Source organism: Chanodichthys erythropterus, chromosome 17 (assembly GCF_024489055.1).
Source record: "Chanodichthys erythropterus isolate Z2021 chromosome 17, ASM2448905v1, whole genome shotgun sequence".
NCBI classification, from domain to species: domain Eukaryota; kingdom Metazoa; phylum Chordata; class Actinopteri; order Cypriniformes; family Xenocyprididae; genus Chanodichthys; species Chanodichthys erythropterus.
Genome location: NC_090237.1, coordinates 32,611,012 through 32,671,527, shown reverse-complemented (window position 1 = coordinate 32,671,527; position 60,516 = coordinate 32,611,012). Strand labels below are relative to the sequence as shown.

The following is a 60,516-nucleotide window of genomic DNA, read 5'->3' as shown; positions in this document are numbered from 1 at the left end:
GTAAATCAACATACTCCAGTAGACTGGAGAGAGTGTGCATTTGTAAAGAGCATTTTCTGCATCATCCAAGCTGGGTTTCCACAGTTGTACCTTGACAAGTTGTAGAGATCTCTGATGGAATCATGTCCTCATGTTCTGATATCAAAGACACACATCAACTTGTATGAAGTTCAATTCCATTTGCACTAAACATAACCTGCCCCGGAGCAGGTTAGCCGTGGAGTGCAAGTTACTATGGCGATGAACACTGCTAAAAGCCAAGTTACTTTCATGGTACCTAAAACCCAGGATTGGCGCAAACTAATCCGAAACTTACCTGGCAGCTAATCCAGCTTCATGGAACAGGCCCCTGGGGCCTGTTTCATAAAACAAGTTTGCCAAAAAAGTTAGGCTTATTTCAGTTCAGTCTTATTATCTTGAACCAAATCAACTGACAATAAATCAGACCTACTAAAACAAACCTAGATTATTTGGTAAACTTGTTTTATGAAACAGGCTCCAGGTGGAACTCGCTCTATCTAATGATAGATAGGTTCATGGAGCAGTATCCAGTGATCCAAGCAGCAGCCTGGGACCCTAGACTGCGAAAAGCATTGACTAAGGACAACCTGGACCATCTGAGGGGACTTCCATAAGGTGAAGAGTTTTTCCAGCTCATGAGAATCTTCTATACATCCACACTGTGTGTGTCATGTGAAAAGAATGCCACCTGTGGACAGAGCTTACCCATCCATCAAATACTTGAGGACCATTTTACTGTGAAGGATGAGGACACAATGTTTGTAGCATCTATCAAAGGGAAGGTATGGAGAACCTCTCCCAGCGATAACATTCAAGCCTTCCTGCATGAGGCCACGACAATGGACCGCAGATTTAAAGGGAGGTCAGTGATGCAACTTGGGACAGACTGAGGAAGAAACCTGTTAAAAAATGTGACAGGACCATCAACAGTCAGACACAGAGCACCAGTAAAAGGAGGAGTCTGAAGGAGAAGGTGAAGAAGTTCTTTCATTCAAAAGCCATGTTTCAAGCATCTAAATTACGACATATGCTCTCAATGACAAATGTGGAACAGTTAGTTCATACGTTCATGACTTGGCTAGATTATTGTAATGCTCTACCTGCTGGTTGCCCTGCATGCCAATAAATAAACTCCAGCTGGTCCAAAACGCAGCAGCTAGAGTTCTTACTAGAACCAGGAAATATGACCATATTAGCCTGGTTCTGTCAACACTGCATTGGCTCCCTATTAAACATATAGATTTTAAAATCTTGCTTATTACTTACAAAGCACTAAATGGTTTAGCGCCCCAGTACTTGAGCGAGCTCTTAACACATTATAGTCCTTCACGTCTATTGCAATCAAAAAATTCTGGCCAATTAATAATACCTAGAATATCAAAATCAACTACAGGTGGTAGATCATTTTCCTTTTTAGCGCCTAAACTTTGGAACAGTCTTCCTAGCATTCTTAGACACACTCTGTCAGTTTAATTCTAGACTAAAATCGCTACATCATAAGAAGAATGTTGTCTACGCTAATATTAGCCTCTCTGTTTATTCTGGTTTACCTTAGTCTGCCAGGCCGTATCCAGATGAAGGACCTGCACCTAGACACGAAGACAACGCAGCCCTGAAGTGTCAGCTAAACTTTCACCTGCGAAGGCCTCCTTCCCTTTCCTTTCCCTATGTATAGGTAAAATGTTATCAATATGATTCCAGTTCAGATGGATCCACGGAAACGACTAATAATTCTGTATTATGTCACTGTAAAAAAGACTAAGCGTCTGCGCACATACACATTCAAATGTGCATACCTGTTGTAAATTGACCCAACTACACTACCATATATGGTGCACTACATTACCCATAACCCCTGGTTAAGGTCTATAAATAGATCTCATTTCCTTTCTTTGTTCTTTTTGCATTGGTGAGGTGTGGGTGTTTGAATGGACACCCAACCATGTCCTTTGAGTCCTTTCCGTAGGATGCGTTAATGACCTATCCATCCTGTTCATCCTATCCAACCCATCCTGTTAATCCTGTCCCTCTATTAACATCTGTCATGTGAATTTGCACCCTGTATCTCCATGTGCTTTGGGTCGTTCAAAGAATTCAAGACTTAAGCATCCTGAACTCAATAAATTAAAGACTGTAAAGGTCTGGTACTTTTTCCAGTGTTTTAATCAGACACACCTCCAAGTTTCTACAACTCTGACGAACTTTGGATATTTAACATCTGATATCCAACAATACCTATAGACTAAACACATAAATGAACGGCAAGAACACATTACTTTTACTTTTAACTTTCTTCTGTTTTCAGTTAAAAAGGTGTAATTTAAGTGGCCCCTAAGTTAATAAATAATGTTTACAACAGAAGTGATTTAATCAAAACTTACTTTCGCTCGATAACTTTTTCCTAGAGCTACTGTAAAGCCAAAACAATCTGTCAATTAATTTCCTATTATCACTGTGAAGCTGCTTTGAAACAAACTATTGTAAAACTGTATTGTAAAAAAGCGCTATACAAATGAAGATGTCTTGACTTGACCTGAAATGGAGGGGACAATTACTCCATTGTACAAAACAAGGAGTGCCTTAGAAGAGCTTTTCTAGTAGGACACAGTTGGTGGGAGAAGAGCTCTGCCACCTCTGTAAGTCCTTTTGCAGCCTAACTGCATGCCGTACCAGTGTTGCTCTATACCACTGTATGTTCTTTTACAGGAAAATTTTGTTTATTTTAGGTGTTTTACATTCATTTGTTTTGTTGGTATAATTATTTGTTCAAACATATCTGTTTCTTTCATTATTGATAATGATTTTATTTTTTAAAGCAATGTTAAAGGATTAGTTCACTTTCAAATTAAAATTTCCTTATAATTTACTCACCCCATGTCATCCAAGATGTTCATGTCCTTCTTTCTTCAGTCAAAAAGAAATTAAGGTTTTTGATGAAAACATTTCCAGGATTATTCTCTTATAGTGGACTTCAATGGCCTCCAAACGGTTGAAGGTCAAAATTAGATTCAGTGCAGCTTCAAAGGGCTTTAAAAGATACCAGACGAGGAATAAGGGTCTTATCTAGAGAAACCATCATATATATATATTTACTTACAAGGCAGATTGTGTCAAAGCAGCTTTACAGTGATAACTGCACTCTAAAAAATGCTGGGTTAAAAACAACCCAAGTTGGGTTAAATATGGACAAACCCAGCAGGTTGGGTTAAAGGGCATCTATTATGCCCTCTTTCACAAGATGTAATACAAGTCTCTGGTCTGGTCACGTTTCAGCTTAATACCCCACAAATTTGCCCCTATTTGGGGGTGAAGAAAAACATGCCTTTTACTATATTACTATATTTCTGGCTAATAAAATAAATCCAAAATTGGTTGGAAATAAATGGCTGGGTGAAAACAACCCAATCCCTGAGATTGTCCATATTTAACTGAGCATTTTTTAGAGTGTGGTATATCATTTTGGCTGCACAGTATCTCTTAAAGAAAATAGTGTCACTGTCCAGCTTAAGTAAATTCAGTATTGATTCATTGCTTTGTAAGAATCAATAGTTTTTAAATTTAGTTAATTTATCTATGCATCAGCTCTGGAGAAAACAGTGATGTCATCATCCAGCTCAGTTCATTTCACATACAATGGTGTCAATTAGGGCTGGGGGATATATATTGCATGCGATTGTCACGCGCATTTCGCCAGTAAAGCCGGTTCCCCGATTACCGCTAAATCGGCATCACCTGCTTTAAAATGTAGCGGCATTTAATAGACAGAGCCGTAGTTCACTGACAAGCCACGCAATATCGCGTTCATATCACAGATGAATCGTGTTTTGTGTTTTGTGTATGTATATATATGTTTCAAGTGGCTTTATTGTTGTGTATAAATATATAAATTTGTACAGATACATTTAATAGCGCATATATATTTAAGTAGAGTCTGATCATGTTTAAAGTGTCTTTCTCTGTCTAGATGCTGTTTTCTTCAGTCATTCTGTAACAGCCGTGGACGAACCCTGAAGACCAGCAGCATATACATATAAATAATGTAGACAGACTAAAATTGTTCCATTAAAGCACCTCATAACAGGTTTTTATTAAAAAAATACATAAAAAATTCTAATACACGTACAAAGAATTGTTCCCCAGTAAATGTCCATGTTAGGATAATCTTTTGAGACTTAAAACTGTGACATAAGTGTAAAACCCCATACTCTTAAACAGTAGGCTACATCCATCTATTGTAAAATACAATAATAATAAAGCAAAAAAAAACCTACTGTTTTACTCTTTTAAATTTTTTTGATTAAACGTTCTGAAATGTTAAAAATCTAAAAAAGTTATTTTCATATATAGTGTGTACAATACATAAACAGTAATTATTAAATGTCAACTACTGATGTATAATTATTATTAACAGATTAAAAGAGTACAAAAGATAATTGAATGAAATAATGTGATGTGTGGAATGTTTTTTTTTTTGTTTTTGTTTTTTTGAGGAGGGTACCAGTGGTTCGACTTCAGACATTTCTTCAGGGGGAAAAAAAATCTTGTAGTTCAAGTTCTGCTTATCTAGCCAACTGAAAAACAAAAGCAAACAAAAAACAAACAAAACAAAAAAAAAAAACAAGAAAATCGTAGTTAAGTCTACTAATAAAGCAAAAAGTATTCATTTTATATTTTGTATAGTAGCTAACCGCATGCTTATAACGAGTATATTTTGTCACTATATAATTTCCATACTTCCGTTTCTATTAATTGTGTTGTTGACTTATTATTTATTCATTTACTCACGTTCCATGCTGAGTGATGTTGGTATGATATAGAGGGGGTCTCCAGTGTCCTGATCATACAAGTGTTGGACAAGCACATTTTTAACAATCTTTAGACTCAGAGTGTAGCGTACCAACTCCTCGTGTTCTGAAGGCATCATGAACTTTATCTTAAATTGGGCTGTAGTGTCCCTGTAATGAAACAGAGGGTTAAACGCTCATTTCTGACAACTTTAACTTGATATGAAAGAGAAATGTTTGTTTGGGCCACACCAAAAACCGTGGTATGCAAAACTGATGTGTGGACAATGTTTAAAAGGCACACTACAGTGTGAACAAGCAAGTAAACAGAAAAGGCAGTGTAAAATGTGAAATCGGAGTGTGAAATTGACTCACTGGAGATGGTTTATGGTGGCAATAGAGAAGTACCGTTCCAACGCAGGAGAAGAACTGTAGACTCCTGTTAGCTGAGGGGAGATGAGATACAGACAGAAAGATTGTGTAATCAAATCAAAGAGTCGACTTAAAGGGATAGTTCACCCAAACATGAAAATTCGGTCATCATTTACTCACCAACACGCCCAATTTAGTCAGTCTACTACTGAGCTCTGTTAAATCAGACGTGTTAGATAAATGAGACATGATCCCAAATATGCAATGCTGTGGCTCATACACCCTCCTGCTCAGGCCAAGTAAGTTTCAGTTTCTATTAAAGAGTACTTATGCCCTTTTACAAAGTCTTGTTTTTGTTTTTTTTTCTCAAACTGCAACATTACACAAAGTTAAATGTAAAAAAAAGCATAATAGGCACTCTTTAAAAGGTTAGTTCACACAAAAATTAACACTTTTTTTTACTTACCCTCAAGTTGTTCCAGACCTCTCCAACACAGTTTTTTTATATTTATATAATATTTAAATTATTTAATATTTTTTATTTTGTGAAAGCAATGTTCTCGAGTCAAAGAGTAAAGTCATAGGTTTGGAGAGACATTATGTTGAGTAAATGAATTTGTGGATGACTATCTTTATTTTTTGTGTGAACTATCCCTTAACACACAATCACAATGACTTAAGGTGTTTCTGGGGGTTTTGAAATAGATTAGTGTACTTAGAGTCAGTCACATGACTTTCTGCATGTCTGTTGTGCAATAAGAAAAATTTGTGTTTCAAAAAATCTGAAACTGCTGCTTTTCAAAGAAGCTGGTGGTTTTTTTAAATAGGGACATCATTCATTAAATCAACAGAAACCAGACTGTAAATGAGCCAGTGTTAGCCATATAGGATAATTGTCATCTGTAACCATTCTTAAAAAAGGCAACCTAAAATTAAAAAACAAATTATCACAAGCATCATATGAAAAAAATGCATTCAGACCAATAGCCATAACATACAATCCACCAAACAAATACAAAACACCACACAGACAATACAAAAGTTAGCACGCAGCTCATATTCTAGCATTCACATCAACAAGCCAACCAAAAAGCTTCAACTGAACAGTGTAAAGACTAAGTATTAATAATTATGCGAAAAAGACTTCCATCTACAGGTTCAACCACCTAAAAAAGCAGTCCCTCCTCTAAAAGACAATTTAGCCAACTTTACAGCTCAAAGAACAAACTTTTTTTTTTTTTTCCTGAAGTTGCAAGAATGTCTTGCCACAAATTTTCCTTGTAAGTGCATTGCTGTCAGATGCAGTTTTTTCCCCCCACACAAACCGAGGTCATGAGTCAAAATCATTTTCTGTGGTAATCGATAACATGTTAGATGGTTTCAATAGAGTCTAGCTTGGAACATTTGAAACACATTTGACAAAAGATTTTGGTTTACCTATCTTTCAATCCATGAATTGATTTCAATAATCATACATGTCTCTTAGATCTTCCATCTGGTGGAGTTTGATAAGTTTAACATCATGTAAAGTGTATGAATGGGTTTCTCAAACATACTTCAGAGGCATTATGTCAAGTAATGGTCATATCATTATTACCTTCTGTTCCAGCTGCTCTAACAGTGTCTCTTGGTCCAGAGAGTAAGAAGTGCTGCTGTTGTCCAGAGTAAATTTCCCTCTGAAGAAGCGTTCCACCACGAATGATGATTTGTCATAATTTTCATCCCCATCATCATCAATAACTTTAAAGCACAGAGGGTTACAAAACAACAATAAAAGACACTCAGAACCAGATTGTTATATATGAATTCTGACACAAATCATATGGTTGCGATTCAATTTATAACACATAAATACATGGTCATGAAGTGTATGGTGGTAAAATATTATAAAATTAGTAAAATATGAACAAATATGATTATTTATGTCATGGTCCCATCATCTCAAACAGTTAACATTCAGGGAATTTACAGAGGAAGGCTTCTCTAGACTCATATCTTCAAAAAATCATAAATGCAGATGCTCTATAATGTACTTAATGTAGGAGAAGAAGTGTAAAAAATCTATTGCTTGGTGTAAAATGCTGTAAGTGTCAATGACAACAATATTTTCTGGTCCATATCTATGATCTGGTGAACCATGTGGTCATGTGGAGTGAATAACATGCAGAAAAAAGTAAAACGGGAAGAGAGAACATAAAGAGGACCCTTGCAGTCTGTGGTTGCATCCGAAAGATTGTTGCCTTGCTGCCCTATCAGGCAATGAAATTCGTAGGCAGCGTTTGTACATGAAGGTACCTCACAAAACCGATTTCAGATAGCATAATGGTTTAATTATAGAGCTTACTTAGACTTAATTACTACAATAATGTCTCACTAGAAATTACAACAAAAGTGGAAAATGTTGGTCAAAAACGTGTATTTATACATAAACTGACCACCAATTGCTACTTTCAGATGCCATCTTTATTTTTCAGTTTTCGGATGCAGCCTGTATGTAAAGGTCAATACGTCTTGTAAAGTATCATAATTGGTCTTTTTTTATGACAAGGCGAACTTTGTTATGTTTGTACAATGTCACGTGATATAACAATCTAAAAAGATCTAATAATATTTTTGAAATAATTCAGATTATTAAAAAAAAACCCTGCATGAGCAGGTGCGAAGGCGTGCAAATATACATATGTTGATTGGGAGTTGGGACATCGTGTCATTGCATTTGGAATGAATGCAATGATTGGACAAACATTTTTTGGTCCCGAGACATTTTTTGGTCCATGACTTCACTTTTTACGCGTATTCAAGATTTGTACAACTCTAGCATGAAGAATACAAAGATATTTACTTGGGTTGTAACCTGTGGCAACTGCACATGCGTCAAACGCCTTTGTGAGCATACGAGTCAAATAAAGTACACTTTTCAAGGTTGTGCATCCAACTGTGTGCAAGTATACTTTGGGCTTTCCACAGACAATATATGTACGTTTTGATATTTAGACCACTTCTATTATTGATTGCCATCAGGATGTGAGGAGACATTTTTGATGAAATCCCACAGTTATCTGAACCACACATGGGCAGCAACATCATTTCACATTTCAAGGCCCAGAAAGGTAGCAAAAACATTGTTAAAATAGTCCATGCAACTACAGTGGTATAACCTTTATGTTATGAAACAACAAGAATACTTTTTGTGCACAAAAACAAAACAAAAAATAATGACTTTATTCAAAAAATTCTTCTCTTCCCTGTCATTCCCCTTCGCTGTTAACATTGCCGATGCAGTTCAGCGCTTCCAGGTTCTATGTCAAAACGGCGACTCAGTATTGCACGGCGCGGTTCACGTGAGCAGCACAGTGCATGCCTGTGATGCTGACGCAGGAGCAGGCCAATAATGAGTCGGCATGCTGACGTAGAACCAGGAAGCGCTGCACTGTCTGTACAACGTAAAACTGCATTTAGGCCTTAAAAGGTGCAATGACGTTGCTGCCTATGTGTGGTTCAGATTCCAATAGGATTTCATCAGAAATATATCTTAATTTGGGTTACGAAGATGAATGAAGGTCTTACGGGTTTGGGACGACATGAAGGGGAGTACTTAATGACAGAAATTAAATTTTGGGGTGAAAAAACCCTTTAAAGAATTTTTTTTTTCTTAATTATTTTATCTTAATTTATTATTTTTAGAGTTATTAAATGTAAACTTTCATTTTCCATGTTTTTACTAGGTGGCAAAAATCTGCTCGTTGCCAAAGGATAATGCATCACGCAAAAATTGAGATCTTTACCCTTTATTCAAATATTAAAGTAAAAATTTTGTTAAAAATGTTGTAAGCATATTATGCTGTTGTGTTTGGAGTCAATTGATTTATTTGTGTTAACGCAGTGAAACATGCCATATTATGCGGACACAATTTTTGGCCAGGTTTTAATACAAAAAAAATTGTGAATGCATCCAAAAAACAAGAGAGAACAAACAAAATATTAATAACTGATTATGTAGTGTATGCTTTTCCTGAAAGCTTTTTGATTTTTGCATTGCAAAATAAAACCTGTAGCTTGCCTCTTTTGCCAAATGATTTTGTCAAATAAATATCATAAAAGAATAGTTCACCCAAAAATGTAGTCATCATTTACTCACCCTCAAGTTGTTCCAAACCTGTATGAGTTTCTTTCTTCTGTTGAACCCAAAGAAGATATTTTGAAGAATGCTGCTAACCAGGCAGTAGATGGTAGTTCAACTGTCTGGTTACCAACATTCCTCAAAATACCTTCTTTTGTGTTCAACAGAAGAAAAAAACTCATACAGGTTTGGAACAACTTGAGGGTGAGTAGATGACAAAATTTTCATTTTTGGGTGAACTATCCCTTTAACCACGTTTAGTATTGTAGTGTGAACTTATGTATATATAAGTTTACATACATGGCATGCATGAAATTGGAGTATTTACATTACCGGCACATAATTCAAAACTGTTTTGTGTAAGTGTGAGACTATGCATTTGTGTACATAATTTGTATTTATCAGTGTTGAAATTGATTCAAGTAAAAACGGTGAAGAAGCATAGCGTGTGTAAGTTTATTCATTTAATATAATCATTTACAGTAGTATTACAATGTTGAGCTCCATCATATCGCCAGTATGATAATCCTCCGGTCTATAATGAACGCGTTTTTCGACGCAGATGCAGAAGTGAAGTCCCGTCTCTTCACCTGCACAAAACAAACCCCGGCACAGAAGATAGCAGCGTAGTTTTTCTTGTTAGTGAACCTCTGTACTCGATGTCCTGACAGGCTGAAGTTTGTGCAATCTCCACAAACACAATAATTTACCATAACGAATAGAATACAAAAACTACAGAAAACACACTGATTCACGGCCGCTGTTGCTAAATACCAATATATTCTGCACTGAATCAACACAGAGCTCTGCGAACATCTCCCTGTAGTGACTTAAAATGACGCGACGCTGAGAAAAAAAAGCGTTTACAGAGACCGTCACTTTATCTACTAAATTAATGTCCTTATGTCTCGCAAAACATTTTTAAACCCTGCAGTACCTTTTTATATGGTATTTTTGTACAAGGTTATATATTCATCTCGAAAAAATGTTTAAACCTGCAATATGCACTTTAATCAAACTTGTATGGTCTTAAAACAAATATACTCTAAACATCACTTTTGGCCACTACTGTATAACTAACTCTTGTGACATTATCATTAACATCTATAGTAGACAATGAAACTGAATGGAGAATCAGTACCTGCACACACAATGACTGAGATCCCAATAACCATAGTGATGCCTAAGAAGATAAGAAGTATCACCACCCATAGTCTGAGTTTCCACACCACCACCTCATTCAGTTCTGTCTTCAGGCTCCGCAGCTCCCTTCGCCACTGCAATCACAGAGCGGAATGGCCATAAGATTTTCTTACTGTATCTCAAGAGTTGTACATATTTGCTTATTTAAAAACTGATTTAAGGTCCAGTGATCTTGACAACACGTCCTCTTAAAAACCTAATAGTAACTGGACTAATATACCACCACAATACATTTCACTTGCACATTATTTCCCCATGTAGACATATCAAAGTAATGGATTCTAGCTTTTCAGATTTACCTTTGAGGTTTCAGTTGAAGAACCATTTGAGACATCATCTACATCCACAATGTGCTGTTCTCCATTGTTCTCACTGACCTGAAAACACACAAATTCAGACAGACAGGTAAAAGTAAACTAAAGGAGCAGTTTGCTGCTTCATTTCTGCATGAGGTAAAAGGTGTCATGAAAGAGATATTATTACTTAAGTAACATGTGAAAATACTGCATACTGTATCTAGATGAGTGGCACACTGTTTTTGCATTTGTCAGCCAGGCATGCATATTTATTATTTGAGTCATTGCATATCAAGTTTCAGCATGAGACAAAGTGGAAGGACCAGCTTATGTAGTTGAATGAATTAAACTATGATGGTTTTGTGCCAAGGCCACCATAGTTTAATTCATTTTAAAGCCTTTCCTATAGCTTCAACAGGAGAGAATAGCACTAGCAACAGCAAGGTCATGGATTCAACTCTGAATTTATACCCTAAATGCAATCTAAGTCACTTTGGATAGAAGCGTTTGGCAAATGTAAATCATTCATTTCTTCAGCCAGTCAAAAGTTATGAGTAAGAGGAATTTACCTGTGGTGTTGACAGAAGATGAGAAACTTCATCTGTCCCCGACCCGACGTGGTATGTGCAAGCTCCATTTCCTGGATTCAACTGAACATTTGCACAACGGTGCATCATAATTTACACAATATACACATATATAAAGAGAAAAATATTGCCCTATACAGTTGCAGTATATAAATAAAGTATATCTAGACAATGGCCACTAACAAAACAGTGCCAAACCAATAGTGGTAAACATGGCACTGGAACAATAACACAAAAAAAACATCCATGATGAAAAAAAAAACAAACAAAAAAAACTTAGTTTACAAAAAAAATGTGCCAAGTTCTTAGAAATGTACCTCATGTAATCATGTTGGCTTCATATGGTTTTGAAATACATTTACACCCTTTTAAAGAAATGACTCATGTGACCATCATGTAAACAAAATGTATACACACACACACTCCTGGGCAAAAAAGAACAAGAAAAAAAGGGACAAGCCAAAAGTGGCAAAATATTTAGTGGTCTTTTAATGGTCTTAACCATTTTAATCACAAATCACTGGTCAGGAAATTAGCAAGAATTGCATAAATACTGTAGATAAAGTAACTTAGCACAGTATAGACTACCACTTTGTTTTCTTTAAATGTTTAACCCATGTGAGTGAACTTGCAGACAGCTTCTTACAGGAAGAAGAGTCAGTGTTGTTCTACTCCATATTAATGGCTTCAAACAGTTCATGAGTAGTTGAAATACATGTCTTCCAGTTTGTTTGAGGTTAATGTGAGACCAAATATTCACTATAGGGTTCAAATATGGACTCTGACCAGGCCAAAACATGAGCTTGATGGACTTGTTCTCAAGCCACTTCCATTGTTGCAATTTGGGCAGAAGCATTGTCTTGTTGAAAAATATCATCTGATCATTCCTCTTTAGATAAGTTTTCATTTGTGGAAAGCAAGCCATTTTGCAATATTCTGTACTTTTTTTTTTAATATCCTAAACACTAAAAGTGGTACTTGGGTACTTACACAATTCTCTACATTAAACACATCATTCAAAACTAACAGCTCTTGCGTTTCATTTGGAAAACACTGGCATTTAAATGCACACTAATTTACAGATTACCTACACCTAATGAGCATGTGTGAAAACACACAATTTGTTCTCTTAGAAATCAAAACTCATTGTTTTGAGAAAGAAATCATTTAATTTTACTCACTTGCATTTCTGTTTATAATGTAAATATACCTAATTCATTCACATAGAAATCAAATCAAAACAAATACATTTTTCACCCCTGCATTTCTGTTTATTTTGCAAACATATACAGAATATGCATTCAAGTGAAGTCACCTCTATTTCTACAGCGCTTTATACAATACATAGAGATGCACTGATATGCAACTCTGTTTTTGATGTATTTCTGAGACAACAATGCCTTTTTAAGTAGTGCATTTGCTTAAATTTTGCTTGTTTCCTGACTAATAATTTATGGTTAAGACAATTAAAAGACTAGTCTTTAACAATTTTGGGCTTGGCCCTCTTTTTTTCTTTTTGCCCTGGAGTGTGTGCGTGTGTGTGTGTGTGTGTACAGGTTTATATTACAGTGTGGGGGCCAAATGGTAGCCAAAAGGATAGTAAAACCTGAAATCACCTACATTTAGGGGACCAGGCAGCAAGTTCCATGGGGGAAACTGATTAATAAACATACTAAATTATGTTTTTTTTTCAAAATGCAAAAATGCAGAAAGTTTTCTGTGATGGGTAAGTTTAGGGGTAGGGTTAGTGTAGGGGATAGAATATACAGCTTGTACAGTATAAAAACAATTACGTCTATGGAAAGTCCCTACAAGGCTAGTGAACCATACATATAGGCTGTGTGTGTGTGTGTGTGTGTGTGTGTGTGTGTGTGTGTGTGTGTGTGTGTGTGTGTGTGTGTGTGTGTGTGTGTGTTTTCCTGTATTCAAGTCATTTCATGTTAAATGTTAATTTCTAATGCATTTTTATAAAATAATAATAAAATAACAGATGAGAAAAAGAAATGTTACGTCACTTATCCAAATAATATGGCAATTTATGGCCATGCACTGTACCATGGTAATCCTGAAAATCAGCCTAATGGTTTTCTGGTCTTAGCTGATCTTCAAGTTTTCAGTAGAATCATTAAACTAGCTGAAGACAAACTAGGCTGGGAGACCAGTTTAAACCAGCAACTATCTCAACGCTTACTCAACCAAGCAAACCAGCTTAGACTTTTCAGCTGTGGACATGGTATTCTATAAGTTTGGAATACAATGTACATAATAAGCATATGGTGATCATTCAGGTCGAAGCAGCCTATGTCTTTAAGTACTAAGGTACAACTACAGTTTTTTTTTTTTTTTTTTTGTACGGAACTAATAAGTTTTCCCATAGATCCTTCGATCAGACAACAATAAAATTCCCTGAACTGTAGTGTTCTGAGTACGACTGACCGTGTTCGAGCTTGCCCGCCGACACCACGAGAAACTAATCAATAAGAATAGATTAGAATGAGTAAAAGAATCATTTTTGCCAGTTTACCTGAATCGTTTGGTCATCCGAGACGTTATTGTTGTCACAGACAACTTCAGAAGTCTTCTCCAGGGCGTCGCTCATACTTCCATAGTCACTAACTTCAACTCCCAAGAGAGACAACCTGCGAATACACCCGGAACTGACTGATGCAATGTGTAAAGACGCTTCACCTGGTTTGTGTTGTGGTTAGAAATCAATGCCGTGTTTAGAACTGTTACATTTAGTTAATAAACAATAAATAAGCCGATTCCAGGTTTATGTGGTTGCGGCTAATAATGATATATAGGTAAACTCCAAGTAAAGTGTGTCTCGAATACCAGTTTCCATGAGTGTGTGTGTGCAATGAAGCGAAACTGAAGGGATGAAACAGCTGTTACATACAGGAACTGTGAGTGTAGAGCATGAATTTGTTGAGGTCGTCAGTAAATTGTCTTCCACTGACGACTGTGATTCTCATTTTCACCAATGACACCAAATGTGTTAGTATTAATGGCATTCAATTTTTTTTTATGTAAACAGGTGTCAATCCATCGCCCCTTGTGGCTAGAATTCAAACAGCAATGGAAATTCAGTCACTTTCTCACCCCCGTGTATTTCAGGAACCGCATTTCATTGTAGAACACAAAATAATTGGTTTTGAGGTTTTAAAGTGTGTTAACACTGCATTACAGAGAATGGAGACTGTGGCTGAATGTCGAGCTCCAAATGTTTACACAACCTTTGCGTTATAAAAAAGTATGTTTTCACATACATGTATCATGTGACAAATCCCAACTGACAGTTTTATATGCAATATTTTGTTTGGGATTTTTTTGGTTTGTTTGGAAGTTGTCAATTGGGTGAGTGAATAATGACAATTTTTTATTTATGGTGAACTATGGTGAACTTTTTATACTGATCAGAGAGAACTATAAGAAAATATAATTGTTTAAAATATTAACCATTACAAACACTTAACCCTAAATTACAGCTGTATGTAATAAAGGAAAGCATCTGGTAAGCGTAAATAAAGCTCTTTATTCAATCTTATACGGATAATAAAAGGTCATTGCAATACAGTAGCTTTGCAGTCACAGTGATACATCCCAGGCTTTTTCATTTAATGATAAAGTATCTTTGCATAGCAACAGAGACTGCTGGTATATTTTGTTTGTATTTTGCTTGTTTACCATGTTTGCAAGATTTAACAAAAAGAAAACATCAGAAAGTAAAAGTGCAGTTAGTGACTTCTGATTTTGCAACTTCAACTTCACACCCTCCAGCCAAACCAATGTCAGTAAACCCAAACACTCAAAATGACTGACAGGTACTGTAGCCTACAGATTGTTTCTGATTAACTAGTTTGTCCAAAAAAGTGCAGGCTAGCCCTGTTTTTTTTTTTTTTTTTTTTTTTTTTTGCCACAGAGGCATGTGCGATATTTAAACATTATAATATTTAAACACTTATTTCGGTGATATTTGTCTTGTTACAAGTCATAAACTGAATAACATGAATATCCATATAGGGAAAAGGCTCAAAAAGTGCTTTCAAAATGGAGAATGCTCTCCAAAGCTGAAAGTGTTCTCATTTTATGAACAGCAAATAAGAATGCAACATAAGTTTACTTGAAAGAATAAGAAAGCTTGAAAATCGAGGCATATGAATAACCCTAAAAAACTCAAATCTAATCCGACCACTTGAGAAAACATAACTATTTTACATTTTGGCAGAATTGGTGGCAAATTTGTATGAATAATACAATGTGATTTGTACGAAAACAAGTTTTAGAAAAAAAGTAAGCATGAAGGTCCATCACTAAACATAACCTACAGTGAGGCGTAAGCAGGTCATACGAAAACGTACAAATGAGTTTGTACAAATTCATATAAATTCACCACCAACTCGCCAAAACGTAAATTGCGTTGAAACATCTAAAACTTTGTGTGATATTTGCTATAGCAATATTAAGTCCCCAAATCCACAATCCTAAAAGAGAACAATTCAGTCTGGCATTCAGACACTGTTCGTCTTCATCCATCCTGGAGTCTGTTTCTTAGAAACTCCATTAATTCGGCTGTTGCCTGGAATAACTTTCTCACAATTCTAGTTTGCTAAAGCAATGCTTATCTTGCATCAGTCCATTTTGATGAGCTTTAGCCTATCACGTCTATTCTGAGTTGTTTTCTGCATCCAGCACTTCCTTGTCGTCTTTCACTTCTGCCCTGTCCTCTTCCTTCTCTTCTTCTTGGGCCTGTTTACAATCAGAAGGTTCAAATCCTCCCCTAGTTACTTCTTCCACTTTTTCTGTATGGGTTACTTCAGTCCTCTCATTTTCTTGGGGTACACCTCGTTTGTCGTTTGTCTGCTTTGGGTCATTGGTGGGTTGAGCAGAGTCTGTTTTATCTTCTGTGTCCACCTGCAAAGGCCCACCAATCAATTCCCCTTCATCCCCATTCTGCTGTTGAGTATCTGGTTGAAACGGACAGTCACACCCTTCATTCATTTTTGTCTCGTCACTTGCTGACTTCCTGTGTAGCCGTGTGGGCAGCCGTCGCTTGAAAGACAGCCTAGCTCGACTCTGTGGAGTGAATACACAAAATCAGACTAGTTGATTCCATACACAAGTTTAATAAACTACATACTGCACCTGACATATTTAGTTAGCTGCCATAGAACAGAACCTTATAAATAAATCACTCTACATCAGCTGCAACTTCAGAGCCAGCAGTTAATTCATTCCAGCAGTTTGGCATTAGCATTTTGCTAAGCTAACAACACAATATTCTGAAAGCATAAAAATACACAATAATTGGGTAAAATGTAGGCTGTAACCAAATATTTATTATTTACCAGGACTAAATGTATCATTGAATGATATCATTCTTCACGACTAGTCAGCTATCCTGGTTGTGCCAGCTACAGTGCATACGAGGATCGATTTCTGTGACAAATTTAGAAGGCATTATAATGTTGCGGCCTAGCTTTTGGTATAGCCTGTGTGTTTGGAGTGCATGATGATGCCATAAAATGCTGTCAAGGTGGACAGATTACGTTTTGCAGACAGAACTGTTGTGTTGCTCTTGACTGACAGCAGTCCATTATTGGATTATACAAGTTTTTGAGGATATACAACAAAAATAGGATTTAGTAGTTTTACATTAAACCTTTGTATAGAATGTAATCCTAGCGTACCGGATACAGCAGTACATCAGGGGCTTCTAACCATAAGCCCCCATCAAAAAAGTGTCAGAATATTTTGATATTGTTTTTTTTGTACGCTGTTATGGATTATTTATATAAATTTCCTACAGTAGGTTCTTCCTACAGTGGATTGTAGGTAAATATCAGCTTGTTTTCTGTCTTATAAAATATCCTATTACTATGATGTGAGAAATCGCCGAAAACTCTTCGGTGTGTGAGTGAACTGCCAGAAATGAATCATACTAAATCACAAACAAATTCAGAACTTTTTGCAAACCTGTTCGTCAGATGAGATCAAAAGAGAGATTTTAAATCTGGCATCATTAGTTCTGATTCTGATAGAAAACAAACACAACATGATGGTGAAATATTATAAGGATATAATATACAGGATAACCTCCATTGTCAGGTAAGTATTTATCTGTAATATTTTACTGGGGCACAGCGGTGTTTCACAGGGTCTTTTGCCAAGTAAGACATGTTCCTGGATCAACATTTTTGTTGATCCTGGAACAACATTTCTGTCCAAAAATGTAGCCGTAACCCTATCCCTATCCCCAGGGCTTGACATGAACTTTTTTGCACACCAGCCACAGTGGCTAATGGTTACTAGCAACTCAGAATTTTCACTGGCTACAGTTTTGACATGGATACCATTGGGAAAATTGCCATATAGCTATTTTAATATTATCTCATAATTTGGCAGCTAGTATAGACTGCTGTCACTTAAAGACCTGATACACGAATCCATTTAAACTGTTACATGTGAGTTTTCTTTCTCAACTATTTACATTCATTCAAACATAACTGACTGTGTTTACGTGAACACTCGACAAGACCAGCATTTTGACATTATTTTGTGTGTATTTCACTGTTTAAGTGCAATAAGCAGTGAAAAAGAACTCAATTTAGTGCTGAGAGGTGGCAAAGTTCAGCAGCTAAATACTCCTTTAACAGAGTACAAAAGTATGGAGTTCATATTGTGCCATAATTAAACAAACAAATCCAGCATTTTGCAAAAAAACACGATCTGCTTTGCAAATACAAAGGTCAGTTTGAGCGAAAACGCAGAGGAGTAACAGATAATATGTGTTGTGTTTTACAAATATAAATAAATGAGCCTACATCATATTTCACAAATAAATACAAACCAATGGCATGTAATCTTTGAACAAATAACAAACCAAATGCATACAAACACACACCTGTTTGTTATGATTGTAAGACACTTGCCTTTTTATGAGATCTCTTGGCTTGATTTTCTCACAAATATGTGCAAGCAGATTTTCTCACAAATGCAGTTGTGCAACTTCCTCTTCCAAAACAGCAGATGGTGCTTTGCTATGGGTCAATTTATGCTAGTTTCCCGAAAGAAGCCCCGAAACATGCATTTAAAATAATTTGTGAGTGAGTGGGTCATTTCTCAATACCAAGTACGCAGAGTTTGGTAATTCTACATTATCTGCAAAATTGAAAGTAGTCTCTTTGAAGATCTCACCAAAGCTGTATTTATTAGATTAAAAAAAAAGTAAAAAAAAAAAAAAGTAATACTGTGAAATATTATTGCAATTTAAAGTAACTGGATTCTGTTGTATATTTCAAAATGTAATTTATTCCTGTGATCACAGCTAAATTTTCAGCATCATTACTCCAGGCTTCAGTGTCACATGCACTTATATATAGCGCTTTCACAATACATACAGTATTTTTTCAAAGCAGCTTTACAGTGACAATAGGAAAATTCTTATCGAGCTAAGGTTGGTTTCTGATTGAATAACTTCCGTTGTAAAAATTGTTAATTATTACTTTAGGGGCCGCTTAAATGACACCTTTCCTACTAAAAACCGAATCCCTTTAATGCATTCTTCCAGTTCATTTACGTGTTTAGTCTATAGGTTTGCGTGTTTGAGTGTGTATGTGTGCAATTAAATTACTTGTCTGCATAATACAGAAAAATTTGTTGTGTCCGCGGATCTATGCAAACTGGAATAATTTTGATAACGTTTTGTGAATGCACCCAGGAGAGATACAGAGGGAGAGATGCAGAAGTGGCCTGATTGGATTACAGTTTGTTGTTATGTCCTTAGGCAGTGCAGTCTCTATAGGCTTACTCAGAGCTTAAGCCCACAATACTGGCTGCACGCAAAGGGACGTGCACCTTCATGCTGATCTCATCACATCTCGTTCTGCACACATCAGAGATTCTCTGAGAAACAGCAAGCCTGTAAAAGGTTACTGCCGAACTTTTAAGAGATCAGGTTTTGCCATTCACATTAGTCCGCAACAAAATTTCAATGACCAGTTAAACTTAATTTATCACCCACAGTCGTATACCGTATATGTGATTACAGCCTTGAAAAGTACCAGTAATTATTTACTGATGCAATCCTAATCCTGTCACAGTATGATTTAAATTCATATACTTATCATTTAAATAGTGATGGAAAACAAAAATTGAGATGGGAGGAAAAATTTTAATGTTCCGCTCTCTTGCAAAAGTATTGCATCCCCATGGCGCTTTGTGTTTTCCCACAAAAGTACTACGTTCCCCCATGAAACTTTGCGTTCACAGTATGATTGTAATTCATATACTTCTAATTCAAATAGTGATGGAAAAAATGAGACTGGAGGAAAACTTTGCGTGCGTTTTCTCGCCAAATTATTGTGTTCCCCTAGAGAAAATGTGCGTTTGCTCGCACAACATTTGCATCCTCTCACAAAAGCATTGCTTTTAACATGAAACTTTTGAGTTTTCTCGCAAAAATATTGCATTCCTTGAGAAAATGTGCATTTTCTCATACAACATTTGTATTCTTTCACAAAAGTATAGCATCTCCCATAACACTTTGTGTTCTCTCACAAAAGTATTACGTTCCCCATGAAGCTTAGCGTTTCTTCGCAAAAGTATTGTGTTCCCTTGAGAAAATGTGCTTTTTCTCGCGCAACATTTGCGTTCTCTTGCAAAATAATTGTATTACCCCATGCAACTTTGCGTTTTCTTGCAAAAGTATTACGTTCCCTTGAGAAAATGTGCATTTTCTCGCAAAACATTTGAGTTCTCTTGCAAAAGTAATGTGTTCCCATGCAACTTTGCATTCTCTCGCAAAAGTATTGCGTTCCCTTGAGAAAATGTTTTTTCTCGCATATTTTTTGCGTTCTCTTGCAAAATGATTGTGTTCCCCATGAAACTTTGTGTTTTCTCACAAAACTATTGTTTCCCCATGCCACTTTGCGTTCTCTCGCAAAAGTATTGCGTTCCCTTGAGAAAATGTGCTTTTTCCTCACACAACTCTTCACTGCGTTCCTTTAGGGGCACCATACTTTTTCTACTGTTCTGAAGTAAGGAATTTTTGTCAGCCATGGTTTACTTAGTGTAAATATTTTGTACTGAATGTATCTGAACCAGATTTTCATTCTGAAGGACAGGTTTGTGTCACATAAGTTCCCAAACAAGAGTGAAGAAAACCATTTAAAGTGTATTTTGTTGCACTTGAAAGAGAGATACGCTAACATTAAGCTAGTTGACCTTGTTGATGTTGGGCAGTGGCGTGCCCTCGACCGGCTGCTCGAAGCTAACCGGTGCCTCATCTTCACAGGACAGCTGAGTGGGCTGCAGGGTGGAGCTCACGGAGCTGCAGGGACTGATGGGACAGGAGGTAGTCGGTGGCTGTTTAGACTCTGGACTTTTGGGTGGGGAGAGCAGGACAGTTGGAGAGAGAGCAAGATTGGCCTGCAAGAGAGAAGAAAAGAATGTTTTAAAGATCCTGCAAAATATTCTTTAATATAGACAAAACTAGTGGTCAACTGATATGGGTTTTTAAAGGTTAATATCTAGAGAGAAGAGGATGATATAATGCAGATCTAAACATAATGCAACTTGATGAAACGTACATAAAATTGTGGGAATTATATGAACAATTCCCTTGCTTATTAATTATGTTTGGCAGTGTTTTGTTAAAGACATACTGTACAAGTAACTGATGTAAAAAAAAAAAAAAAAAAAAAAATTTATTTCAGGTAGTAAGGCAACAATTCTCTTTTTTTGTTCAGTTTAACCTGAAGTACTAAAATAACTAAAACTAAATAAACTAAACTGATAAATACAAATTAATAATAATAAAAAAAACTATATAGACATGTTAAAAAAAAACAATATATATATAATAGTGGTATCTTCCTTCCTTTAAGTTCCTTCAGTCATCTTCATCTTGACTAGACAGATACTGTGTCTTACCCATGTTTGACCTCTTAGGCTATCGGATACAGATTAGGACTAGTTTATATTCCACTGGTGCTCCCTAAAATAAATCAGCATAATCTCAACAAACTAACAAACAAATGATCAAAATCTTAATGATCCGGTGATTTATCAGGTTATTATCCATATGACTGAAGTGAAATGGATATATATACACCTCAATAAACAGCAACTTAAAACACCACAAAAAAAATAAAAAAAATAAAGGCTCAAGTTCCTCTTGCATTGTAAAATAAAAAAGCCCCATCCAAAATTAATATCTCCTACCTGTACAGGAGAGAACAGGAAGAGAGAGAAACGGCAACCTTTTTGTCCCATGACTGCCTGATGGCTGCAAGTGCAGTCTAGTACAGCTCAGCACTCAGCTGCAGTGGCTAAGCCATTATCTCATTAGATTCCTTGTCTGAGCCAATAGGAGGAGACCGTGTGGACCCGTCCCTTTCATGAGCAGATGTATTCCACGACCAATGACAGGTCAAACTAATTGGATACCTCTCAAGAGAGATGCTGTGTGGGGTTTAGTTACATGTATTGGCCTTGCAGTAGTACATTTTAAACTCTAGGAGGCAGAAGAGTTGCATAAAAACCTTGGCTTTGTTTGCAATGGAATATCGTTTACTGCAAACTGCACGGTATACACTGTATACCACCTAGTAGTTTTGAGTAAATGTGTGCAAGAAACTATATATTTCAGCAAATAGCTTTTTGATGGCACAGATTTCCTATATGAAAACCGACTTCGGAAATGATACGTGAAATTGATAAGCAACCTTACAATGCTGCTAGGATGGCATTTTCAAATGCTAATCATAAACTTGTGCAAACAGCTGGCTGAAACTAAGACCTTGTATGAAATGGATAATCAAGCAGACAGGTCTCACCTGAAGTTTTTCTATGAAGGCTGAACTCTTTATCTTGATCTTAGGAGGATGAGGACAGTTGGACGACTTCTGAACCAGAAAATTCAGTTATTTAAAAATCATTGGATGAGACCATTTTACATTCACTACTATAAATCTGGCATACAGGTATAACAAGGTATATTAACATTAATCAATAACTAAGAAGGCATTTACACGACACCAACTAAAAACATAAAACTTTTTATGCATTTTGGAAAAACTTGTTTTTCACTACTCCAATAGTGTATGATTGCTTTTTATTCTATGTTTTTATTGAACAATGGAGCAACAGATTTTGTTTGAAAATAAATCATAAAAGTGTTTTGTTTGTTTAAAAATCTTATAAATATATGAGGTGGCATTGTGGCAAGGTGGGCCTGTTACCCCACACACAAGGTAAAATGCTCATAAACATGGGGGGAAAGGCACAAAGTATTGATACAAATACTTTAGCTAAAGTAATATGTTTTTAATAATGTCTAAGGTAATACATGTTCAAAACAATCACTTTAACAAAGTTTGTACTATTTTCAGTTTATTTTGATAAATAAAATAATAATTTTTTTGTTCAATAAATACTGTCATTAAAATATGTTAATTTTAAAAAAATACAAAAATAATATTATTTTAAAAAGTAAAGATTCTGAAAGCATTTAATGAGATCCCATAATTTAATATAACTTCACAGTAGAAACAAATAAATGCTTTATTATATGATATGATTAATAATATCACATTTTAAAATATGATAGTTTCATTATGATTATCTCTAAGGTGGACACACAACTTATTGAAAAACTGTTGCTTTAATTAACTTGAACAAAACTGAAAAACCTTAAGAAAAACCTCAAAATATAGACAATAATTTTATCAATTCTCATTTCCTATAAATCTACAACATTTTAAAAAACATTAAATATTACATTAAATTAGCACAGAATAAACTTGACGATCATGTCAAGAATCAGCCAAATTTCCACATGCATCATCAAAAGCGGTTGTTATGAAAAGTGTTCAGCTGAATTTTTGTGCCATCTAGTGGTTTAAAAGGGAATAAAGTCAAATGCGGCTTTTACCCTGGTGCGCCTTTAGCCCCATTGTACACGACTAAAAACTGAAAAGCTTTTACTTTGCATTTTTGAAAGGTTTTGCGTACAAATGACAATACTGTCAAAACGAACCGTGTTCACATGGATCAGCTAAATGACTAAAAACGCTGTATTATTAATGCCAGGCCAGTAGTTGGCGATGTCAATTTGTAAAGAAATAATATGCACCAGTAGACTGAACACGTAATACGTAATACGTGACGGCATGGCGTTTTTGTAGTTTAACACAGAGGCAATAATGGTACTTTGAAAAGAGTTTTCAAAAATGTGCATTTTCAGGCTCCCAAAACGCCACTGTCGTGTAAATGAACGGCCAAAATGCATAAAAGTTTTCCATTGTTAGTTGAAAACAATGTCATGTAACGGCCCCTTAAAACAAAAAAGAAAGTTCTGTTCTGTATTAATAATTAAAATTTGTCCTGATAAAAATCTACTATATTTATCTTTAATTCCTATTGTTATATTACTGTACTTGACAGTCTGGCATGAAGAAAATTCTAAATTTCACCCCTGTAAAATACAGTAACATATATACAAAAAACAGAAGTGTCAATTTGTCAGTAAAGTTACATGCGCACCTGTTCTTGTTCATGTTCATCTTTTTGGTTGTTTATCACCAGAGAACATGGAGGTCTTCTCATAGATTTCACCTGCAATTCAGTAACATAAGCTATAATACATGCCGTCTCAATTATGAAATTTCATTGGCAAACATTGTTGTTTCTGAACCTTTTGCCAAACCTTAATATTTGTATTCAACATATGAATAAAAACAAATATAATTTTGATTAGGAACAACCAATAAGAGACAAACAGAAAGACGTCAGATGTTCCACTACCTCCATGTTTCCTGGCATTGGCAGTGCATGGCCTTTGAGTCTTCCAGCCAGCTGAGCCACTGACGGCTTGACTGGAGCTTCCTCCTGCAAACAGAGAAGCAGAGCCTCAGACCATTTGTTTTATTTAAAGGTGTTGCTGTTGGATGTTCTTTTCTGATGTACAGTATAGTCTCACTTTATTGACACAGGATCCCTGTAGTGAAGCTCAGACCACCAAACACGAGCGAGGAAGCTTACGGGGGAAGCACACACCCTACTGCTCATTTTTCACATGGCCATCTTTTTCAGCTCCATTACATAAGACAAGCATGATGCAATAATGGGCTCCAAATTCAGCATGTGCTTGTTTTTACTAGACATGTTTTCTTACTTAAAAGCAAGTGGAAAATGAAAGGCCTTTCAAAACTAGGTGGTGGAGAGGCTGGCAATGTTTGGCAGAAAACACATTACTGCTCAGTTTCTGTGGTTTGCATTCCATGTGTAGTTTCCGTGTGTAGTTTCTGAAAGTACAATTAGCTGTGATTTCTATTATTTAACTAGATTATTCTCAATATATAATCAGACTCATTATTTAATCAGAGTTATACGAATCCAAATGTGAGAAGTAAAGTGGAAATGATGAGAAATAAAGTATCAATTGAGATATAAAGTTGTAATTGTAAGACATACAGTAGACACAATTATGAGGAAAGTTGCTATTGTGAGATATAAAGTCACAATTGTGAGAAATTGCCACATGTGGTTGCAGAGAACGCAAATACACAGGAGATTCATGGAAAAGGTATAATATAAAATACCTTTTCCATGAATGATATAAAAAATAAAAAAAATTGTCAAGACAAACTTTGAAGTTGGCTTGAGAAAGAGTTTTAAAAGCTTGAAGTTTGAAGGTTTTCAGTTTGCTTGAAGTTTAAAGTAGTTTAAAGTTTGAATGTTTTGAAGGTCTATGAAAGATAGATAGATCGTGACATATAAAGTCATAATTAGGAGATATAAAGTCGCAAGTATTACAAAAAAAGTTGCAACTGTGAAAGAGAGATAAATTCTTAATTGAGAGGTATAAAGTCACAATTATGAGAAAAAAGTTGCAATTGTGAGATATAAATGTCAGAAAATGCGATATAGTCAAGTCACCTTTATTTATATAGCGCTTTTTACAATGTAGATTGTGTCAAAGCAGCTTTACATTGATAACTGGTACATTATTTTGGCTGCACAGCAGCTCTTAAAGAATAGTGTCAATGCAGACAGATCAAAGCACTGTTTAATATCAAATGTCAAGTCAAATGTCAAGTGTCCCCAACTAAGCAAGCCAAAGGCGACAGCGGCAAGGAACCCAAACTCCAACAGGTGACATCAGGTTGCAAACAAGTGGCAAATAGGTGTTAAAATGGAGAAAAAAACCTTGGGAGAAACCAGGCTTAGTCGGGGGGCCAGTTCTCCTCTGGCGAACAGTGCTTTGTTATGATTCAGTATATATTTATAGATATATTTCAGTTCCACCATTTGAGGATCGTATTCATCACGCTGGTATGGACGGTTGTTGAGGAGCTGCTATAATATGTTTAATACACGGCTCTGTTGAATAATTTATTCTGATTGGTCAATCGCACCATCCAGCGTATGTTATTCTAAAAACAGATAACACAGGCTCATCTTGGTAATTGAAGTCTGCAGCGCTATGCTTGCTAGGAAGATTTTTTCCACGTGGAAGTTTTACATGTGGTGAGCACATAAAGTGTGTGCAAAATGCATTGAATAAAATATTAAAACACGGTCAAATCAATATTTTGTGTACAGTTATTTAAACTCGCTCTCTCATTTCATACAAACGCATCTGCTGCCATTTTGCGACTATTGTTTTGTTCACTGCAATGGATTATAAGATAACACACAGGTACAATTTTAAATCAATTTCATCTCAGATCAATATTTCTTATTCCCATAATTATCTATGTGGCAAAATGCCATGTAATAGGGTACGACGGGGCTAAAGGCACACCTTAAGAAAAAATGTGCTTTTGACTACTCTCAAAGTGTATGATTACAGGAAAAAAATATATGTTTGTATTGAACATTGATGGAGCAGCAGATTTTGTGTGAAAATAAATCATAAAAGTGGTTAATTTTGTTTAAAAATCTTATAAATGTATGAGGGTACACATGAGGTAAAAGGCACACAGTGTTGATACAAATACTTGAGCTAAAATAATGTTTTTAATAATGTTAATACTTGTTGAAAAGAATCACTTAAGCAAAGTTTGTACTATTTGCTGTTTATTTTAATAAATAAAATAATTCATTTTTGTTCAATAAATATACTGTCATTAAAATAGGCCTATTTTAATATAAAAATATATTTTAAAAAATACAGAAACAAAATTAATTTAAAAAGTAAAGATTCTGAAAGCATTGAAGGAAATCCCATAATATTTATTATATTTATAGTAGTAACAATAAATTATATTTTATTATATGATTAATATAATATTTTTTAAATATTATTGTTTCATTATAAATATGGATATTGTATCTAAGATGGATACCTAATTTGATATATGATATTTGCCATCTGAATCTAACCATGTCATATCAACAAATGGAAAAGTCAGCAAACTGTGTATTATCATGTTAAATATGATGCCTTTTGCCCCACCACCAGGTGCGCTTTTTACCCCAAATACCATACTTTTACATATTCTTCCGTTATTGAAAAACTGTTGCTTGAATTACCTCGAACAAAACTGAAAATCATGAAGACCTTTGTCTGAAAATATAAACATTAATTTAATAGATTCTCATTTGTGAATTAAATAAACAACTTTTTTAAAAAACATAAAATATTAGATCAAACTACCTTAGAAACAAATTTGCATTGCTGCCACATCAAGGATCAGATAAATTTGCATGTGCATCTTAAAAAGCGGATATTTAGGAAAGTGCTGCGGCATGTTTTTATGCCATCTAGTGGTTTAGAGAAAAATAATACCGAAGGCGCCTTTTGCCCCGTTCTGAATGTACCGTATCTCTTAAATGTCCATCTAGTTTGAACTTGCGGCGGTAGCAACTGCTCTCTCCGTGGAAGCTTTGCGTTTAAGAGTTAATCAAATATTTCAACTAAGATCAATATTTCATGTCTAATTATTTACTTTAGTAAGCAGCCGTGTAATAAGTCGGATAATAAGTGGGACAAGAGGCTCCTTAAACCAAAACTGTAAAATCCCACAGTACAGAACATCTTTTGGGCAATCAGCATTTTCTTACAGGGCTTGTAAACTGTGGAACTCACATTTCTGAGTTTAAAATGTTCACCTCTAGGCTCAAGGCATGGCTGAAAACAAACCAAAACTGTACCCATTTGTAAATGTCTGAGCGTGAATGAGTGAGTTCTGAATAGGTAAAATTGCACTGTGTACTTTTTAGAATTGAATATCGTTTTATTATGTGTTATTGTAGAAAGGCCCATCCAGGATTGGGAGTTGAAAATTAGCACTGGCTATAAACTCTATGTGCATCACATCGGCTGCAAACTTTGCTTTGTAGCTATGTCTGACTGCATTGTCCCTGTCAAATAAACTAATAAATAAATAATGGAAATGGTGGAAATGGGCATCAATACATAATACATAATTTTTAGTATTATATTTAGTATTACATTCTGGACACAGTTGTTGTTTGCATCAAAGAACAAAGATGGGTTACTCTGAGTTTATCAGAAATACAGCTGACCAGCATCACACTTACTGCCTGGGGGAGTCTATATCTTTCTCATCACAAGGAATATATCAGTGTTTCATTGAAAAGTGAAGAACATTTTTATAAACGCATTAGTCATGGCTGCAGAGTATGCTTCAAAGCATCAAACACAAGAGTAAGCACTTGTTCTTGGCAAGAACTAGTCGCACACTTGCCCTTTTCTCTCAATGTGCCTTTGCCAGGCTTTGCAAACAGAAACGCGTCTCTCCCACAACATTCTTTCCAAATCTCCCAAATATACACACTTTCCACATTTTAATAACACTCTTTATTTAACTAGCACATGGTGACCCCACTCACTTTGCTTCCTTCAGCCACAAAAACACACACTCTCACTTAATATCACACACTTTCTGAATACTTAGGCAAACATTTGTGCTTACACGCACAGAAAGAAGACGTGTTTCCCCCCCAATCGACTTCCCTCCATTTCCTGCAGTTCCTTTTCTTCACCCATGATAAGCAGAATTCCCCTGAGACCACCCACCCCTTGACTCATTATTTTGGCGCCCATAATTGTTAACTCTTTCCTGTCCCTCGAAAACAAAGCCACGGGGAAACTTCACAACAAGGACAATAGGGTCAAGAATTTGTTGATTTTTTTTTTCCCACCCATGTTGATTTTAATGGAAACTTATTTTTGTCACAGAATAAAATAGTAAGTAATTTTTTTTAAAGCCTAATTTTTATCTTGCAATTCTTATTTTCTCGCAATTGCGAGTTTATATCTGGCAATTGAAACTTTATAACTCAAAATTGCAAGTTTATATCTGACAATTCTGAAAAAAAAGTCTGAATCACGAGATATAAACTCGCAATAACAAGTTATAGTCACAATTGTGAGATAAAAAGGTTTCTGTGGTGGAAACAAGCATCCATAATTTCCATAAAGAACTGGAAAAAGAACCCATAAAAAAACATCACAATGGAGATTTCTGGAATATGCCATCCATATTAATCTAAGTCAAAACAATTATCTCATTTATTTGTATTTGTTAAAAAAAATACTTAAATGTGATGTGTCGCATAAGGACTGTACATGAATATATTATAGTCGATTTTGTTAAAATATTCACTTCCAATTAAAACAGTAGTATGTGTTGAACAAAACAAGACAATGTTTGACAAGTAAATCAGAGATGATTTTATCCCTATGTTTGGATAAGTATGGGTGGGATGGGTGGGAATTATGGGCTCACACTGGGAGTGGGAGTACAAAAAGCTCTATTTCAGGGTGCTGTGGCCTGAGAAATAAACCACAGACTGGCTCATGAAGGTCTGGGTCAGTGATCTTTGAGCAAAACCATGTCAGTTGAGAAAGATCTTGTGTAGTTTGTGGAGTGAGAAGCACTGGAACAAACTGTGCAATTATATACACACTGTGAATCCATGCATATATACATCACTTCTTATGGAAACGTTCACTTTTAGGCCTGCAGATTCATTTTCTTATATAGACACTAAAGTGATTTTTTTTTAACAAAAAGAAAAGTTATCTTCTTTAGATTAGCAAACTGATATCTGCCCTTATGAAAAAGAAGTACAGTTTCACATTAGGATACTTAAGTAGCCATGTTAATTACAATTAAATGAAAATATATATATTAAACCACAAATACAGGTAAAATGTATAATTAATTTAAACTTTTGAACTAATTTGAGTGTTTTTTTAACCTACTTATGTAGGACTTAAGTAGCACGCATTTAAAGCCTGGTTTCACAGACAGGGTTTATATTAAGCCAGGATTAGGCATCAGTTCAATTAGGACATTTAAGTAGCTTAAAAAAAAAAAGTGCATCTTGAGACAAAACTATGACACTGACATATTTTAAGATATATCAGTGCAAGTTACTTTCAGTTAAAACAGCTCAAACAGGCATTTTAGTCTGAGGCTAGACTTAAGCCTTGACTATGAAACCAGGGGTTATTTTACTGACAAGAATTTATGGTAAACTAAAATATACTTTGTCATTTTAATTGAAACGGCTATGTCTATGTATTTAATGTCTATGTATATGTATTTAAATATATTTGTAATTACATAATGAAGTTGCAATTTAATACAGTTTCAATACATTCACTTTAAATGTAATACTCAGTTCTGTCTGAGTTAAGTTGTCCGGTGTCAGTTCATGGATATGTTGTGTGCTGCTCTGTTCATTTCGAATATCCTGTGGATTTATTAAACATTGTCTAAATCTTTGTCTTTGTATTTGTTTATACAACCACCCACGTGGCAATTTGATTATAAAGTATATTTGAGACTGTAGTTTAAATTAATCCCTTTTCTTTGCATGACACATTGACATTACAGTACAGAATGGCTCTTTCAGCATAATCCTGAACATTGTATAAGCATTTGTTTCATGTGTCATTGTCTGGAAGAGAGGCTCTTGGGAACGTGTAGTTTTACTGTGTTGTTTTAAGCTCCTTGTGTTTATTTGACATACATTTAATTTATTCAATTTACAAATGTTGCCTGTCTCATCTTTTTAAACACTCCAAACCTCTTGCACACAGTATAATCTGTGTAACCACAGTATAACTCCATTTTAATTCATGCAAACTCGACCTATAGGGCCGATCCTTAGAAACTCTTGTAAATATACAAGCAAATTCAGAGGAATTTGTGCGTAAAATGGATCTTTACGAAAACTGTCCTCCAGATTCACAAACGTTTTGTATACAACAGATTCGGTAGTTAAACGTGTGTATATTAATCAATTTCAAACATTTGTAAATAGGGCGCGCATGCACGCTCATTCATAATTTGCATAATCCCTGCCCATGAGTTACAACTACGCAAATTCCAACCCGATCTCACAGCAGTTCGTACGTATTTGACGAGGTGGGTAATTTGTTTGAATTCGTACAACCTCACTCATATGAATTTGTAAGATTTTTGCTAAATCAGTCATAATTTTCGAGTTGTCGTATGAATTCGTACTAATGATACCTAACCCCGCCCCTAGACCTACCTGTCACCCAAATTCTGCGAATTTGTAATATTCAGTTCTGTGGCGCTTGAAAGTCCTTTTAGAAAATTCTTACATATAGCCCCTTCAAATTAAAAATTCTCAGTGAACAAAGAGAACTTTTAAAAGAGTGCTTAAGTGTGTTGAGACACAGTCAGCATACATAGTCATTGTCAACATAGTAATGTATTGAAGTACACTTAAGTGGCCTGTTATTTCATTAATATTAATATATTATCTGCAAGTACTTTTCACATAGATGGATTCTTTAATGCACCAATACATTGACAGTTTACTAAAAAAAAAACAGTAAAGTTTAATAAAGGATCTTCTATGGTATCAAGACATTTTTTTAGTTTTAGGTTATCTTTTATTTTTAAGGGAGAACCACTTAGTTTCCCAAAGGACTGCCCTACTTGAGCATATGTTTCTCTGACTGGCAAAACAAGCAACCAAATCACAGCCAAAAAGGATCCAACACCAAAACCACTCCAGGGACAGCTGAATCTACTGCTCCAAAGCACCACCGTCTTCCTTTTGGAAGGGGGTAAATTAGCGCAAGAGGATAACAAAGAAAAACCAAAATTGCATATGGTTATGTGAAATACCCAGATAATGCATTACAATTTACACCGCAAACAGTGAATTATCATGACTTATTACAGCAATAAACCACTCCAGGCAACATTTTAGGTTTAGGTCTAGGTTAACTGGTTAGCAAGGTTCAGTTAGAAAACCGAGTAACTTTCATTGTGATGAATGTGAATAAAAAAAGGACACTTTTCTCCAGGTTTTATGGACATGCTTGAAAAGTACCATGGTTGACTATTCATAGTACCACCACAGTACTTTTTGTAAGGTCCCTAATCATGTGCTAGAAAATTTTACAGCTGACCTTTTTTGACAGTGGAGCGCTCTTAAAAAAGATTCTTTGTCAAAGAGTGAACACTATTAGTAGACACATGATGCACATAATGCCATTTTATTTAATTCATGATTTCTAAATGCACATATCTGAGTTTAGCCAAGGTTCAAACCCATTGGGGTCATGAGGACATACACTCATGTATCATGTATGAGATAAAAGGAAAAATATGGACCATATACACACAAAAAAGGAAAAAATGGTGTTCAAATGAGGTACAGAAAAAAGAATGGAGTTTAAATAATTAATTTATAAGTAATCTGCTCTGATTCTTTCTGGTTGAGTGCTCTTGTGGGCTAAGATTCAAATAATGGTCTCGTTAATATGAGAACAGACATGTAAGTCTCCCTCTCAGCCATTCCAGGAAAACATGAGTGTTTGAATTTTACATCATCGTAGGATCACACTTTTCCGCTGCTTTCGTCTGCCTTTAAGGCACACAGCTTGCATTTTTACAAAGGCTCTCTGTGTGTTACATCACTCAAAGCAATGGGATAAACAGCTACCACATCATGAGGCCTGACAGGAGGGAACATTACAACACTGACAAGGTGTACAACAGGAATCAATACCAATGTTTGACAGCAAAGCTAAAAGCATTAAGACAAGTTGTATAATAGTAAAGATAAGCTGGACATGTTGTTTATTCTTTATTTATTACATATCTACAGCTTTAAAACAGTTTTTTTTTTTATTCGAAGTTTACTTAAAGTACCCCTGTTATGCTATTTAAAGGATCCTGATTTTGTTTTGGAGGTCTCGTGCAATATGTATACATGCTTCCAAGCTCAAAAAACACTTTAATTTTCTCTTAATAGACATTGCTGCAGCATCCCCTCTTTTCTTACAGTGTCTAAAACGGCTCGATAAAGGATTCGGTCTCCCTAATCCCCTACTTTCCAAGATCTGTTTGTGATTGGTCTAGTCTGCTCTGATTGGTCAGATGACCCAATCTGGGCTGCGTTCAGCCACGACAAAACGTTTTTTAAACGGAAATAGTGGTGCGTTGAACACCTGATGACACAAGAGTTGCAACTATGGCAGCTGAAAAGGCCATTCTTTGTGTTCTTTTTGAAGAATTTTCAGAGCCTGATGAAATCGGTATAAATACGTGTTTAATACTGCAAAATACACTCAATGATACAGTCACTGCACTTGCCGTTCAGAATAAAAGAGAACATCCCAATCGAGTGAAGGGATTTGTGGAAACTGGTTCCTAATTATTGTGATCCAACATTTGCCTTGCATTTCAGGATGAAAAAAAGACAAACATTTCAGATGAAGGATAATCCACTTCTCTAACACTGTGTTATGAGATACAACCTTATTATTTTTATTGTGAGTATTAGGCTTATCATTACTGCTGATCACTGTTGTTGTGTTATGATATTATATATTGTTGTGCTAACCGTAGCAAAACGCTGTGCGCCAGTGTGAGCTTGAATGTGCCCCTGTTGTGATTGGTCTAGTCTGCTCTGATTGGTCAGATGGCCCAGTTTGTTGTGATTGGTCTACTCTGTTCTTATTGGTCGACCACTTAAATCATGTTTTGGAAATGAAACGCCCTTTATCATCTCAGTTTCAGCTCCAGATCTTCCTCAATGCTTGACACACAGTGATACAAACAGTAATGATGACGTTGGTATTACCGTATCAATTCCAGCACAAGTCCTCATCCGTTTGAAGTGCTTTCATAGAACTTCATAGAAAACAGCATCTTCTTGACATGTCGACAACACAAACCAAACTCTTTAAGGCCTCAGCTACAACTCCAGTGTTTGAGGGTCAAAAACCATATTATGCTTATGTTACACATCTACATAGGTTCGAGTAGGAAGTGAGACTGGAATTACTGATGACTCATTTTTGGTAGTTCAGAATCGGTTCTTTCTTTTTAGCAATAACTCTGTTTATCGTGTACAGTACTTTGATCTTTGAAACTTTTCAGACTTTTTACATTAAATTTTGCAGGCAAATAGGGCAGATTTCTGTCAATGTGGCGAATTTGCGAGACCAGCTTGAACACAAACTAAATCTGTGTCTGGAACTATTTTCCCCTCAATCAAAACTTCCAATTGTGCGGATTCCTATATAAATGACTAGATATTGCCCACAAAATTTTGCTGAATAATGATAAGTGTTAAATCATAATCATAAATTCTGCGTTAGTGCACCTTTAGGCAGTATCCTAACTGTCATGGAATCTCAAAAGTGATCAATCTGGAAGTCTTTTTATAGACACACTAATAGCGCTCCACAAGGGAGACTCGATTCACAACAGATTTTTTTAAGTTTGATGTTAGCAGGTTGCTAAGCTAATGGCACAATATTCTAAGAATAAGTCAGATTTTCTTTTACAGTGCACAATTTACTTTTTCTGTTTCTTTAAACTTCTATCCATCTATATTCAAAGTAAATAACAGTTGCTCTTATAATAACTGCATTTGAGGCAGTGTAAACTCTGTAACTGCGGCAGCTTCCAATATACTCATTTACTTAATATAATATGTGGCCCCATATATTTGGCATACCCAGCTTTATTACATTTTCAGTTACACTGTGTTCTCTTTCCTTCTTCCACAACATGAAGAATCAACTGCACTCAAGCAGAGGGGACTCCCCGTTCTCTAAGTGTAATGGCATGTGGGATTTTCCTCATCTTTCTCACATGGTCTCACTTTCTGTGCTGTGACTCTGAGAAGCTCTTATTTTCTCTTTACATTAATCTACTAGCTTGCAGTGTGTGCCGCATAAAGAGCTTTTCCTCATTAGAATGATTTTCATTGTCTTTCCTCTTTTAGTCATCCTTCACTCTCTATCTTCCTCTCACTCATCTACAGTCTGTAAACTTTCCAGGCATTAAAAATGAACACACTGATGCTTTCAATGTACACTAGTATCACAAAGCAAAAGTTTGGACACACCTTTTTGTTCATTATGACTAATTTCTAGATTTTTAGAATAATAGTGACAATGAAAGCACAAAAAGAAGTATGTTAATTCTGTAACCAAAATATGCATCTGTGATGCTTTTTAACCCTCTGATGCATGACTACAAGGACATAATCATGATATCATTTTGTATCCAAACCACCATTTCCTTTGACACTTACCCATAATTCAACTGACTGTCATTTTAATGTCATTTTATTTTTGACAACATAAATTCAACATGGCAATGTTTCAATTACAATAGGCAAATAACTATTTTAAATGGGTAATAACAGTATGATGCTATTTTAAAAGTTAAATATTTTGATTATTGGGTGTACTAGAATAGGTTAATATGCTTTATTGTTCAAAAAACATTATTTTTCACATACTGCACATTATTGCAGCACCTCTATTAGCAGTTTGTCTGAAAGGCACTGATTTCTACAAAGCCCCTCCTTCTGAAAAGCCCAGAGTGCTCTGATTAGCTAGCTGACTCAGTGTGCTGTGATTGGCCAAACATCTCAAACACGTGTCATAAATGTAATGCCCCTTATCATTATCGCAAGCTTTAGATTCCAAGGCTGTTGTAAACACAAACAGTTAAAGTGTAACAGCTCCAGGGTTTTCACGAAAACTACAGACTTATACTTTTTTGTAACCCCGCCAACATACAGTCGGATCCACAGAGGGTTATTAAGGGTTATTGTAAGGGTAGGTTTAGCACTGAAAATTGTACTGTAGTTTTTCTACTCTTTAAACAGTATTATGGTGAAAGTGAAACACTATGACAACTTCTTTATTACCTGCACATGAGGGTGTTTTGCTTCAGGGGGAACTAATCGGCAGTTTCTTTCAGTTTTTCCTAAAGAACTGTGTTTGTGGTCATCCAGTTTAAAATGTAGACTACAAACACAGAGTTTTTTTTTTTTTTTTTTTTTTTAGATTTTCTGTTGTGGCATTCTCTCCATATACAAAGCACTGGATCCTTCACTGGAAACCAAAGGTAACTCTTTGAATTCTTGCACCAAGGAACAATAGGTGCAATATGTCGAAAAAAGTCGACACCATTTTGATTAAAAGTTTGCTAAGAAGTAGTTATTTGACTTTGCTAAGCATATCCATAGCAGAATGGTGGGAGGTGGTCTTGGACGCAACATGCCCAGTGCATTATGGGTGTTGAAGTTTTAGTCAGGTAGCAATTATTTCAATTTTTTTATTGCTTATACTGTATAAGCAGCCAAGTTTTATTCAAAGCATTTTGCCAGAGAAGTACCCCCTGATAATATCATCAGTTTTACTGTATCAGTTCGAGTCAGATTCTGAAAATGCAGATGCTCAAGCCGATCCCTTGGAACCAACTTCATATGCATGACTGGAGCAGAAGATTTCATAGTGGTAAACAAACAATATCTCCACAACATGGTGGCAACACTACAATTAATTGAAGCCTCGCATATTTCACATTGTGTCGTAAACGTTTGCTGAAGTAATGTCTGGACATCGATCAATGCGTTTGCCATGTTTAATGGAAAATGACTGTTTTATTGTCAAGCTTGTTTTATTTAATTCTAATCGACATAAAATCAAGGGCATTAAACTCTGGACCTTCATGAATTTTGGACCAAGCTAGTTTTCTCTAATAAAATGTGTTCTGTTCTAATGATGACTAATATTAGGAAAAAACCTGGCTTTCTGATATCCAAACAGATAACATAAATCATCAAGAGCATGATGAAATAAAACAATAGCCTATCTGTTAACAACAGGAAATAGGCATTTTTGATTTAAGAAAATGTTAAGTGAAGTTAGACTTTCCATGGTGCTTTGAAGTAGAAATTGTCAAACTGAAAAGGTTCCAGAAGCCTACATAATATAAAATACTTAATTCCTGTGTATGCTATGCAAAACAATACATTATGTTAATTATTAATCAATCAACTTTGCATGTGTGGGTTATAAGTAAGATACCACTAAATAAATAAATAAATAAAAATATTCAAACCAAATCTACGTCCTTGTAAATAAACTATGTCATTTAAATATTCATGATATGGGTTAAACAGTATTGAAGAAGTTGCTTGACATTTGTTGGCTGCTCTTTCTTTTCTTTTCTTTTTTTTGTTTTTTTTGGACATACAGTACATAGGCAAATCTGTTTCCGAAACTAATTCCAGTCCTTTAAGCAAAAGCCTTTAGAGAGGTTTATATTATCATGATGAGAAACATTAGGATTTATGGGTATAAAAACTTTTGACTGGTAGTGCAGACATGTACTTTCTGTGGAAAAGCAAACCTCCTCGTTTCACATCCCTTTTTACCAGCCTTAAGTTGAACACCAAGAGAAGAGTTGAATGCTCTTTGATTACACTTGCAGAAGTAACAACCCAACCGCCACATGCCACGTGAGGAACTTTAATGCTTGTGGCTAAGAAGAAAATCAAAGCTCTTGCTTTTCTCACAGACAGAGGAAGATATTCTGCAGACGGCCCTTCCTTCCTCACTTTGTGGTAATTTGGGGTTAAAACAGTCTGAGCAGTCATTTTACCAGCACGTGCCTGTTAGTGTATCTGCGGTAGGTCACTTCAGCCACTGTGGACTAGCTGAGATTTAAGGACAACATCTGATTTTAAGGACATCATAAATGATTATAGTACCAGGGCTATTCTAAAGACACAAAATTTCATGAATTTCCTAAAAAAAAAAAAAGAAAAAAAAACTTTAATTTATTAATAAGCTTATACTAAATACCAGGAGGGTGTCGTCAGAATGAGTCTTATAAATTTAAGCAACAATCCTTTCACTGTTATCAAGTCAACCGGAGTATAGCTGGATTCATACAAAAATATATAGGCTATTAGTAGCTATTCATATTAATATGTCTTGCGCAGTTTTTCATTTGACTTTTCAGTCGAATCTGAAAAGATTTCTTTTTCAGGACCCAGGGGCAAAAAAGTAATAGATACATAAAACAAAATCATACCTCCATCCTCAAGCACGTTTACCCGCGTTGATCTTCTGTATCCAAGCGGAGTGTGGAGATGCGTCTGTTCTCCAGTCTGACAGCAGCTTCACTTTCTGTTTCTTTAGTCAGCAACACCTAGATCTGCGAACACTTCAAAACGCAAACGACAAAGGAAGAGAAACTGTACGTGGTGTTGAGAGCACAAATGAACTGCGCAGCAAATCTGCATCTGATCGCGATCACCCTTATATAAAACTGAAAGACGAACAGTAATGAGACATGACCGACTATGACAAACGCCCTGGCTGTGTACAAATTACAAAACCTAGTGTGCTGCCTATCGACCTAATCGGTATTTTGGCCATTTTAACTTACGGTTCGAATATTGGTGCATGTGAGCATCAGGCGTGTTAATTGGAAGTAAGAGTTTTTGCATTATATGCGATATAGGCGGAGCGTGTGTAGTAAGGCTGCCTTCCTCTGGCCACAGACTTTTGAGTTCAGCGTGAAATTGTCTCACTAAAACTACTGCCGGCTGCTGCTTTTTATTACTAAGGGAAAAACTGCTCATAACTGCTGGTCTAGGATCAGTTTTCTCCGTAATAATAGCATACTGACGCAACAAATTTGCTGTTTTGAGAGCGTCAAATGTTTCTGTCTTTGCAGCGTTGGGCAGTGTAGCCAATCACAAACATATCAGTTGATTTCTTGAATATAATAACAAACCTGTAAGACCTTCGTTCATCTTTGGAACACATTATGATTATTATGATTTATTATGAATTATGACTAGGTCTGTTGGATATAAACTTGTATGATTTGTATGTCATTTGTACATTTTTATCATACATTTTCAGATGTCAGATACAAATTCATATACCCAGCCTGGTGGGGCCAATGTATGCACGATATGGGCTTGAGGAATGGGCCCTATGGGTTTGTCCATGGGTTCCATGATGTCAGCACTATCTGAATTATTTCCATATGTTTTAAAATGTATATAACTGTAAAGATGCCAATGAAGAAAGGAAGTTGGCATTTAAGATGATAGCTAATTTCATGTTGATTTCCTAAAGACCGTACTTCATCAGAGGGAGGAAGCATTTTACACAGAAGTACAGTTCATATGTCAAGCATGTGACAGAGAAATATGAAGAAGCTGTCTCTCTCTCTCTCTCTCTCTCTCTCTCTCTGTGTGTGTGTGTGTGTGTGCGCGCGCGTGCGCGCAGGCGTTTTTATGATTTATGAGGACACAAATTTGTATGATTACATGGGAATTACACTGATATTACGACGTAAACGTGTTTTATGAGGACATTTCTTGAGTCCTCATATTTAAGCTTTAAAAACATACTAAACAATGTTTTATTAAAAATGTAAAAATGCAGAATGATTTCTGTGATGGGTAGGTTTAGGGGTAGTGTGGGGGATAGAATGTACAGTTTGTACAGTATAAAAACCATTACGCCTATGGAATGTCCTCACTTTGATAGCAAAACAAACCTGTGTGTGTGTGTGTGTGTGTGTGTGTGTCTGTATGTGAGAGAGAAATCAACAAAGTAAAGCATGAAGAGGAAAGTTGCAGATAAATAATCCATTTGAATTGTAACGATAGTGGTGCTGCCCCAATCAGTTGACCATCTTGTGCATTAATTAAATAAATATAGTTATTATTAATGAGTGCAACTTTAGCCCTCTGAGAAGTTTAGTCCAGGAGAGTCTCGTATTTCACTATAGCTACATTTGCATGCAACATTGTCCATTTCTAATCGGATTGATAGCTCATTCGGACTAAAATATCCTTCATGTAAAAACCTCATTTGATCTGACTGAGCTGAATAAAATTTCGATCATATTGAAAGGAGTGGTGTAGACCTGAAATAGGCTAATCTGATTAACATGAAAACATTAAGCATGTAAATGCTTGAATATGACTATTTTCTCAGTGAATGAGACTGAATATGTAATAAATATTTGCTAAAAGAAAAAAGAAAAAAAAAAAGCTCCCCTGACTTAGGGGTGAATTAAGGGTGACTGGGACATAAGGTCAAATGGGACAGTAAAAACTATAGTTTATTTTCTTGCCTAATGAGTGAAAATAAGAACTTTTTTTTGCCAAGCTCTAGCTGTGAGACTGCATAATCAAAATTGGATGCCCTTATTGGTGTAACATCACGGCGGGGCAAGCATCAAACATGAAGTTGACCCTGAAATACTGTACATGACGTGAAGAAAATGACATAAGCTTTAGCTTGTTTTCATAATAAGGTCATAAAATTGTCATAGCTACTATATTGCACAAACCTTTGATGGAAATAATAATAATATTAATATTAATAATATGTTTAATTTATATAGTGCCTTTCCCAAGCTCAAGGATGCTTTACAAAAGCAGTAACATTTTACAGTATTCACAGACAGTCATTTCACATAGTCAATTAAGTGGACAGTAGACATTTGCCCTGTCCAGAAACAGAAATGATTGTAGTTGCATATCATGATACAATCAAGCGGCAACCTCCCCCAGTTTCTCTTGAAGCCAATACGGAAGTGACTGCAATTCATCGACTGACCACTAGGGACAGGCTCCAAAAGAGAGCAGAATCTCATTGACCCCCATGTTAAAATGCTCAACTTTATAGCACAAAAAACATGTTTACAGCCTGGTACAAATTGTGGTTTTGGTCTATACAGCTAATTTTGCCCTTCATGACAATTCTGTGGGGGTGAATTTTTTTTTTTATAACTCATCTGTTTAAATTATATTAAGCTTACGCTGCATTCCCACGGGGCGTCAGCGTTAACGCTTCTCATTTACTTTGAATGGGTGACGTCATGCGTTGCCGAACTGACTCGCGTTGCAAGCGCGAGAAGTTGAGAAGATTTCTCAACTTTTGAAGCGCCAATGCAGGCATCAGAAAATCAGATCGCTTTATGCAAACACCCTAGAGCAGTCGCTAGCCAATTGCGTTCATGCAATACCAGAAAGTAATGTGATTGCCTGTTATCACTATAATGGTTGTGTCAACACAAGCTTCAGACATGCCCTCCGTCAAGCTTTGACGCTGACGCCCCATGTGAATGCAACGTTAAAGTTCTGCATAATGAAGGGCGTGGGACAGGTAGATTGTCACTGCTGTCTGTGAGCCGTCAGGTTACCTCAGCTAATTCCAGCTGCTGAATTTGCCATCTCTGCTGTGTTTGTGCTTTTTTCAGGATTATTTTATATAATTATCAAATAATATGACTTATGGTTTATGGTCGAGACAGATGTGCATCTGTGAACATGTGCACACATGCGGAAGATAAACAGAACACACGTTCATGGATCATCTTGGCATTGGCTAAAAGTTTTGTTCGTGAGATTTACTATGAGAATGGCTGAAGAATATGACTCTCAAAACACCACAAACTCCAACAGCACTGCTTGGATATTATAACTTAAACTGCTGCACTATTTTGAAAAATTATACTTTGGATGCGGGCTCATTTGTTTGTGAGAGTCCAATGTATATGATCATATACAGTTTTACAACATAAATAGTGCTCAGATTGCATAATTTCTTGAAGAACGATGATGGAGAGCAGATCACTCAGAAGAAATGTGATGCAAACAATGGACAATATATCAATATTTCATGGACGGTATTTCATTATAAAGGTATGAAGTCCAGTTTTGATTTTGCGTGTTGTCATTTGCACACCTGACACAAATTACAATATTACTGTTGCTGGAGCATCTATATCGTAAAAAAGATTGACAGTAAACCTTTATAACTCAAAAATGATATAACTTCACTATGGCACACTGCCAAAGTGGCAACGGTCGCTTTTTCGCTTGAAAAATGCTCTTCAGAAATCTATGGGTGATTTTTTTATGGATTCCTGTTTACATCTGCATCTGGACTCACCACTACCTGACTTCGATGTGGACCAACATCTTAGTCTATTAAATTCCACCCGGCTGGATATGTTAAATGTCACTGCTCCTCTCAGGCCTTACAAGCCCAAATGTAAATCTGCACAAAATCCTAACTCGACTTCTTCGACAAGCATGCAGAAAGGCTGAGCATAAATGGAAAAAAGACAAATTACAGATATCATTTCAACTGTTCAAAGACTGTTTCTCTGCCTATCAAAGTGTGGCTAAGTCTGCTAAAGCTACATACTTTTCAAATTTAACTTGAAAAATCATTTCAGAACAATGATTTTATTTTCAGTTATTGATTCTGTTGTAAATCCTCCAGTCAATACAATGTCTGTTGCATCTGATGCTCTATGTGAAAGCTTCTTGAGATTTTTTAATGACAAAATCTCTAATTTAAGACCAAACGTAAGCTTTTCTCATATCAAACCTCCCATCCCTTTGCTGCTTCCTGAGATCTTTTTGATCTTGCTACAGGTACTTAAAGACACCATCGATATTCTTAAACCCACCTTTTGTTTTTATGACATCATACATCCTAGATTTTTTTAAAATTAACTGTTGATCCTATTGGGTCGGGTTTGTTGTCTTTTCTTAATAAGTCTCTCTCTCTACTGGCTTTGTACCTGATAATCTCAAAGTGGCTACTGTCACTCCCTTGATCAAGAATCCTTCACTGGATTCTTCTGTGTTTAAAAACTTTGTCCAATCTCTGTTTTACCATTTATCTCTAAGGTTTTGGAAAAAATTGTGTTTGATCAACTTCAGTCTTTTCTAAATTGAAATTGTCTCTCTGATAATTCCCAGTCTGGTTTTAAATCTACTCATAGCACAGAATCTGCCCTCTTGAGAGTGCTAAATGACATTTTTTCAGCTACTGATTCTGGTGACTCTGTGGTTTTTGTTCTTTTAGATTTAACTGCAGCATTTGATACTGTTGACCACTCCACACTAATTTCTAGATTAGAATCATGTGTGGGGATCAAAGGTACTGTCCTCAAGTGGTTTCAGTCTTATTTTTGCAACAGAAAGTTTCTGGTCAAGATGGGTAACTTCTCCTCTTCTGTTACCCTCCTCACCTGTGGCCTCCCACAAGGCTCCATCCTGGCGCCCTCTCTTTTCTCATTGTACATGTTACCCTTGGGTTCTATTTTAAGAAAGCACGGTGTATCCTTCCATTTTTATGCTGATGACACCCAAATATATTTACTGATCATTTACTGCTTTAGCATCCCTTCTATTGTGCTTAGACAAGGTTAAATCTTGACTTAAATCGCTAAAAGAAGAGTGGGCCCACTGACAATTTTAAGACCACCAGCATCGATTTGAAGAGCTTATCTACTTACATGTTTGGGTGTCCTTTTAGATGAGCCTTTGAAACCTGACAAACAAATATCTTCAGTAATTGGATCTAGTTTTTATCAACTCTGCCTTTTGTCAAAAATCAAACATTTCCTTAGTGACAAAACTCTTGAGATGGCTGTTCATGCCTTTATCACTTCTCGCTTGGACTACTGCAACTCATTGTACTGCGGTATTTCCAAGTCTCAAATTCACACTCACGACTCAAACATAGAGGGGATCGAGCATTTTCTGTGGTTGGGAATAACCTTCCCTTAAATATCAGAGTGGCACCTTCCCTGACAATCTTTCTCTCTTAAAAACTTATCTGTTCTCTCTGGCATATTTTGTATTAATATATTTTTTGCACATTATTATTATTATTATTATTATTTTGTCAATATTTGATGTGTGTATAGTTTAGGGTTTGTATTTACATGTTCTGTACAGCACTTTGGTCAGTCTTGTGGCTGTTTTTAAAAAGAAATTAAACAAACTTAAACTTCGGAGTGAAGTTCGGAGATAGAATGTAAGGAAAAAGTAAATCAGAGAGATAGCAAGGAGCAAGGCCATTGAGTCATTTAAAGATAAGCAGAAGAATTTTGTACATAATGTGAGATGACAGGTAGCCAGTGGAGGTTAAATAAAATAGGGGTGATATGAGCAGGTTAATGTTCTTGCAGCAGAATTTTTAATATATTGTAAGCGAGAAATAGAGTGCCCTGGTAATCTAACAAAAAGAGCATTACAGTAGTCAAAGCACAATGTAATGAAAGCGTGCACTAATGGTTCAGCATCTTTTGGGCTGAAATAAGATCGTCTGACACAGACAAAGAAAGTTGGGCTATATGGCAAAGCTGGAGACTTTGGAAACTTTGGAACGTTTACTAATGTAAAAATCCAGGGTCATTGAAAGAATCAGAGTTGTAAGTCTTGATTTTCCTGCTAAGACAAAAGCTGAGATCAAGCACCCTGCAATAAAGCAATAAAACTCATCTGGAGAGATCTCAAAGAAATCTGACACCGCCTTGCCCAAACTCTCCTCACTCATCTATGTAACCTTCCTTTCCCCCTGACTCAAGTCACTGAAAGTTCTCCAAGAAGGCATATTCTATGTATAATGTATCTTGTGTATCTATTGTTTTTTCCTTTCATGTTTGGTATCATTTTAAATGTCTCAGTGCGATTGGTAAAATGGTCTCAATTTCACAGCAGTCACTGGTGTTATGAGGAAGATTGAAAACTAAGGAGAATTCTGTCCTCCTTTTGGGTGTTGTCTCTTCAAGATATCTGATAACCCACCCCTCTCCCCCCAAAACAGGTGTTGGTGTAGTAAATATTTACAATTCTTTTGTTCTGGTCTGGGTATTTAAGGAAAAGTGCAAAGCAGTCATATGGGACATTCAGCAACCAGAAACCCCAGTGATGGGTGAATTATTAGAAATATTCATCCACCACTGTTTGCAATTCTTACTCTTAGAGTAATCTTTGAGCAACTGATGTTATGTATGTATTATTTCTGAATTGGCTGTGTAATTGGCATGACATATTTTTACCTGAAAAATAAATGTTATTCTTGATTTATTCTGCATTTATTCTTAAATCATTATTTCTAGTAGACTATCGTGAGTTTGGTATTCCCGCCAAATCAGTATCCAGAATATCATATGGGAAGTCTCAATGAAAGTAGCATGGAGCACATCATTTGAGATCTTTTCGATTTCTGTCTATTGGAGCCATAGTAAGTTGCCATTTCCTTAAATATACAAAACTATGCTTTTTTTTCACAAGTGAGCAGAGTGCAACCGACTTAAAAGTAGATATTTACCCTGCATCCTCTGTCTAAGAAGCAGCTGGCATGTTTGTGATCGTGGAAGTACATAAGGCCGATGTAACTTCCTGTATGATACCGAGTCCATAATGAAGGAATAATTGAAAATATAAGGTAATCATAATAATCAAAAATCTAAATTAATACATAACCAATGATTAATTTCTAATTGGAAACACAATCTTAGAGTAATAACCATTTGAAATTGGAGTCAGATTAAATGAGCAGTTAAAGTAAAATTGAAGCTAAATTCTAAAAAATTAAAGTGAACTTCACAGGGGCGCTGAAAAGACATACATGCATTACCTTCGCCCAGGCCGTCAGATTCCGTTTTTTGGCCGATGGGGGGTTCCTTACAGAGTAATGCCTACATTTCTAAAGGTGACAGATGGAAAAATTGTTGTAGCATCAAGGTTAAAACAGGGAACATTAGATATATTTTTTGTTAGAGTTTTGTTAGAGTCTGTTTTGCTTAAATTCAAACTGAGAAAATTGCAATTTAGCCAGGTCTTTAACTCATTAATACAGAGATAATGATTTGGTCTGGTGGACAGAATCCGGTCGGCAAGCAGTATACATCTTAATATCATCAGCATAACAGTGGTAATGCAAACCATAATGATGAATACTATGTCCAAGAGGCATAATGTAAATAATGAATAGTAATGGGCCAGGAACAGAGCCCTGGGGAACACCCTGTCTGAGTAAAGCAGTGGAGGATTTATAATTGTGCATAGCAATAGTTTTGTCTATCTGTGAGATAGGAAGAGAACCAGGATAATAACGCAGCACCTGAGACACCTGAAAGGCGAGAGAGTAATAACTTGTGACAGACAGTATCAAATGCTGAGCTTTGAATAGGAGAATGGAAACATTATTTAGAAAGGAAAGGAAGAGATCATTGACAACATTTACTAAAGCAGTTGCAGTACTGTGATGTGAGTGGAAACCAGATTGAAATATATCAAACTGATCATTGAGAGCTAGAAAACACTGTAGCTGAGTGGCAACAACCTTTTCCATAATTTTTTAAAATTGGAAATGGGGTGATAATTAGTGAAATCTGCTGGATCCAGGTTTTTTTTTTTTTTTTTTAAGAATAGGAGTAACAGCAGCAGTTTTGAGTGAGATTGGAACAGTGGTAGAGATAAAAGATATTTACAAAGTGTGAGATAGGAGCAGAAATTACCGAAGTACAGTGTTTCAAAAGGAATGTGGGTGTAGGACAACCGGCATGAGGTAGAATTAGAGTTCTGTATTTTTTCACTAATTAAGGTTGGATTAGTGAAGGTAAATTTATTCAGACTGAGCTTGCTGAGAAGTGGCCGTTTGGTTCATTACCAAAAGCCCCACATAGAGCATCCAATTTTGTCTGGAAGTGGTGCAAAAAGAGCAGCACAAATCATCAGATTCATATCGACTGGGACTATGGTTAGGTTGCTGGACTAGTTTATTAACCATGCTAAACAGCGCTTTTGGCCTATTGTTAGCTTTATTAATAATGCTGGAAATATAGGAAGAACATGCTGCATTCTAGGCATTTTTATAATGCCTAATATGTTCTGAAAATGCTTGAAAATGTACAGTCAAACCAGTTTTCCTAAAGGCATTCAAGTTGTCTGCCTTTTGCCTTCATAGCACGAAGCACAGCATTAAACCAAGGTGTGGGACAAGAGAACAGATGTGGTCCTAATTAGACACATCAGCAATAACAGAATGATACAGGTCAGATATCATAAGACGGACAGGTGAAACAGAAAACATCATGAAACATAAATAAGGCACTACTGCAACAAAATTTTAAAAATGTGTTAAAATCATGTTTCTATTTTCAGAATTAGGTTGTTTGCATGATTTGGGGTGATTGGGACAGTGCTTAAAGGCTTTGTTAATTAAGAAAAAGAGAACCATTGCGTATACTCTATGCTCTAAATTGGTGTTTCCCAACCTTTTCATTAATGCAACCCCTAATCAAACCATGTTCATGAACTAGCTGTTTTTTTGCTTTTGTTTTTGCTTCTGAAAACAGAAACATGATAGTTTAACTTTTTTTGTCGTTGTTTCTTGTTGCAGTAATACAGCATATTCATCAAACGTTAAATGTGTTTATGTTATGTATTGGGGATGGGGCCAACCAACATTTCATCCAAATGTTACCAAAGTTACCAAGCTTACATATATTTTTTTAAAAATGAATTTTAGACCTGAAGCACTTTTTTTTTAATAGTAACTTCTCAAGTTCAAGTTCAAGTTCGGTTTATTTCTAAAGCACATTTAAAAACGGCCAGGGCCGACCAAAGTGCTATACAACAATGAGAGGAGTAGAGTACATAAAATATGCAAGAAACAGTTAAATACACATATATACATACATATATACAATTCACATACAATATACACACACACACGTATAAACATATACACATACATATATACACATGCATATACTCAAATACCTACATATTACATACAAAATGCAAGAGAGAAAAGATGAGTTTTAAGGCATGATTTAAACTCAGATAAACTGGAAGCCATTCTAATTGAGTTTGGAAGATTGTTCCAGAGTGTGGGGCCAGCCACTTCAAAAGCTTGATTACCCCTTGTCTTTAGACGGGTTCTGGGGATCTTTAGGAGTAATTTTCCCTCCGAACTTAGTCCTCTCACAGGAGTGGAAGGGTGAAGTAGGTTAGTCAGATAGGACTTCTTTTTTAAACGTTGTCAATGACTTTTGGACTTTAAGCCTATTTTTACCTTAATTACTGTATGAATAAAATGTGGATGGATTAAAAAAAAAAAAAAAAAAAAACATGGAAGTAATTTTAAATGCAAGATTTCCTTTTTCTGCTCATCATACCCATGTTTATTTTTGTTCAACATTATTTCTCAGAGTACAAACTAACATGTGCAAAAAATATGCCTAGACTAGCCTAAACCAATGAAAAGGTGTGCTGTCCCACTTTTTTTTGTTGGCTCAGTTTACATACAACGGTATGACACACATTCTTTCATTATAATATAACCCTTTTTCTTCCTCAAATGGATCGGTAACATCTTCAGTATGACAGAAAAGTATCTTGTGTTGGGCTGATTTTTTTTTTAATTTATAGCAAAAAAACCTTACACAAGGCAGAATAAAAAAAAAAAAAAAAAAAAAAAAAACAACTGTCCCAATTACCTTTAATTCAACCCTACATATTAGAGCTCTTTTTAGATTTGTCATCAAGGCAAAATACTTGCGATAGCTCTGGTGGCTTTCTCTGGTTCTGAATGCGGCGACTGGATACTATGCGCTGAAGTTACATGTAATGCACATTATTCGGATTGCAACATTTAGGGTTCATATAAACAGAACTTTCAGAATCTGAAATTGGTCTGGACAACAATGCATGTTATGCCTGCAGAACAATGACCCCTTCTAGAATCCATTTATCAAGAATAGTTTTGAGTGGCCAATTCAATTACAAGGTGACCTAGATCAAGAGTTCCTTTCCATCATGATAAAGACGTAGTGATAAAGACCCTTCCTTCTCCTTTTAATACCCATATTTATAAACATGGCCACAGCTAAGTGAGCTCATGTCCTGTGGAGCTTGAGAGCTCAGAGCAAACACGCTCTTCATCAAGAGGCTGGCCAAAGGCAAACAAAACAAGGCTGAGTCCTGATAATAGTGCTTGGAAGGTGTTTGGAACAAAGCCACGAGGAAGCCAAGGACATTCCTAACACATGGTTGTCTGACGGAGGAAATATTGTCTCAATGCTTTCTGTGACCTTTCTTTCCTGACACTTAAACATGTAGTTCAGTCATGTGGGATCAGACCTGCATCTTACAAGACACACATTAAGGATGTGAAAATGCCTGCAGGCAGCAAAACAGCTGGATGATTAAAAATACTGTTCTTGAAGAATGCTATTAGGCTTACTTTCAGCATGTAATAAGACCATTTAGCCATTGAAATAAGAAAAGTTAAAGAAATTTCAGATTTGGGAGAAACAGGATGTGTATGAAAACTATATATACCAAAAACAAAACAAATATAAGATAATTTAGTGCAGATCTTCGGACCCAGTGTAGAATATGTCTGGTATTCATTTACTTTTTTTGTTTGAATCAATAAACTGTTGATAAAACAATTATATTTTTAAATATATTTTATTAAATAAAGTTTTTCCATTTTTTTTTATTAAATATAGTTTTTTATTAAATATTTTATTTAATCTTATTTATTCAATTAAATATTTATATTTCATAAATACAAAATACTGCTCTCACCTCCCAAAAGTATTTTTTTCTTTGGTCAAGCATATGAGATATGGCTCCCCCTACTGAAAAAGCACTGCTACTGTACAGCTACTTTCTTTCTTATCATTTACAAGTTTTATCCATATCTATTAAATTCTATTAGTCAATTTTTTATATTTTTTATAATTTTATAAAATAAATACTATTTTTTTTAAATTGATTTTAAAAAGATTAAAAAACTCAAAGTGCACAACAAGAAACGAAACAAGGTATGCACTTTTCTTTGTTTATTAGCACTTAAATTAGTCAAATTATTATTATTTTTTTTTTTAAATGGTCACTTTTTGTATTTAGATCACTGCTGGAAAAATAACAATGGTGCTCAATATCTTTGAGCACAAAATGCTGGTTCAACAATAACGTTTCTCTGCTCAATATCTTTATTATTGTCAATGCTGTCAAACCACCACAGTTGCACATCAAAATTCAAGCAAGCAAGCAAGCAAACAAACAAACAAACAAACTTAAATTAAATAAATACCTGAAATAAAATAAAAAAATAAACAAAGAAGAAAAGAACATCAGAGAAAGCCACAAAAAGTAACTTCTTTACATTCATAAAAGTATAATAATATTGTATTATTTAATGATTACTATGTACATGTACAATACTATAATGGATAAGAATATGTACAAAGGGAATGACATCCAACAGGGCAGAATAGAATAATTTGTGGTACAAGTACACCAAAATACAAATGAAAAATTACAGCAATTACATTTCTGTATGTAACAACTCTGTGGTCATGAAAAAAATAAAAAATAAATAAATTGTCATGCACTGAATAGTTTTAACTTCAGTTTTAGTTTTAATAAGTTTTAATCTTCATTTGAACGATTTGGATGATGCTTTCTGTAAGACAAATACATAAAATGGCTTAAGATGCTGTGTAATGCAATTTTGATGTTAAGTTAGAAATTAAGCACACAAGCACTGCCTGAAGGCTCCCAAATCTCATGTATGAGCGCAGGTGCAGCACACATTTAAAGAGCAAATCATCAAACCGATTTCCATACTGCATTTATGTGTCTGTAATGGTTTACTATTGCTTTCATCATAACTGGCTTGTTAACCACTCAGTCTATGGAAAAGTCCAAATCTAGTCATTCTAGTCACAAAATTTCCATTAATTAAGAACCTATTATCACATTATTTCTCTAGACCACATGATTATACTAAAGTGATAAATTGTTAGTGTGTCATAACTGTTTAATAACTGTGATATTATGCATTTGTGTGAAAACCCTCCTTTATGAGTCATTTCCCCCCGCACAGTGACTATCTGATACAAGCTATTTCCAGTTCCAAGCTCATTTTTCCCTTCGGTCACACCAATTATCGCTTTGAATGCTGTTGAGCAGATTCGTAAACACCTCTGATTGGCCTTTGTGTTCACAAGCTCGTCAGATGTCTGTGATTGGCAACATTGATCAACACGACATCAATGATGCTCTTTACCGAGTGCTTGCACAGATACACATGGGAGCATTTGAAAGCAGGTGTCTATCAGCGGACCAGTCCGTTGATAGACGTCTGCTTTCAAATGCTCCCACTTTCAAATTCAAACACTTCCGTGTGCTTTCAATGATTTTTCATGCTTTCCCGTGCGTTGATCATTGTAGCCGATTATTGTAGCCAATCACAGACATATCTGATGAGCATGTGAACACAAAGACAAATCAGAGGTGTTTATGAATCCGCTCAACAGTGCTCAAAGCGTCACATTTTTTAAAATTTCAGTACCGACTTGGTATCGCGGTCGGTACTTTTGACAACACTATGTTACTGTAAGTCCTCCTCCATCATAATTAGGGTTGGGTATCGAATTTTAGCGATTCTGATTCTGCTAATCGATTCCCAGTTTCAATTCTAAATAGGTTAAAAAAAATAATAATTAAAAAAAAAAACATTTAGAGATCCAACAATTCTGTGACTTCCATAAATACCATGAACAAAAATCTGCAGCAAATAAATACAACTGAACAAAGTTCATGTACTACAATTGAAATAAAATGTAATCAAATGTAAAATAAAACTGCATATTTTGCTTTTTATGACTAAAATAAAGATTAATCCTTATTAACCACGTATTAACCACCATTTCTGTGCATCTGGGAGTACGGTCCCACATTTGGGATTTTAGATTGTACAGTGACGTCACATACTGCCAGATTCAAATCAGCTTTTGCGCCAACACAGAGAGAGGTGAGCTGGATAAGCAGCAAAGCCAAGATTCATAAGGCTTAAATTGTGAAAGAATAGCTGGGAGGGAGCATGGAAAAGTCCAGACCTTAAATTTACCGAAAGTCTTTGGGATTATTATTTGCCTATTTAAATAAAACAGTGACTTTTTTTGGCCATGCAGTGTATAAACAAACATGGCTTCCTACATGACAGCTAACATGGCGGTAGCCATTGCCCATTACAGATCAGCTAACACGATCATAATAAAGGTGATTAACTGACAATTTATTTAGACATATTTGAGAATTGGAACGTCATATAGTTCATGATACAGTTAACAAGTTTGTGAATATTTTGAATAAAGGAAAAAAAAGTGATATATCTGTCATACAGCACTATTGTGGCTGCGGTGTGTCATACATCGCCATGGATATAAGGGTTAAAGTTACAAAAGGGTTAAAGTTACAGAAGTTATTCAGTCAATTTTAGTTAGTTATTTTCTTTTGACACAGATGGCAGCAGGTTTATGTCACTTTAAGAGCTGCACGGATCCAATATACTGTTACACGTTTTCTTTCTCAACTGTTTACGTTCACTTAAGACAAAATCGACTGTTTACGAGGATATTTTGACAATTTTTGTGTGTATTTGCCCATTCAAGTGCAAGAAGACGCAAAAGAGAACTCAATTTAGTATTTGCGCACTACATGTAAGGCGACTTTTTGCATGCACACTTGGATGTGTATGCAGCAGAGAAAACCGTGTCTGAGTGCTGAACTGCATTCTCTTTCATGTCTTCTTGCATTTGGTTTAAATTCAAATTAAAATGCGCACACAGGAATCGGTAAGCGGAATCAAAATGAACACATCTAATCAAATCCACAGTTCTTGGGAATTTGGAAATAGTTCTAAAATGGAACTGGTTCTTGAGACCCAACCCTAGTCATTATGGTCTCTTTCACCCCGCTGAATGTCTCTGTGCAGGCGGTGATGTCATCACGCGTCGAAATATGCCTCCGGTTGGGCCTGTGGTGGTGCCTGCGGGCCAACAGGAAGAGGCGTTTGATGGCAGAGCGGTACTTGTTGGACATGAGGTTGTAGAGGACGGGGTTAATTGAGGCACTCAGGTAGAAGAGCACCATGGAGGCCACGTTGAAGTTCTGACTGAGGCGGGCGGAGTGGTAGTCATCAACGTGTGTGAACAGGAACCGACCGATGTGGTACGGCAGCCAGCATATGGCAAAGACCAATACAACAACAGCTAGAAGAAGAGGAGGACGGGATATGGGGTTAATTAGAACAATGAGATAAGTCCATGTTATGGGTGGTTGCTTACTGACGCTGATTTATTAAGGCTTCTAGTAAATAAAACAGCCACATTCACTAACCAAACATAAATGAACATGATTAATGAATAGACAAGATGTTACACAATTGCAAGGTCTGTCAGGCTTCATCTCTCACAAGTTGACAATTCATTTACATTGCAAATGTTTCTACAAAGTAACTAATGGACCCTTTTTCAGACTGTGATGACGTTTCCAGTTATCAACATCGCAAATCTGGTCAATTTTTTCATTTTTACTAAATTTAAAACACATTTATAACACTGCTTTCAGTGCTTTGTTTATATTACTTTGACACTAAATTACAAATAAACTAACGCTTCAGAGAGTTTGTTTCTAAAACAACAGCTGAGGGAGTGATGGCAAATTTGAAATTATTCTCTCTTCTGACTATCAATTTCTCTGTATTTTTCCCTTGCTTGAAAAGTCGTGGAAATGCTATCACTGATTTTGTCTTTTGCCTACCAGAGTCTTTATGACATTCTGATCTGTAAATATGGCTCAGATCTCCCCTTCAGTGCAAGTCTTATGGGATTTTGTTTACCTGCTTTTTGGTCCACCAAACAAAAATCGTTAGCATGACCTTAAGTAATCGCACACCTTTCCCCAACAAGATTTAAGATGTCGTTCATGACTACACCACAAACCTTGTGGGATGACTTACAGGTTTGATATTAGGGTTAGGGGGCTTGTTTAGATCGTTAAACCATGAGAATGAACCTTAGCAAGCACAATTATCCATGGCTGTAACCTAAAATCTGGAATACAGTACACGACTTTGGCCAAGATTTTATTGGGCCGATTTGCAGTCTGGACAAGTTGGCGCCAGTTGCCAATAGTCAGTGCCAGTCGGCAGATTTTGGTAAATCAGAATTGACAGATTTCTCAGAATATTGTGTGGTGTATAATAAGCACATCCTTCGACAGATTTTTGTCGAAGGATGTCAAACATGCTTGATATTTTGAGGCGATTTTAGAACACATGTTGTTTTCATTTGTCATCCATCTCCAAACAACAAGGTGCATATTTCTGCATGAGTTTGTTGTGGGACCAGACCAGACCAGACCAAAATGACTAGAAAGTCTGGTAGTGTGTGATCTTTAGTCATTTAATGTAACCCTTAAGTCGTGTAGTGCATTCCAGCCTTAACACTTAAAAAAAAACAACTCACCCAGAATCTTGACAGTCTGACGATTAACCTTCTGTCTGGCTGCCGCATTGGGCCCATGAAGCTCATGACGACTCTTCCACAACTTTCGGCCAATGGATCCATACAGGAAGAGCAGGCAAAACATGGGGCAGAAGAAGTAGGTGGTCGACACCCAGATGGTGGTGTGCAGCAGCCCAGAGTCAATGGCATAGCGTGTGTGCTTGCACTGCCGGGTGCCTGGATCAGGCATAGTCTCGTTCTCGTACTCCACACCCATCAGGAAGAACATCGGTGCAGCAGACAGTAGGGCAAAGCTCCACAGAGCCAAGATGACATACTTGACCCTCCGCTTGGTGATGGCAGCCTTGGCTTTGAAAGGGAAGCAGATGGCCAGGTAACGCTCCATGCTGAGCACTGTGATGTGGAGGATGGTGGCGTTGGTGCACGCTTCATTGATGTAGTGTGAAAGACTGCACACCAGCTCCCCGAAGACCCAAGGTACATACTTCCAGAGGCGGTAGAGGTCGAAGGGGAGGCTAAGGAAGATGACCAGGTCTGAGATGGCCATGCTGGAGAGATACAGGTTGGTGGTGGTCTTCATGTCCTTGAAGCGCTGGATAATGAGGATGGTCATGGTGTTGCCGGTTACGCCGACGATGAAGAGCAGGATGCAAATGGTTGTGACAGGAATGAGGGTGGAGGTTGGGAAGAGAGAGTCTCCGCAATGGTGGTCCTCCATAAACTCCTCCATATTGATGCAAGTCTGCAGGTGTCGTTCAATAAGGTCCAAGTGTACAAAAAGACAAGGTCAAAGTATATAAGAGGGTGAGGATGAACTCAACTGACGCAACTCCTTCACTGAAAGTCCATTTGTAATATAAGACCAAAAACATTATCAACGAAGGTGGAGAATTTGAACAAGAGATGAAAAAGACGAGACTTGTGGAGGTTGTATCTGGTGCTCTGCTGCAGGAGATGACAGCATCACCTTTTTTCTACTGTGTGCATGCAGAACATCACTTATTCTGGTTCTTAATTAAATATTGAGATCACAGGAGGTGGAGACACATAGGGATGAGGTGAGAGGCAGGGCTTTGGCTTTCAGTGTGTGCATTTAAATGCTAAACAGCTCTTAGTTCATGTGTAAATATGAATGAGCTATCTACTAATATTAATTTATTTACTGGCATATCCGTATTTATCCAAGTAATAATTTGGATAAAACATTGAACCTGCAATTTTTAAACCAAAATCATGAGTAGACATGAGATGTGGCCTAAGCATACCAAACCTTTTATAGAAATAATTGCTTAAATTTCAATAAGTATATTATGTTTTTTTAAATTACAGTTCATAAGGTATATTGAAAAAGAGGTATGTGTTCTTTTTCTTATGAACAAGTGAAAAGCAATTAGTATTAATTTTGGCAATGTCTAACACAATCTTTATTCATATGTTGACCCTTGAAGGCGTTCCTAGTGTGCCAGGTGCATTCACTTCAGATCTATTTTGAAGCATATCAGAGAAAATAAATGTAGATAATATTGATGTCTAATATGATTTAACACTTGACACAGGTGCTGAAGAATAATCTAATTTAATAGACAATCTGTCTGGAGCAAGATCTCTAACCCAATGAGCCTGGCGGCTCTTTCTTTGTGGATGAAATCATGAGTGAGAGGAATGAACTTTTGGTTTATGATGAGAACTAATTTTACATACAAAATATTATAGTGATATGATATGAATCTGCATACATTTGGCAACATGCAGTAAATGACGACGATTAAGAATTATAAATCTTTTATTGTGCATGGATCAGTCTGTAGATATCATGACTATACAGACACACTTTAGATACATATACATGATTATACATTTCCTATCTGATAACATTTTAAAGTGATATGTCTGGTAGTATGTATACTATAACAAATTTTTGTTTTGGAATGTACGGTGTATGAGGTAACTGCAAACATTAAAATTACATAAAAATGGTCTCATTTTTTGTGCATATTTTATTGATATTTTATAGTTTTTCTTTCTCCCAAGAACCAAACGCCTACCATGGTGGGGAGATGTTAAAATGGCACACTTTGCAATTACATTTTATCACTATCAAAAATAGGAATTTGAGATTTTTTTTCTTCCTTCAATGACAAACAGAAGACATTTGCAGTATATCTATTAGACCAAATCATGTAATTAATTTTCATCCAAGACTTCTTGCAAGGTACCTGTAGTTGTTAACTGTTGTTGACAGCATTCATATGCCCATAACCAAAAGCACAAAACACGAAACCCTACGACCGGACCGTCATGCTGTCGTCACGCAGCGTTGACAATCAGTCACGAGACTTTAACACACAGAGAAAAAGGCAAAAATTTCGATTCACAGGAAGTACATGTAGGATTAACACAATTCATTACTGCGATTTGCGTTTTGTTTCTTGTGTTTTTCTTAATTTCTCTGTTGGACAGAATTAACTTAAAGGTTTTATTTACCATATAAAAAAAAAAAAAGTTCAAATGTGTGATTTAAACGAAAGAAAAAAAGAAAAAAAAAAATCAACAGATATCTGAAAATGATGATTTAGTCATATATTCAATACTCTCGAGATTACATCAAAAAATAATATTGGTAAAAGTAAAGGTTAACACAATGCTATAATTTGGTTTCTAAAACGAACCCCCCCCCAAAAAAACAAAACAAAACAAAAACAAACAAACAAAACAAATTAACAATAGAGAAATTAAGAAAATACTCTGACTTTCAAAATCATGATTATTGTCAGAACCATTTCAAGAACAATTTTTGTGGTACTACATTTTTAAAAACAGCCAAAACACATTGAGGGCTTGCACAACTGGAGAACAATGTTCCATAAAACGCATCACAAGATCAAGACGCATTCAATAAGTATTTTTTTCTCTTCTCACTAAGGTGCAAAGGTAACGACCGAAGGAAAGGTTTCCGAGAAAGCGTACATTGTTTGTGCTGAACGACAATATTTTGGAGCAAAGCAGCTGCTTGATTGTAAAAACAAGCTACAGTATACGTACATGATAGTAAAAATAACTATTAAGCTGAGTTAGTTTGGTATTCATAGTCTTACTCCCCGTACTAAGCCAGAATCTCAGGTCCTCGTATCATACTGTACAAAAATATACTAACATTTCTCTAGTTATTTTTGCATCCTTTACACATTCTGAACATCAAAAAAAGTTCTGAGGAAAGTGCTAAATCAACGTTCGCTAATTCGAGTGGTATCGGTCTCGCCTCCCCTTCCTTACATCGTAGAATTTATCTTCCCGGGGATTGCTCGGGACCCCCCCGCTGATGGTGTAGTCACTGGCCCTCAAGTCCCAGGCCCAAGATAGCAAACCGGTGAGTGGCGCAACCACCGAGCTAGCTTTGGAACACTGAACGAAACTTACACTCGACAGTATACAACTGAAATTATACATATAAATAACATAAAGACTATAGCTACACAAATAAATGAAGTGGTACGATGAGTATGCGACGAGCGTTAAGCTTCGCTGCTGATCCTTCAATAAATCGCCCTCCGAGTCCTTCGGGAGGGAACGGCGTTCTTTCGACAGCATGCGCAGAAGGCGAGCGAGAAAGATAGAACAACAGATTGGGTGAAGTGATTCTACAACTTCCTTTTCTCAATCCTTCCCTTCAAGCGGCTTGTGCCGGAACCAAAATAAAGAAACAAAAACAAACATCAACAAACCAAAAACTTGTTTTGACGATGTAACGCGGCGCCGAGACTCATTCGATGACGAAGTACTGGATAGCGACCGCGATGAGGATGGAGGTCACGGCCAAGAGGGCGATGATGAGGAAAGAAAACTGTTCGTCCGTCAGGCTGCGTTTTGGCTTTTGGGCCTCGGTTGCTTTGGACCCCATGGTGCCGGAGGCCCCGGGGGTATCGATGCGAGGTGGGAGCAGGATGACGGTGGAGCTGTAGGGCCCGATGATTTCGGGGGCGTCCTGGCACTGCCGGATGGCGCAGACGCGAAATCGGTAGTCCGTGGACAAGCTCAAGTTAGGGAGCTGGAAGGAAGTGGCTGAGCCCTTGTAGATCTGAGAGGATTGGAGACGAAAATTAAAACCTAAACACAAGTATGATGCAAAAATATTTTGGTAGCACTTTATTTTACAGTCCTGTTCCCTATGAAAATACTATGTACTTATTATAGTAATTGCAATAACTAGGTACCAACCCTGAACCTACCCCTAAACTTAACCCATGTAGTTACCTTATTTTACCCAGTACTTTCTTGGGTAAGTACACTGAAAGTACACATAAGTGCACATACTGTAAAATAAATTGCAACCAATATTCTTAAATATTATATACTGTAGAATATTATATAAATATACACTACACTATTGATCAAAAGTTTGGAGTCAGTAAGAATTTAATGTTTTGAAAGAAGTTTCTTATTCTTACTAATGGTGCATTTATTTAATCAAAAACAGAAATACTGTGAAGTATTATTACAATTTCAATATCTGTTTTTTTTTTTTTTTTATTTTAATATAATTTAAAATGTAATTTATTCCTGTGATCAAAACTGAATTTTCAGCATCATTACTCCAGTCTTCAGTGTCACATGATCCTTCAGAAATCATTCTAATATGATGATTTGCTGCTCAAGAAACATGTATTATTATAAACAATTTTGAAAACAGTTGTGCTGCTTAACATTTTTGTGGAAATTTTTCCATGAATATAAAGTTAAAATGAAAAGCATTTATTTGAAATTTAGAGTTTTTCCTGAACAAAAGTGGTAATTTTGTAGGTAGGTAGGCTAGGGTAGGTTAAGGATGGATTAGATCGATCGATAGATCGATCGATAAAGCATATTAGAATGATTTTCATGATTTGCTAAGACCAAACATTTGCATGGTTTGAATAGTTCAGTAATTGGTATATAGAACAATACAATATTCAGCACTGCTTTCATTTCAAAGTGACATTATATTAAGGAGAAAAGAACCGATGAAGTCTATTTTAAGGACGCAGATGTGTAGGGAGAGAAATAATACACCTGAAGATCATGAATATATGAATATGAAGTCCTTCATGCATGTGTGTGGGATGCATCAACACAAACATTCAAGCCTCCCATCATGCCTGCAGTCTCCTACAGTGTCTCTCAGCAGGAGATGATGAGTCAGAGCCAGTGAGACTGCTTTACCCTTCCATTACACTCATTTCTACAGTCACTCAAAGGCAGCCTGTGCAGGTGCTCATGCTAGAGTGGTTTCAAGTTAAATCAAACACATTTGTCGGGTCCTGTCTGACATATAGTGCAGCGATAATATTTTCAGTGACAATTAGTATTAGGAATTCACCACTGCAAATAGAGACAACTAGGTGATGTTTTTACCCGGCCACCCAAATTTAAAGGGATACGATTTCTATCCAAAACCATATGATTGAGATGCACAAAAGGAGATATTTTTTCAGAATGCTTTTTTTGTATTTATAAATGTACCATAAAAGTAGTATTACATGTTTTCTGAAGCTATATGCTTTGTGGGAGAAACAGACTGATTTTGAAGTCATCAAATGTCATCTGTTTTTGTACATTATGCATCTAAACATGGCACCACAAGATGTTATTTTGTCACCAAATTTGACACCAATGTTTTCACGCAAAAGGTTCTCACACATTTTGTGATCAATTGTAACACGTTTAAATGTTTTAAATAAAGCACAACTGAAGCAACAGCTAGGGGTGTGATTATACATGTAGCTCATGAGATGAGACAATACAAAATATTGAGTTCATGAGAATGAGGCGAAACAATATTTTAACACCATTTTTAAATAATGAAGAAAGTGGTGTAGCGCCAAATGTATACACTCCAGCATCACAAAGCTTACTGGGAGTGCAAGTATCCAACCAAAATCTAACTTTGCACTTTATAGCATCTTCAGCAGTCTTTTAAAGAAATTTTTAATGCCAAAATATGTGCCTGAAAGTCACAAAATGCAAAACAATAAAGGTGCATTTTGAAATGTTTTAACTAATCTAGGGCTGTCACTAACAATTATTTTGGTAATCGGTTATTTTGATTGAGAAATCAGATATTTTTTGTGGTAATAAAAATAGACTTAAGAGAACAATAGCTTTTAAAATGACTTAAAACACATATAATAGCAATGACATCCCTGTTATTTGTGACATCACAATAACACTATGAAATGGTTTTAATAGAAGCTGCAGCCTTAGAAAACGGTCTAATAATATGGCCCATCGATTTGGCGAGACATCTTTCACCTCAACAAGAAATATCGTCACGTTTTAATATCACAAGACCTCCTCACACCCCTAGCTATAGCTAAAGTAAATAACAAAAACCTGTGGTCTGTTCCTCACTCAAAGCTATTATTTGACTTAAGACTTGAAATACAGCAGCTGGGACATTCTTCAAAACAACTCCTTTGTGTCCCATGAAAGAAATAAAGTCATATGGGTTTGGAACAATGTAAAAATATGAAATATGAATATATGAAGACCAATTTTTTATTTTTGGTTTCAGTAATTGTTTAAGCACCAGCCCTACTAATTCTATTCTGTACTTTGTTTAGGAAAGACACCATAAAGGATAAGAAGCACCAGAGGATATGAAGGCCATTGTCACAACATGATGTCAAATATAGATCA

General features: G+C 36.0%; 4 protein-coding genes across 12 annotated transcripts in view; all 4 read right to left on the bottom strand.

The window, feature by feature from the left end:
• Positions 1 to 4,073: 4,073 nt before the first annotated feature.
• LOC137005164 (TPA-induced transmembrane protein) lies at positions 4,074 to 14,343 on the bottom strand. Its single transcript, XM_067365973.1, has 8 exons — positions 13,908 to 14,343; positions 11,366 to 11,446; positions 10,800 to 10,877; positions 10,439 to 10,574; positions 6,775 to 6,917; positions 5,181 to 5,251; positions 4,807 to 4,976; positions 4,074 to 4,592 (listed from the first exon to the last, which is right to left on the bottom strand). The coding sequence occupies exons 1-8, from the start codon at positions 13,980 to 13,982 to the stop codon at positions 4,585 to 4,587; spliced, it is 762 nt and encodes a 253-aa protein (XP_067222074.1). The 5' UTR covers positions 13,983 to 14,343; the 3' UTR covers positions 4,074 to 4,584.
• A 252-nt stretch (positions 14,344 to 14,595) lies between these two features.
• zgc:153184 (uncharacterized protein LOC751652 homolog) lies at positions 14,596 to 38,248 on the bottom strand. Of its 2 annotated transcripts, XM_067365413.1 has the most exons (7): positions 38,119 to 38,248; positions 37,762 to 37,893; positions 24,191 to 24,274; positions 23,930 to 24,001; positions 22,222 to 22,290; positions 20,609 to 20,812; positions 14,597 to 16,459 (listed from the first exon to the last, which is right to left on the bottom strand). In XM_067365413.1, the coding sequence occupies exons 2-7, from the start codon at positions 37,765 to 37,767 to the stop codon at positions 16,049 to 16,051; spliced, it is 846 nt and encodes a 281-aa protein (XP_067221514.1). In that variant the 5' UTR covers positions 37,768 to 37,893; positions 38,119 to 38,248; the 3' UTR covers positions 14,597 to 16,048. The 2 variants fall into 2 exon arrangements, with proteins under 2 accessions (XP_067221515.1, XP_067221514.1); XM_067365414.1 differs by having other exon boundaries at positions 14,596 to 16,459; positions 22,222 to 22,287; positions 37,762 to 38,218.
• A 13,608-nt stretch (positions 38,249 to 51,856) lies between these two features.
• mlnr (motilin receptor) lies at positions 51,857 to 54,574 on the bottom strand. Its single transcript, XM_067365709.1, has 2 exons — positions 53,845 to 54,574; positions 51,857 to 52,587 (listed from the first exon to the last, which is right to left on the bottom strand). Exons 1-2 carry the CDS (start codon positions 54,572 to 54,574, stop codon positions 52,235 to 52,237), a joined length of 1,083 nt encoding a protein of 360 aa, XP_067221810.1. The 3' UTR covers positions 51,857 to 52,234.
• Positions 54,575 to 55,630: 1,056 nt separating this feature from the next.
• The window catches only part of fndc3a (fibronectin type III domain containing 3A), a 96,730-nt gene continuing 91,844 nt past the window's right edge, over positions 55,631 to 60,516 (bottom strand). For all 8 annotated transcript variants that reach the window (XM_067364682.1, XM_067364687.1, XM_067364684.1 and 5 more), the window contains one exon: positions 55,631 to 57,919. In XM_067364682.1, coding sequence (XP_067220783.1) covers positions 57,605 to 57,919 — 315 coding nt within the window. In that variant the 3' untranslated portion in view covers positions 55,631 to 57,604. The remainder of the gene's footprint in view (positions 57,920 to 60,516) is intronic.

What these genes read in the sequence shown, in the direction of transcription:
- LOC137005164 (XM_067365973.1), bottom strand. Translation starts at nt 13,982, where the DNA reads ATGAGCGACGCCCTGGAGAAGACTTCTGAAGTTGTCTGTGACAACAAT. An exon ending in ATCTTCTGTCAACACCACAG is followed by an intron (nt 10,878 to 11,365) that starts GTAAATTCCTCT and finishes GTGTGTTTTCAG; the next exon opens with GTCAGTGAGAACAATGGAGA. An exon ending in CTTCAACTGAAACCTCAAAG is followed by an intron (nt 10,575 to 10,799) that starts GTAAATCTGAAA and finishes CTGTGATTGCAG; the next exon opens with TGGCGAAGGGAGCTGCGGAG.
- zgc:153184 (XM_067365413.1), bottom strand. An exon ending in CCTTCATAGAAAAACTTCAG is followed by an intron (nt 20,813 to 22,221) that starts GTGAGACCTGTC and finishes TCTCTCTTGCAG; the next exon opens with GCCAATCTTGCTCTCTCTCC. An exon ending in CACTGCCCAACATCAACAAG is followed by an intron (nt 16,460 to 20,608) that starts GTCAACTAGCTT and finishes TTCACTCCACAG; the next exon opens with AGTCGAGCTAGGCTGTCTTT.
- mlnr (XM_067365709.1), bottom strand. Translation starts at nt 54,574, where the DNA reads ATGGAGGAGTTTATGGAGGACCACCATTGCGGAGACTCTCTCTTCCCA. An exon ending in TCAGACTGTCAAGATTCTGG is followed by an intron (nt 52,588 to 53,844) that starts GTGAGTTGTTTT and finishes CTCTTCTTCTAG; the next exon opens with CTGTTGTTGTATTGGTCTTT.